The sequence below is a fragment of the Armigeres subalbatus genome, unplaced genomic scaffold (assembly GCF_024139115.2).
Source record: "Armigeres subalbatus isolate Guangzhou_Male unplaced genomic scaffold, GZ_Asu_2 Contig1716, whole genome shotgun sequence".
In the NCBI taxonomy this organism is placed as follows: domain Eukaryota; kingdom Metazoa; phylum Arthropoda; class Insecta; order Diptera; family Culicidae; genus Armigeres; species Armigeres subalbatus.
The window spans coordinates 1-58,185 of record NW_026942524.1 but is presented as its reverse complement, the minus strand read 5'-3'; the positions used below and the strand labels follow the sequence as shown (position 1 = coordinate 58,185).

Below are 58,185 nucleotides of genomic sequence, written 5' to 3'. Positions count from 1 at the left end.
AGTCAGTCAGAAAGAGATAAAGCAGTCCCTATTCGATCATGGACCGTACATGGACCGGGGAGTTGAGAATCACGTGCAGGAGTGAGCTGGTTGTGCTTCAGTCAGCCAACAGGGACCGCCAGAGCCAATGATTCGTAAGGAAATGCCTGATCGAGCGTGGCAAGATTTAGCTTTGTATTTTTTCTCGGCAAGGGAATGTGTGACGTTTTTGGTCGTGGTTGATTATTACAGACGATTTTTGACTGTCATTGAGATGACAACCACTAATGCATCCAAAACTATTCAGGCCTTAGAACGTATCTTCAGAGAGCACACCTACCCTGAATCAGTTCGAACTGAGAATGGACCTCCTTTGCGAGTGAAGAGTTCACGAACTACTGTATCAGGAAGAATATCCGACTCGTGCGTGCTATACCTTATTGGCCCCAGATGAATGGGCTAGTTGAAAGACAGAACCAGGGGACCATTCGAGCACTACGAATTGCCAGATCGTTTAAAGAAGACTGGAGGAAAGCGGTTGATGAATATGTATATTCTTTACAATACATCTCCGCATTCTTTCACCGGAAAGTCCCCAATGGAACTTCTCACTGGAAGGCCTTAGAAACACCTACTATCTTCGCTAAGAACCGAGCCGTATTGGAATCGGGATGAAGAAACGCGTGATAAGGACACAATAAAGAAAATGCAGGGAAAATTGTATGCGGACAAACGATGTCATGCCAAAGAATCAGCAATATCCGTTGATGATACTGCCATGATTAAAAACTAAGATATGGGAAAACTGGAACCTAGATTTCGATTGGAGAAGTATTCTGTGATCCAGAAAACGGAAGTGACGCGATTGTCTTGAGTGCCGACAGGACTAAATAAGACGCCCAGTAGCTCTTTTGAAAAAGTGGCCAAATTTCCATGGCCAAGATGGTTAGTATGACCGTGTCAATCGTATCACATCAGAATTATATATTTATACGAAAACCCTATTAAAATCCGCTACATGTCTTTAACAGATAGGCCACAGTTACCGGCTACACCGATTTCAGATGATCAGGACGATTCTCCGAAAGAACCGGGCATCGGAAATTCTGATTTACGTACGACGCTAGCGGACAGGACGACTCGAAACAAAGAGTTGCAGGAACCTCCACCCACTAAACGGCCGAAGAGATCCATTAAGATGCCAGCACGATTTGAATTATGATTATATGCAATGTAATTTTCTGTATTTTTTAAACCTTTGGTCGTTGTTATTAGAACTTAATCCGGAGACCAGAAGAAGGATGTAGAGTACATAATTACCACCCTAAAGCCCCCCGTAAGAGTAGAGTTAGAAGAGAGCAACATACAAAGTGAAAGGGTTAGCTAGAGCAGCAGTGTGGTTCAGAAGACGGGCTTGATCTAGGCTAGATGAGCTGAGTGGTATAGCCAGATTGGAGATCGGAAGAATAAATCGATCGCAGTTAAGCATTGAGTCAAACGTTTTAATTTGCTAGTGATCCGAAACAGTATTCAAACTTGGGTGAACTCTACAGATCAGAGCTTTAAGATGAAGCTGTACAGAATTTAAATCATTTTCACCTTGCATTTTCAGAGGCCCCAATCTCAACAAAAAGCAACGAATAACTGCACAGCAAAAAAAATATTAATATGCTGCGACGCAATTTTGGTCAATGTACTCAAAAACTCTATGTAATAATCAATTTGAGGTATTATTAAGCCATTTTGATATTTTATTACATAACTCAATGTAAAGTGTGACAGGCAAAATATTTTTTCATGTTACGCTTAAAGTACACAAAATTACCTGCATAAGTTTGTAATTTATTACATATAAAATGATGCACATCATGCCGGTTGAACAAGTTGCACAATCTTACATATTCAGATATATTATTATGTTAAATCAATGTAAAATTGCATAAATATGCTGCGATCGCGCCCAAACTAACCCCAAAACGAACTGTCAAACAGATGAAATTTTCGGGTGCTGATTGATCGCCGAAAATGTTATTGTGCGGGATAAAACTTTTTTATAGTTAAAATTTAAGTGCGTTTCCGGAAAACCAGTGGTCCGCTGATCGCCCACATTCGGAGGAAAGGTTTTTGTGTTTGGCAAAGGAAAATCCGGCATCGCGATTCTCTGATTGGGAAGTTCAATAATTGAATCAAGAAGGTAAGTTTCTGATCAGCGTGAACTTCATTTCATTTGGAATTGTACCTAATACAATATACTCTTTTTGTTGCAGTCATCGTCGAATTTGGCGAGTTATTTTCCACGAACAATTTTTTGGTAGATTTCTGGACGTTAGTAGGAAACCATTCCGCAAGGTAGGTACCCAATCGTTAACAATGCTTCAGAAGTTTATTTGTTTGTTTTTCGTCAGGCAGCAAACGACGGAGAAACGGTGCTACCCTGGATGACACAGAACGATTACTCGAAGCAAGTGGGCATTATTCTGATCAGCTGAAGTAAACTTGATTCTTTCAAGTGATGCAGGAATATAGGTATATTTGAATGCGCGCATGTATTTCCAAATAGTACGATGTTAAGAAATGATTCAAGGAAAAATTCATTCCTGAAAGTTCAATTACTGATGTTGATTCTGCAGTGAAGTGATTAAACCAAACAAATGCAGATTAAAAACTATATACGGAGCTATTTGGCCACCACGATTAAATTATGCAACACAGGGCTGTTAAATATTCAAATTTGCGATATGTATTTTTAAATTTAAAACATTAAAAAAAATCAAAATCTTAAAATTTCATAATTATATAATTTGCAAATGTTAAAATATCAATTTTGGTCATTGTATCAAATTTTGCAAAATTCAGGATTTAGAAATATAAAAATTAAAATGTTTAAGAATCTATAAATTTAAAAAGTAAACATTTAAAAAAATCTTAATCTAAACATTGAAGGTTTACAAATTAATAATTTCTGAAATTTCAAAATTTGGACATGAAAAATTTTTGAGCTTCAGAAAATAGCATTTAGCAATTTATAAAGCTTAAAAACTCAAAAATATATTAATTTTTAAATTTGAAACTTTTACGTGATGAACTTATAATCATGCAATGAAAAATTACAAAAATTAAAATATATAAACAGAATAAAAAATTTGAAAGTTTATATATTTAAAAATTTCAAAAAAAAAAAATTATAAAAACTATGAATTATAAAATTTAAAAATTCAAAAATCTAACAATTAAAAAATTCAAACTTTGAAAAATTAAAATTTAAGAAATTTAAAAATTTAAAAATTTGAAAAATTAAAAAAATTGAAAAGATTCAAAAATTCAAAAATTTAAAAATTTAAAAATTAAAAGATTTAAAAATTTAAAAATATGAAAATGCTAAAGTTTAAAAATTTAAAAATTAAAAAATTTAAAAATTTAAAAATTTAAAAATTTAGAATTTAAAACAATTTGAAATTTAAAAACTTAAAATTTTTTAAAATTTAAAATTAAAAATTGAAAAAATTAGAATTAGGAAATCTAAAAATTTTAAATACAAAAATTTAAATATTTCAAAACTTAAAAATTTAAAAATTTTGAAATTTTAAAATTAAAAGATAAAAAATTCAAAAATTTTAAAAATTAAAAATTAAGAAATCTAAAATTTTAAACATAAAATTGAAAAATTTAAATATTTAAAAATTTAAATATTAAAAATATTCAAAATTTCAAGATTTCAAAATTTCAAAATTTTTAAATTAAAAATTAAAAAAAAATTAAATTTAAAAATTATAAAATTTGAAAAATTAAAACTTGAAAAATAAAAATTTGAAAAAATAAAGACTTAATAAATTAAAATTTAAATACTTGAAAATTTGAAAATTTTAGGAATTTAAAAATATGAATTTCTATACTTTCTAGCTGAGCTAAGCTGATTTCCAGAAAAAAAATCGTGGATGATAATTTGGGGGATGTACAAGGATTTTTTTTTGATAATTTGAGGGAAGTACTAGGAGAACTTCTGGAGGAATTTCCGGAGGAACTTCCGGAGGAATTTCTGTAGGAACTTCCGGAGGAATCCCTGGATGAACCTCCGCAGGAAATGCTGAAGGAACTTCCGGAGGAATTCCTGGAGAAACTTCCGGAGCAATTACTGGAAAAACTTCTAGAGCAATTCCTGGAATAACTTTAGCAGGAATTCTTGGAGCAACTTTCGCAGGAATTTCTGGAGGAACTGCTGCAGGACAGGAAATTTCTGGAGAAAACTTCCGCATTCATTTCTGAAAGAACTTCCGCACAAATCTCTGGAGGACTTCCGGAGGTATTCTTGGAGGAACTTCTGAAGCAAATCCCAGAGGAACTTCTACAAGAATACCTGTATGATCTTCCGCTGGAACTCCTGGACGATCTTCCGAAGGAACTCCTGGAGGAACTTCTAAAGGAATTCCTAAAGGAACTTCCTGAAAAGTTCCTGAGCGATCTTCCAGAGTAATTCCTGGAAGAACTTCAGCAGGAATTCCTGGAGGAACTTCCGCAAAAATTTTTGGAGGAACTTTCTGACGAATTCTTTAAGGGTCTACTGGAGAAATTCCTGAAAGTTCTCCCACTAGAACTCCTGGAGGATGTTCCACTAGAGGAGCTTCCTGGAAAATTCCTTAGCGAGCTTCCGGAGAAATTGCTGGAAGAACTTCGAGAGGAGATCTTGGAGAAATTTCGAGAACAATTCCTGGAGAATCTTCCGTAGGAATTCTTGGAGTAACTTCCGCATGTACTCCTGGAGGAATTCCTGGAGGAACTTCCGGAAAAATTCCTGAAGGAACTTCCGCAGAAATTCCTTGAGGAACTTCTGGAGGAATTCCTGGAGGAACTTCCGGGGGAATTCCTGGAGGAACTTCCGGAGGAATTCCTGGAGGAACTTCTGGAGGAATTCCTGGAGGAACTTCCGGAGGAATTCCTGGAGGAACTTCCGGAGGAATTCCTGGAGGAACTTCCGGAGGAATTCCTGGAGGAACTTCCGGAGGAATTCCTGGAGGAACTTCCGGAGGAATTCCTGGAGGAACTTCCGGAGGAATTCCTGGAGGAACTTCCGGAGGAATTCCTGGAGGAACTTCCGGAGGAACTTCCGGAGGAATTCCTGGAGGAACTTCCGGAGGAATTCCTGGAGGAACTTCCAGAGGAATTCCTGGAGGAACTTCCGGAGGAATTCCTGGAGAAACTTCCGGAGGAATTCCTGAGGAACTTCCGGAGGAATTCCTGAGGGACTTCCGGAGGAATTCCTGGAGGAACTGCCGGAGGAATTTCCGAAAGAATTTTCGGAGGAACGTCCGGATGACTTCCTGAAGGAACCTTCGGAGGAATTTCCGGAAGGATACTTGAAAAAATTTCCGGAGGAATTCCTGGAGGAACTACCGGAGGAACTTCAGGAAGAATTCTTGGAGGAACGTCCGGATGACTTCCTGAAGGAACCTTCGGAGGAATTCCTTGAGTAACTTTCGGAGGAATTCCAGGAGGAACTGCCGGAGGAACTTCCTGGAGGAACTTCCGGAAGAATTCTTGGAGGAACTTCCGGAGGAATTCCTGAAAGATTTTCCGAAGAATTCCTGGAGGAACTTCCTGAGAATTTCCTGGTTGAACTTTCAGAGGAATTCCTGGAGTAACTTCCGGAATAACTTTTGGAGGAACTTCCTGAGGAATTCCTGGAGGAACTTCCGGAAAAATTCCTGAAGGAACTTCCGGAGGAATTCCTGGAGGATCTTCTGGAGGACTTCCTGGAAAATCTTCTGGAGGAAATCCTGGAGGAACTTCTGGACGAATTACTGGAGGAACTTTCGGAGAAATTCCTGGAGAAGCTTTCGGAGGAATTTCTGGAGCAACTTCCGGAGGAATTCCTGGAGAAACTTCCGAAATAATTCCTGGAGGAGCTTCCGGAGGAATTCCTGAAGAAACTTCCAGAGAGATTCTTTGAGGAACTTCCAGAGGAATTTTTTGAGTAACATACGGAGGAATTTCTTGAGGAACTTCCGGAGAAATTCCTGAAGGTAAAGGTGAAGGTTTAAAGATATTCTTGGAGGAGCTCCGAGGGAATTCTTGAAGGAAATTGTGAAGGAATTGATATTGTGAAGGATGACACTTCGGAAGAATTGATGGAAGAATTTCCAGAGTAATTCTGTGGGGAATTTCCAATTGAATCCGTGCGAGTAATTTCAAAGGAATGTCTGAAGGAATTTCCAGACAAATTTCTTGAGGTGCGACTGGAGGATCTTTAGAGGAAATTCTTCCTAAAAAAACTTCACAACAAATTCTCCCGCCTCTATTGCCGATAATCAACAGAACAGACATGGAGGCTCGAACAAAATTTCTTGCAAAACATGTGTAAACAAACACACTGAACCTCAACGCCATCGACGTCGACATTGCAACTCACAATCTCATTTTGACAACACGATGGCGCTGGTATGCTCTTCATGCATAACGACACTAGCGCCAAGTGGCATTTTTTATGACGCTAACGTTGATTATGCACGGGATACCGGCGACATTCCAAAGCAATTTCAAAATGAACAGTCAACTGTTCTCTGTGCTGTCACGTCACCGCCGATAAAATATATTATATGTATTTAAATATATTAAATATAAAAATTAACAATTAAAAGTTAAAAATTAAAAACTAAAAACTGAAAATAAAAAATGAAAAAATTAAAAAATGAAAAAATGAAAATTAAAAATTGAAAACAATTAACAATTAAAAGTTAAAAATTAAAAATTAAAAATTAAAAAACTAATAAATTAAAAAATTTAAAATTATAAAATTAAAACGTGAAAGTTGAAAATTGAATATTGAAAATTCAAAATTTAAAATAAAGGAAAAAGTAAGCGAAAGTAAAAAAAAAATAAAAAACGAAAGAAATGAAGTAATAGATGATTATAGGTTTTGTTCTATTATTGGCAGGGGGGTTTTTTATGACTGATTATGCTCAAATTTGGCCTAAACATTCTTTGCATATCAAAGAATATTGTGGCCAAATTTCATAAAATTCGGTCGACAAAAACCCCCCTGCCAATAATAGAACAAAACCTGCCAAAGCCGTCTGTTCCCCTATTTAGTATTTGTGGATACGATGAAAAGCGTTTTGAATAAATAAAATTTGAAATTGTTGTATCTGAAAATGTATTTTTGTACATGAAAGAAAAAAATCCGAATACCCCTAACCCTGCTCCCGAAAGCGGGATTCATCCTGACCTGTTTTTACGTCATTATATCAGTTACATCGAAAATATTACGTGGAAAATTAATTACACTGCATTCATTTGAAAACGAAATATCGAGTACGTCAACTTTTTGTTACGTCAATCAAATGTAATAAAACATAATATTTACGACGGCGATGATGTGCATCGAATCTGATGTGATATTACTTTTTATTTTTTACTGTGTACAGCGAGCAAAACACACGCTCTTGCTACATGGTGGTGTGAATGAATTGCTTAAATTATCACTCTCCGTTATGTTTCAGACCACCGTACCGCGCTTAAAGCAAGGTGTTCACGAGCAAATTGTGCCTTCTTGTGCTACCACCTGACCTAGTTTCTGCCATTGTTCGTGACCCATTGGTTTCCTTCGAAATACATTTTATTTTCATCGTATGGATATTTTCCCTAACTACTGACCCTTTGACTCACTTCTGTCGTATACACCCATGCCGAATAGAGACACGCGTCAGATAGTGAGTAACGAAAATGACCTTGCTCACGAACTTGACTTACCTCCTGGAGCAAAATTTTTCAGCATCTCAAACACTCCCGGACCGGGAATTTTGCTGTAGGGCAGGGCACTGTCCCATTCCTGGTCCCTGGCATCGTCCGCAGCACTATCAATTGTTGCAGCCTGGGCCTGAGTACTACGGAACCGAACCGAACTGACCACCAAAGAGTTGTTCACTTTCACCGCTTGGCGCAGCATGTTTGCGTTCAACTTGCGAAACCTTCTTCAACCGGACTGACTTGGAGTGAGGAACGTTTGCAAATGAAATTATCCGGCGACTGGTCGTTTAATATCTCACCGTGCCAAGTGGAAGAATAAACCCCCTTTGATTAGGTGCGATTTGGGTTATCAGCTACCTCGGTCAAACTGATATGGATCCAGTGGTATCGATTACAGCAAGATATCGGCCTGACAGCAGCGGGAGCAGTACTGCGAACTAGTGCGAACCACAACAACGACAACGCGATGCGGAGATCGCGAATCGGAACACCAGTCATCATAGTCATTATCTTCATTACCCTTGCCCGGATGGATGACATTGAACTTTTTTTTCGGTGGTCGCAGTTTCTGTTTTGTGGACGCGTGATCGCTTGGCTCCTAGTATTTGTGCGCTACGCATCTCGAGTCCACCAGCAGAGTCTGGCATCAACACAGCTGTCGCCGTGGAATATGGTGTGGTGTATTGACGATTTGAAGTGTTTTCAGCGCAGGTTGCTTTTGATATCCACGACGCAAAAGCTGACTTCTAGCGGTGGTGTGGGTTTATTCACGTGTTTGTTTGGTTTGATATCTTCATTGCCTGATCGTTGGTGGTTTGTTTATATGTAGCCTATGAGCTGTAAAACAAGCAGTTATTGATAAAAAAAAACACCGGCTATATTTTATTTTTTAAAAAGGCGGAATTTTGCCAATAAGTCGTATGTACGATTCCCCATAGAACCTCAAGAATGTTGAGTCCATTATGAGATACTGCAGAGAACCTTACTGTAGAGGTAGAAATACGTATATGTAAGTAAGTAGCCTCATTGAATAATTTTGTATTAAAGGGCCGTACATTAATTACGTAAGCATTTTTTCGGGGTTTTCCAACACCCCCTTCCCCATGTTAAATTTTTCCCTTACAAATATTTTTTTATTTATATGAAGCGTAAGAAAATGGCAGACCCCCCCCCCCCCATAAGTGCTTACGTAATTATTGTACGACCCCTAAAGAAAACAGACACCGAGTCAGATCAGAGTAAGCTCTAACTGGAAGAGGAAGGAACCTCCTTTAAACTCGATTGAAAACCGCAACGCGACAGTTCAGAAGTCAGTTGGAAGGAAAATCAAAATTTTTCGAAAGGCGAATGGATCCTGAGTGCGATACTGTAAAAGTTTTGACGAAAGCACTGCACAGACAAAAATAATGATGGGAGCAAGCTTCCTACTCAGTATCCTCATGAATTTCAAGACTGGAAAAAGCTGTATATAAGCATGAATTCTGAAGACCTGACCTGACAAAATTTCCAAGCTGTCCTTTCCGAATGTACGAGATCTTGGCAGCTTAAGATGAATATCTCAAATCTGAACAGGGACTACGGGCGACTACCTATATGGTTTGATATGGAAAAGGTGTTGCTTGTAGCATACATTACTACATATTTGGTGATTTCGTTCCTTGTCTCATTCGTAATATAGTAAACGTACTTAAGAATATATAAGAACATACTGATCGTTAAATGAACCATGCGTTATTCCCTACATATATTTGCTTTCTATTCAATTCGTTCTCTGGCAACAATGGAGAACATAGCGCGAGAGATCAATAATGATGTACTCATGCTGTAACGTTGCTATGCAATGTATTTTTAACAATTTTCTGCTCCGGGGATTCAAAACATTGTTGATTACATCATTCAATAATCTATGAGATCTTCTTAAAACGGATTAACTCAATAAAAAGTTGTTCGTTTGTTAACTATGGACCCAACATATTTTTTTAAAATCTATTGTCCGTTTGACAAATACAAGTTAATACTTCAATCAATCCACCCCAATCCAAAGCAGAAAAATTTCATTTAATAGTCTCTAAACTTGAGGAGTTATTTTAAATAATTCTGTAAACATCGCTGTACAATTAAACACACAAAAATCATTTATGCTTTTGATTGTTATCCTTGATATCATTCCTCAGATACACGCCGGTGTATTAGCTGTGCGCGCGCCCGCGTGGCTCCGGCGTGTATTATATGGAACAAACAACCTAATCCCTACATGCAGTCGATGTGGTAGTATGGCTATAGTGACCGCATCCTATCGCCATTTTTGTTGATGTTCTAGGTTCGAATCCTGTTGCGGACATAAAATTTTGTAATTGATCACCGAAAATTTTCGAAAAATGAGTGAGGCGTAAAAGTGATAAAACGAAAACAGAAATTTATCAAGTAGGCATGATTTTCGCTTATCTTCTAGGTTCGCTCTTCAGAAAAAAGGGTGGGAGAAAGATATTTTTCACTACAAACTTCGAAAAAGATTCTCTTTCCGACCTGAAAAACGCTTGATTTCGGCTCATTGAAACGAAAAGTACGAACCCTGGTTATTGATATTAGAGCGGGACCATTTGGGCAGCACCACCCATTCCGTCCGCAACGTTAATAACTCGACCGCGTTCCAACCAAATGGTTTGATTGTTTGTACATCACTAGATATCGACAGAAACTAACCATGTACTAAAAAACAAGTGATTCAGATGAAATGCGCTCGAGTAATGTACGTTGCTGATGAGAATAGGGTGCTGCCCAAATGGTTATCTACCCTATGTGTAATCTAATTTGATAAGTCCCTTATAAAATATATCACGGTGTGCCTGCGACCATTATTAACGATAAAAAAAGTCCATCCATTCTGAACTCGCCTTTCGAAAGATATAATATCCAGGCGTCTGCTATGAAAATTTCAAAATATTTTATCTAGGGAATCGAAAGTTATAGCAGTTACAGATTTAATGATTTTTGCGTTCGATATTTCACTAATATGCAAACCATATATACCGTCCTCCTAATTACATCTAAATAAATTATCATCAAATATGCTATTTGCAACCTCAATCAACTATAACCTAAAACCTATTCTTTGAATAATAGAAAAATAACAAAGGATGTTAGAGATAATATTGTTCTAATATCAATGACAAAATAGACAATACAACCACAATACAGTATTCAAATTACAGAATTATTGCACTTCAATCTCCTAATGAGCTTGAGCTTGAGCTTGATTGACTGCTCGTAGTTGCTACTCCATTATGACCAGATCAACTATTCTTGCACAGGGAACCAACAGATGTTTGCTTGGGACTAGCACACATCTTCAATGTACAAGTACTGGTGATCTCATTTGTTAGGTCATACTGGGCGCCTGCCACGTCAGAATGCAAGTCAATGTAGGGAAGAGCGAGGAAATGATGATGCAATCACTCGCCCACTGCAAGCCGAATATACCTCTGCACTTGCCACGAGTTCATGCGGAATTTGTTGGAATTTCTGGGATAGGTTGGAGAGGCAGAGGTCCGTCTTGGTTAACGAGCTGCCAATGTGATAGATAGGAGAAGGTAACTGATGGAATTTTCTAATTGGATGTAGGAAACGAGCTCTATACTATAAGTTCATTTCCAATTCTAGCAGATTACTGTTAGAATACTCAAGTTGAAGGTATAGGAATAGTAATGGAAACGGTATGGAAGTTCATTTCCAGTTCTAGCGATTGCTAGAACATGAGAAATAAAGAGAAAGATACAAAGTAGGAGAATGGAACGGACCTGGGATTGAACCCACGACCTCCTGCGTATGAGGCAGAAGCAGTAGCCATATGACTACCAAGCCCGCATTTATTGCACTTCAATCTCCTAATCATACCAAAGTGTGAATATTGTCTATGACAGACAAGTAACTACACTCTGTATTATGATTCTGCTTTTATTAAATATGATAATAGTTGGTAACATAGAATACCGCGCTGAAACAATTTTGTCTTTCATGGGTACTGGGTAGTTAGTAAGACTAGTAACCAACATTTTAACAACAATGTGCATCATCTGTTGTCAGTTATACAACCACCATCCAGTTCGATTCAAGCAGTGGTACGAAAACGAGTTCCATTTGGAAAAAAATGGGAAAGGCTAGATCACACGAGGGAACCGCCTTTTCCGAGAACGGTAGACGAAAAAGCAAATATGCACCACTTCGGAACGTCTCAACAATTTAACTGACTTGTTGAACTACGATGTATTTACTTCAATAATTAACTGACACAGGGAATACTAGTATCCGACTAAGAACTAGAAGAGGGATACCATCGCATTTCCATAAAGCCAGGTAAGAAAATGAGAGATTTTAAAATACTGAAACTATTTAAGAAATAGTTCACTGCCATGAGACGAGTTCACTACAATTCCATTTAATTCCACCAAATCGTATTACTTTTACATATACGTATTTCAACCTCAACTGTAATGTCGTCTTCAGTGTCATATACTTGACTCGACTCAAGTCTGCTGACTTGTAAAGTCGTCTTCAGTGTCTCGACTTGAGTCAGGTCAAGTACGAGACATTTTTTTCGTTAATAATGGTCACAGGCACACCGTGATATTGTTATCTTATGTCATATAATCGTCATCTGACTAACGAAAATAGCTGAGTAATGATGACTTTGGCAAATTGTTCGTTTATTGGAAAGCAAATTTTATATGATTTCAAATTTATTTGGAAAATTCTTCTGCATATTAAATCGCCTTATGTATAAATTTTACATATTTTTACAAATAAAAACTCTTTTCAAATAAAAAGTTTTGCCAATAATATAAACAAAATATGAAAAAGTTGAAGTTTTCCTTCAAAAACGGATTTCGAAAACTCTTAACAATAACAATAACATTAACAAAAATAATACAGCTCGTAACGTTTAAATAAGAAAGAACGTTAACGTTACCGTTGATTAACGTTTTATGAAAATTAACGGAAAATCGTTAATCATTTTCAACTAACAAAGCGGCATTAACCTTCTGTCTGTGCTCAAAAACCTTACGTTGTTCTGTGCTCTGGGGTCAAATTGACCCCAAATTGAAATTGCTATAACTTTTTATTGTTTGGCCAATTTTGGATTTTAGGGCGGTTTCGAAAGATAATTAAATCATCTTTAAAGTCGTAAAACAACTATGTCTAAAAGTGGACGGCTACAACGCGGTGAGCGGATTTCGAAGAGAAAGGTACAAAACGAGTGATTTTTCATGCTTATTTTACTTATATCTGAAAATCCTAAACATTTTGAACTGCACCTTTTCAACCATCACCATCCTTAATGCCGCCTACAAAGTGATATCCCAGATCATCTTGCGTCGTCCGTCACTACTAGTGAATGAGTTCGTGGGAAGTTATCAAGCCAGCTTCGTTGACGGCCGCTCGACAAGGAACCAGATCTTTAATGTACGGCAAATCATTCAAAAATGCCGTGAATACCAGGTCCCAACGCACCATCTGTTCGTTGATTTCAAGGCGGCATACGACAGTATAGACCGCGTAGAGCTATGAAAAATTATGGACGAGAACAGCTTCCCTGGGAAGCTTACCAGACTGATCAAAGCAACGGTGGATGGTGTGCAAAACTGTGTGAAGATTTCGGGCGAACACTCCAGTTCGTTTGAATCGCGCCGGGGACTAAGACAAGGTGATGGACTTTCGTGCCTGTTGTTCAACATTGCGCTAGAAAGTGTCATGCAGAGAGCCGGGTGTAACAGCCGGGGTACGATTTTCAACAGATCCAGTCAATTTATTTGTTTCGCGAATGACATGGGCATTGTCGGCCGAACATTTGCAAAGGTGGCAGAACTGTACACCCGCCTGAAACGTGAAGCAACAAAAGTTTGACTGGTGGTGAATGCGTCAAAGACAAAGTACTTGCTGGTGGGCGGAACCGAGCGTGACAAGGCCCGCCTGGGAAGCAGTGCTACGATAGACGGGGATACCCTCGAGGTGGTCGAGGAATTCGTCTACCTCGGATCCTTGCTAACGGCTGATAACAATGTTAGTCGTGAAATACGAAGGCGCATCATCTGTGGAAGTCGGGCCTACTACGGGCTCCAGAATAAACTGCGGTCAAAAAGATTCACCACCGCACCAAATGTGTCATGTACAAAACGCTTATAAGACAGGTAGTCCTCTACGGACATGAAATTGAGCAGATATATTTCCTCATCTAAATTCCTTCCAAATACTGAAAACAATATTTTTTTCACTTTTGAAATCGAAAGAATTGTAAATAACATGATTGCGTCAACGTATCTTTAGTTTTCCTATTAACGACGAAGGATTATTTTCATACTAAAAATGCTCCTGGCCTTTGGCAGCACAGTGCGGCTAGAAGTTCTTGAGCCGAGGTGATTTTTGTTCGGTTTAGGATACATTTTTAAATGTATTTTAATATATTCATATAAGTTCTAGTGATACTAACAATCAGGTAAGATTGAATTGCGTGAGTTTAGCATTATGGTGTGATGATTAACAGCTTCAGGCAATGATTGTATCGAGCACTGTGACGATTTTCAAGTAGGTCATCAGATGATGATACCGTTTTGTAAAAGTGGAAAGAATCACTTGCTCAGTGGTGTTGCAACGAAGAGCAAAAGTTTGAAATCTACATTTTTTTATCTTCTATAATTGGATCAAACCCTAAGGGGCCCTCCTTAGCGGTGCAGTAAGACGCGCGGCTACTAAGCAAGACCATGCTGAGGGTGGCTCGGTTCGATTCCCGGTGCCGGTCTAGGCAACTTTCGGATTTGAAATTGTCTCGACTTCCCTGGGCATAAAAGTATCATCGTGCTAGCCTCATGATATACGAAAGTACAAATGGTGACCTGGCTTAGAAACCTCACAGTAAATAACTGTGGAAGTGCTTAATGAACACTAAGCTGCGAGGCGGCTCTGTCCCAGTGTTGGGATGTAATGCCAATAAAAAGAAGGAGAAAAAGAATTGGACCAAACAGGGGTAAAATAAATGGTTAAAAAATATTAAATATTGTGCGAGATAAACGGGTAACTTTTTCAAAATTACACGGGTAAAAATCCGTTCCCGGAAATGAGAAAATAATTCATGATTTCATGAATCCAACACCTTTGCATTTTATGAAAATACACCATGAATATAAATCATGATTTCATGATTTATTCTCGCGTAACGCAACCAATGCGTTACGATTTGGTTGTTGAGATCGAAAAATAAAAAAAAAGCAGGGGTTTTGAACTCGAGTACACTGAATGAGAATCCGGCGTGCTACCTTTCAGCCGTTCTCACTTCTTGGGAAGGGAGTGTTCGAAGTATAACCGGTTATGCATTTTGTCGACTGTTGAAGATTGCGTAGTACCATGAATAATGTTCCTGAAATCATGAATTATAATCATGATTTCATGAACTGGCATGATTTATGATTTCATGATTTTATATTCATGATTGTGGGTATGCATGTGTTTCCGTGTATCAATCATAAACCTACGGCTTCCTAACAGTATAAATCATTAGTTTTCTGTGCAGTGAGCGGGGGATCGAGTCCATAGGCCCAAGTAGTATTTTACCCTATTTTGAGTCAAGTTTAGAAAATATTTAGCTAAATATTTCGATTATAAGATTTCAAATTTTGACACCTGTACTGCTTAGTAAATAAGCATAATGACAATATGCATTTGATTTAGTGTGGATATTGATGAGAAATTTGAAGAAACTACTTTTAAAATTATGTTGTGCAAACACCTCAAAACCATGTGAAGCAAAGAATCCTTAAACATGACACATATCATAAAATCTGCAAAACTCGACACTAGAAGAAAGTAAACAAAAAATAAGCAATACGTTACCAAAAACTTGTAAAAAATTATAAAAGGACGAAATATTTTAAGACCAAATGTGCTTATAGTTTATGGAACAGTCTATATAAGCGTTTGAAATCTCGCCTAACTTCGTGACGATCTTGAATTTGAAATTTTTTGTTCTACACTCTGTTCACACGATTATGCAATATGGATAACTTGATCTTCGGAGAGTTAATACAAATAAAACACGTATAAAATTAGAACTTTTATTTAAAAAATAAAGAAATTACCTTTTAAAAATGAGTCATCCCAAACATGTTATTTAGGTTAAATAAAACCAAGACATCATTTCATTTGTGTATGAGATCTTATTTTTAAACCCAGCCTAGTTTTAAATAAACTATTAATTAATAATTACAAAACATGAAATCTGGACAATTTCTAATCTTCCAGCTCGGTCATCTGGAATCGAAGCTCGTTGACGGGTACACTAACCAGCGTAGAAGTTATCCTCAGTTCACCGTAGTTCCACCTGTACTCAAACAGACGGGTGATTCGCGAAATTATCATCTCCATCTCCAGCATGGCCAAGCGCCGACCAATGCATGTCCGTGCTCCAAACCCAAACGGCAAATTCAAGAACGGATGAGCATCCTTACCATTAGGATAGCGCTCCTCCTGGAGCCAACGTTCTGGTAGGAACTCCTTGGCTCTCTCGACGAATCTCTCCTCATGATTCAGGATCATAGATGCCATGACAACATCAGTCTATGGCGAAAGAATGAACAGATTAATTGCCTACCTACAATCACTCAATCATCTGGTCGTACCCCCTTCGGAATTTGATAGCCTTGTAGAACGAGATCCTTTCCAGCGGCACGCAAGTTTCCTGCGACTGGTGGACACAGACGTAGACCTTCCTTAATGCAAGCACGCAGATATGGAAGATTGCGCATGTTTTCAGGCGTCAACGGTGAATCTTTTTTGGGTAGAACTTTTCGAATTTCTTCCCGAAGTTTGGCTTGTTTATCCGGATTATTGGCCAAAAGATATAGGATTCCTGTAGCGCCCGAAGAGGTCTGTAATCAAATACCAATCATTAGGTGGAGCTTTAATTATTGACAGTCTGTATTTGCGCACCGTATCCACACCAGCCATCAACATATCGAATGCCATGACAATTGCGACGTGTCGGTCTACCTTTAGCAGCTTTTCCAACACACTCTGGGTATCGTTGGGAGCTGAGGGATTCTTTTCCAATCTAATAACAGCGTCATCGACTTTGGCCATTACCAGACTATAAACAGATTTCAATTGTAAGTACAAAAGCACGTCAATGAGTTCGATGGATACCTACTCAGTTAGATTGTCCAGCGTGATCATCAGTTTTTTGAATGTCGGTGTCTTATAATATTTCCACACGGACGGCAGCACATCCAGCTGGTACGTTAGTTCGAAGAATTGACGAATATTGCTGACAATTAGATGAGCTTCTTCAGACTGCGAATCCTCCAAAACACCCAATCTGGTGTCCAAAGCCAGTACTCCCATCGTTTCCAATGCCCAGCGGTTCAACCACTGATTAAAATTTCCTGGCAGCTCATTCTTATCATCGCGAATTTTCAACATGCTGAATTGTTGGGGGAATGCATCCTAAGTAAATTCAAAATTATTGTATAGCTTCTACTCACATTTTCATGAACTCTTGTGTAACATCATCCAATTTGTCAACATACAGCTTGATCGTCTTTGGTTGAAGCATAACAGGATTGACCGCCGTACGGAAGTTCTGCCAATTTTCTCCATGCCTATAAAAAGAATACCGATCAACCTGACCAAACGTTGCGGCATATCATTTGCATTCTTCTACTCACTCGGTCACCAGTCCACCATGACCCTTAAACACATCCGGTCTGACTTTCTGTCGATAGTGAACAAACGTATCGAAGAAACCTCGTCGTATGGGCCATTGACCTTCACTGCGAAAGAGGGTTTCGTAATCGTCCGGTCGGAAGCTCATCAGAACATCATTGCGTCCGAGAATGCCCGGCATCTTAACCAGATCACCATAATCCTCACGGAAGAGACGATGCATTTGAGGAAAGTTGGCATTATGGTAGCGGCCTTGAAAAGCAAATAATTGAGAAATGATTTAAATCTTGCTTTACTATCCGTAGTTGCTACTCCTACAATACCAGATCAGTCGCTCTTACACAGAGAAGCGACAGAAGCTTGCTTGAGACCGACATTCGGCTCCAATGTTCGTAGCACCAGAATATGAATTAATTTATGGAAAGTGAGAAGATAACGATGATGCAGTCACTAGGTCACCCAGATAATTCCAAACTATCGAGCGATGTGAGCCACAAAAACAATACTATCGTACTTGTGAGTTCTGAGCTCTAGGACAATTTTGATGATAAAAATGTGAGCCAACCTTCCGAAAATTGGCCCAGTCGACCATTGCCTTCCGGAGTTATTAAAAAGTGGAAAAAACAAAACCGAAAGAAAATGTTTTGGTGCATTCTCATGCACGCAAATAAATATGAATTGATGGAAATAACTAAATATATCTTCCTAAAATGCAATTTCGAACTCTCTTAGGTGCTTTTCTTGTCACATTTTATAATACACTTGTCGACTCGGCAGACGTTGTCCTGCATAGTATGCGAAAATGTGCGTCGTGAACTGCCTATGCAAAATTCCCTTACGAATCCTTATTTTACCCTTATCGTGATTTTTGCATAAGGAAATATCATATAAACCTGTCGGAAACTATAACAAAGGAACTGATGGAATGAATAAAATCCTTACATCCGTTTTCGAGTTATGCAAATACGAACACAGACCATTCCATTTTTATTTTATCGAGAAGAAGAAGAAGAAAAAGAAAAAAATATACGAGAAAGGTATTTCACTGCTAAGTAGGTTTGTGATAGTTGTGAATCTGATTATGGAACTTCTTATCATTTTATATGTAGCTGCCCAGTCTATGCACAATTGCGCTTCCAAATATTTGGTAAACACTTACAGGGGTTAGACAAAAAGGTTGTATAGGTAAAAATAAGTCGAAATTCAAATCCGCATAACTTTGCGTATAATAATCCGATTTTGATTAAACCAGGACCATCAGAAGCGGACACTCATCTAGTATACTGTCCTTCTGCAAAACCTGAGATTGGTCCTTGGCCACCGGAAATGTTCCGAGTTTTCCAAGGTTATGTTCAAGATGCATTTTTTTCACTGCTTGTAATTTTATTTGACGTTATCTTTCATCATGTTTTATACTTTCTCCGAAAACTAGAACTAATATGCCGGCCAATGGTGGCTGTAGATCGAGAATCCATCTAAACTACACAGAGATACGGCCATTTCCGTAAAAACGGTACCGGGAACATGATTAAATAATAACGGATCGGAATAATACAAATATGAGTATCTGACTTCATGGCTTTGCGAGACGATGATTACAGAAACATTTTCAGAATGATAGTGTTCACTGCCACCCTTATAGCAGGTTCCATGGGCCTTCCAGGAGGGGCCGGTTTTGGCACCATCTGGAATCATGCATTATATGGGTTTCAAAATTCATGTTTTCCCAAGACGATGAATATAGGATCTTTATTAAAGATACATTTTGAGGGCTGTAAGATTCTCTGGCCAATTTGTAACAGGTTCCGGTGTTATTCGAAAGTGACATTTGTTCAGGGGGTATGGCCAATCCCGTACCGTTTTCACGAAAATAGCCATATCTTTGCGTATATCTATCGGATTTTCGATCTGCAGCCAGCATTGTGCAGAATATTAGTTCTAGTTTCTGGGGAAAGCATAAAACGTGACGGCAGTAAACGTCATATAAAATGACAAGCAGAAAAAAATACATTTTTAACATACCCTCGGAATACCCGGAACATCTGCGGTGGCCAAGCGCCGATCAGAGGTTTTGCATGGGGACAGTATACTAAAAGAGTTTCCTCGTCCGATGGTCCCAGTTTCATCAAAATCGGATCATTCTACGCAAAGTTATGATGATTTGAACATCGTCAAATTTTTGCCTATCTCAACCTTTTTGTCTAACCCCTGTATATTTGGGTTTAAGACCCCAAGTTTTACCAAAGGTTCGTCGGCATTGGCCGAAAGCCATTCACGCCTTTTTGATTCTGAACTCAATGTTAGAAGTCCAGGAAAGCTTTGAATCCAAAATTAAACCAACATACTATACTTGATCAGTTACATTGATTTCAAAACCAAAAAAATGTAATAGACGAATATCATTACGGTTACGTTTTTCCGTTAAAGAACAATAGATGTTTTATTCGGAATGACCGAAAGGCCATATTAGCGACACCGACTTTCATGTACCTGAAGAGCATTTTACATCAGGTCGAATAGGGTAGTAATGCACAAACCCACTATGTTAGATAGTCGTCGGCAAATCCATAGGTAGGAAAACCGCCATTATTGAGTAACCTCAATAGCGTATCTGCAACGAGATTCCACAAAAGTGGAGATAATACTCCCCCTTGAGGTCATCCGCAGACACTTAATTTCCTAATTGCTGTTTGACGTAATGTCGAGTAGAGATGTCGATTTTAAGCATCTGGTGAATCCATTTGGTTATTATATAAGGGAGCCCATGACAGCGTGCGGCTTCCAATATTGCATCGAAAGACACGTTGTCGAAAGCACCTTCAATATCTAAGAAAGCACCCAAGCACGATTGCTTCTGAGCGAATGCTTTCTCGATATCGTACACAACCTTGTGTAGAAGAGTCACGGTGGACTTTCCAGAATGGTAAGCATGTTGATTAACATGAAGAGGCATGTTTGCCAAACAGTTATCACGAATGTGATGATCGATAATACGTTCTAAGCATTTCAGAAGAAATGAGGTCAGACTGATGGGTCTAAAACTCTTTGCTTCTTCATATGAAGCACGTCCTCCTTTTGGGATAAACTTTACAGTGAAATCCCGCCAGGATATGGAATATACCCAGCAGCAAAACTGCATACTGAAAGTTTTATCAAAACATGTTTGATATGCTCAAAACCTCTCTGAAGTAGAAGGGATAAATCCCATCCTCCCCTGGAGATTTGTAGGGAGCAAAACTGTTAAGTGCCCACTGCCCATTGAATCGATTCAGTAGTTATAATTCTATATGCTTGAGCCCAAGCCCCCTAGCTACATGAAAAGACATCAGGATCATCCGAAGAGGTTATATCGACACATCCAGGGAAGTGCGTAACAAATAAGTCCATTTGGCTTGCGAATTTCGCCAACTTGGAAATCCTTGGATCTTGCAAGAATTGTATTCAATCAACTAGCATCACTCAAACATTTACACAAAGGTTTTTCCAGCCGGATCGTTCAGCAGATCGTAGAGCCTACTTTCAAGCTTTGCGAGCCAACTTGAAAGAATCCGTCCCTGCTGAATGGCATCTGTTCCAACTGCTTCTACTCTGCTTCCTTAGCTTAGCCAAATCGGAATTCCACCAAGGGGTTCCTCTTGAGGTTTTTACAGAACGCAAAGGGCAAGCTTCTTCGAAAGCTTCCACGATGTGCAACGTTGTAGTATCAACTGCATCATCCAAGTCGGTAGGAGTTTCTATAGAAGATAGATATCCATGAAATTTGGTAGAGAGCAACTCTGTGTAAAGATAAACTGGGATCTAAAACGCAAGGACTGCGAAGTAACATTCAAATGATCAAAGTAGTTGCAGCGATGGTCAGATATCGATTCCTCATCTGACAACTCGTCAACTCGTAACTGATTCTATTGGAGCACAGGGTTATGTCTAACACCTCTGCTCTATTAGATACCATAAAGGTTGGGCGATTGCCTATGTTAAGTAAACTAAGTTCGGTACTACTTAAGTATTCCATCAAGCTGGAGCCTCTCAGATTGATATCCGAGCTACCCCAGCATCACTGCCGACAATTAGCGGAAGGCCTTTTGTAGTGCAATATATGACAACTCGTTTGAAAGCATCCGTAGGGGATGGTTCGTCATGTGGTAAATAAACCGTACAATAGACGTATTTCCTGACTGGTTCCGCCAGTTGCATCAATTGTTACGACACATACATCTCTGGTTGTTAGTTCAGAGATAAGTGTAGCAACGATAGCGTTGTTAACGGCATTGATCGAAAGATTGCTATTTCTTTACTGAAAGCAGCAAAAACCGGGTTCACTAGGTTACCTAGGTAGAAGCTACCCTTGCGATAATAGAATTCCTGACCAAAGCCACTCGGGATTTGCCATTTTGCATAAGTCAACGAAGATTAATCGTTGCTGTTCTTTTATGCTGTAGATTGATTTGAGCTATATTAACTGAAGCCATTGGTTAATTAAGAGAATGCCTCCACAACTTCAGCATTAATATGAACAGCAACGATGAAACCAAATTGATATCTTATCAAGAGAGTGAAAGACGAACCACAGAGTACAATATGTATAACGCATGAAGCGAATCCATAGAGGTGACAGTTTGTTGAAAACTAAATAAAAACATGCTCATAATCCCACCCTTATGTTCTGTTCGGGGAGAGAAGTTGACATTGACTTTACGTCAACTCTCAATGTGGCCGAACAGCCGGGCTCCTTCGACTGGGAATTCTGTCCCATTGTTTGCTACTGAAAATTGGCTGGATTTGACTATGGGATCAGAAGCTAAGGCTAAAATATTATTTGTTGTACCCAAAACACGCTAAAATACTCATTTTTATTTTTTGAATTTTGAAAAGTCGGAATTACATAGTTCTGGAACTTCTTCAAAATTCGATTACTATCTGAAATCCTGATCCCAATATAGAACAGTAGGATACAACACGCACAAATCTATTTCTCTTTCGTTCTTAATGCAAGTTAAAAAAAACAACACGGCCATTAAATGTCAGTCTTGGCATTTAGTGGCCTTGTTGTTTTCTAATTTCTTTGTCAGTCAGTCAGAAAGAGATAAAGCAGTCCCTATTCGATCATGGACCGTACATGGACCGGGGAGTTGAGAATCACGTGCAGGAGTGAGCTGGTTGTGCTTCAGTCAGCCAACAGGGACCGCCAGAGCCAATGATTCGTAAGGAAATGCCTGATCGAGCGTGGCAAGATTTAGCTTTGTATTTTTTCTCGGCAAGGGAATGTGTGACGTTTTTGGTCGTGGTTGATTATTACAGACGATTTTTGACTGTCATTGAGATGACAACCACTAATGCATCCAAAACTATTCAGGCCTTAGAACGTATCTTCAGAGAGCACACCTACCCTGAATCAGTTCGAACTGATAATGGACCTCCTTTTGCGAGTGAAGAGTTCACGAACTACTGTATCAGGAAGAATATCCGACTCGTGCGTGCCATACCTTATTGGCCCCAGATGAATGGGCTAGTTGAAAGACAGAACCAGGGGACCATTCGAGCACTACGAATTGCCAGATCGTTTAAAGAAGACTGGAGGAAAGCGGTTGATGAATATGTATATTCTTTACAATACATCTCCGCATTCTTTCACCGGAAAGTCCCCAATGGAACTTCTCACTGGAAGGCCTTAGAAACACCTACTATCTTCGCTAAGAACCGAGCCGTATTGGAATCGGGATGAAGAAACGCGTGATAAGGACACAATAAAGAAAATGCAGGGAAAATTGTATGCGGACAAACGATGTCATGCCAAAGAATCAGCAATATCCGTTGATGATACTGCCATGATTAAAAACTAAGATATGGGAAAACTGGAACCTAGATTTCGATTGGAGAAGTATTCTGTGATCCAGAAAACGGAAGTGACGCGATTGTCTTGAGTGCCGACAGGACTAAATAAGACGCCCAGTAGCTCTTTTGAAAAAGTGGCCAAATTTCCATGGCCAAGATGGTTAGTATGACCGTGTCAATCGTATCACATCAGAATTATATATTTATACGAAAACCCTATTAAAATCCGCTACATGTCTTTAACAGATAGGCCACAGTTACCGGCTACACCGATTTCAGATGATCAGGACGATTCTCCGAAAGAACCGGGCATCGGAAATTCTGATTTACGTACGACGCTAGCGGACAGGACGACTCGAAACAAAGAGTTGCAGGAACCTCCACCCACTAAACGGCCGAAGAGATCCATTAAGATGCCAGCACGATTTGAATTATGATTATATGCAATGTAATTTTCTGTATTTTTTAAACCTTTGGTCGTTGTTATTAGAACTTAATCCGGAGACCAGAAGAAGGATGTAGAGTACATAATTACCACCCTAAAGCCCCCCGTAAGAGTAGAGTTAGAAGAGAGCAACATACAAAGTGAAAGGGTTAGCTAGAGCAGCAGTGTGGTTCAGAAGACGGGCTTGATCTAGGCTAGATGAGCTGAGTGGTATAGCCAGATTGGAGATCGGAAGAATAAATCGATCGCAGTTAAGCATTGAGTCAAACGTTTTAATTTGCTAGTGATCCGAAACAGTATTCAAACTTGGGTGAACTCTACAGATCAGAGCTTTAAGATGAAGCTGTACAGAATTTAAATCATTTTCACCTTGCATTTTCAGAGGCCCCAATCTCAACAAAAAGCAACGAATAACTGCACAGCAAAAAAAATATTAATATGCTGCGACGCAATTTTGGTCAATGTACTCAAAAACTCTATGTAATAATCAATTTGAGGTATTATTAAGCCATTTTGATATTTTATTACATAACTCAATGTAAAGTGTGACAGGCAAAATATTTTTTCATGTTACGCTTAAAGTACACAAAATTACCTGCATAAGTTTGTAATTTATTACATATAAAATGATGCACATCATGCCGGTTGAACAAGTTGCACAATCTTACATATTCAGATATATTATTATGTTAAATCAATGTAAAATTGCATAAATATGCTGCGATCGCGCCCAAACTAACCCCAAAACGAACTGTCAAACAGATGAAATTTTCGGGTGCTGATTGATCGCCGAAAATGTTATTGTGCGGGATAAAACTTTTTTATAGTTAAAATTTAAGTGCGTTTCCGGAAAACCAGTGGTCCGCTGATCGCCCACATTCGGAGGAAAGGTTTTTGTGTTTGGCAAAGGAAAATCCGGCATCGCGATTCTCTGATTGGGAAGTTCAATAATTGAATCAAGAAGGTAAGTTTCTGATCAGCGTGAACTTCATTTCATTTGGAATTGTACCTAATACAATATACTCTTTTTGTTGCAGTCATCGTCGAATTTGGCGAGTTATTTTCCACGAACAATTTTTTGGTAGATTTCTGGACGTTAGTAGGAAACCATTCCGCAAGGTAGGTACCCAATCGTTAACAATGCTTCAGAAGTTTATTTGTTTGTTTTTCGTCAGGCAGCAAACGACGGAGAAACGGTGCTACCCTGGATGACACAGAACGATTACTCGAAGCAAGTGGGCATTATTCTGATCAGCTGAAGTAAACTTGATTCTTTCAAGTGATGCAGGAATATAGGTATATTTGAATGCGCGCATGTATTTCCAAATAGTACGATGTTAAGAAATGATTCAAGGAAAAATTCATTCCCTGAAAGTTCAATTACTGATGTTGATTCTGCAGTGAAGTGATTAAACCAAACAAATGCAGATTAAAAACTATATACGGAGCTATTTGGCCACCACGATTAAATTATGCAACACAGGGCTGTTAAATATTCAAATTTGCGATATGTATTTTTAAATTTAAAACATTAAAAAAAATCAAAATCTTAAAATTTCATAATTATATAATTTGCAAATGTTAAAATATCAATTTTGGTCATTGTATCAAATTTTGCAAAATTCAGGATTTAGAAATATAAAATTAAAATGTTTAAGAATCTATAAATTTAAAAAAGTAAACATTTAAAAAAATCTTAATCTAAACATTGGAAGGTTTACAAATTAATAATTTCTGAAATTTCAAAATTTGGACATGAAAAATTTTGAGCTTCAGAAAATAGCATTTAGCAATTTATAAAGCTTAAAAACTCAAAAATATATTAATTTTCAAATTTGAAACTTTACGTGATGAACTTATAATCATACAATAAAAAATTACAAAAATAAAATATATAAACAGAATAAAAAATTTAAAAGTTAATAAATTTAAAACTAAAAAATAAATTTATAAAAATTACGAATTATAAAATTTTAAAATTCAAAATCTAAAAATTAACAAATTAAAAATTTAAACTTTAAAAATTAAAAATTTAAAAATTTAAAATTTAAAAATTTGAAAATTTAAAAATTGAAAATATTTAAAATTTAAAAATTCAAAAATTGAAAAGATTTAAAACTCAAAAATTCAAAAATTTAAAAATTTGAAAATTTAAAAATTTAAAAATATAGAATTTAAAAATTTAGGACTTTAAAAGTTTAAAATTTAAAAACTTAAAATTTTAAAATTTTAAAATTAAAAATTGAAAAAAATTAGAATTAGGAAATCTAAAAATTTTAAATACAAAATTTAAATATTTCAAAACTTAAAAATTTAAAAATTTTGAAATTTTAAAATTAAAAGATAAAAAAATTCAAAAATTTTAAAAAATTAAAAATTAAGAAATCTAAAAATTTTAAACATAAAAATTGAAAAATTTAAATATTTAAAAATTTAAAGATTTAAAAATTTCAAAATTTCAAGATTTCAAAATTTCAAAATTTTAAAATTTAAAATTGTAAAAAATAAAATTTAAAAATTATAAAATTTGAAAAATTAAAAACTTAAAAAGTAAAAATTTTAAAAATTAAAGACTTAATAAATTAAAAATTTAAATACTTGAAAATTTGAAAATTTTAGGAATTTAAAAATATGAATTTCTCTATACTTTCTAGCTGAGCTAAGCTGATTTCCAGAAAAAAAATCGTGGATGATAATTTGGGGGATGTACAAGGATTTTTTTTTGATAATTTGAGGGAAGTACTAGGAGAACTTCTGGAGGAATTTCCGGAGGAACTTCCGGAGGAATTTCTGTAGGAACTTCCGGAGGAATCCCTGGATGAACCTCCGCAGGAAATGCTGAAGGAACTTCCGGAGGAATTCCTGGAGAAACTTCCGGAGCAATTACTGGAAAAACTTCTAGAGCAATTCCTGGAATAACTTTAGCAGGAATTCTTGGAGCAACTTTCGCAGGAATTTCTGGAGGAACTGCTGCAGGACAGGAAATTTCTGGAGAAAACTTCCGCATTCATTTCTGAAAGAACTTCCGCACAAATCTCTGGAGGACTTCCGGAGGTATTCTTGGAGGAACTTCTGAAGCAAATCCCAGAGAAACTTCTACAAGAATACCTGTATGCTCTTCCGCTGGAACTCCTGGAGGATCTTCCGAAGGAACTCCTGGAGAAAATTCTGGAGGAATTCCTAGAGGAACTTCCTGAAAAGTTCTTGAGCGATCTTGCAAGCAATCCCTGGAAGAACTTCAGCAGGAATTCCTGGAGGAACTTCCGCAGAAATTTTTGGAGGAACTTTCTGACGAATTCTTTAAGGGTCTACCGGAGAAATTCCTGAAAGTTCTCCCACTAGAACTCCTGGAGGATGTTCCACTAGAGGAGCTTCCTGGAAAATTCCTTAGCGAGCTTCCGGAGAAATTGCTGGAAGAACTTCGAGAGGAGATCTTGGAGAAATTTCGAGAACAATTCCTGGAGAATCTTCCGTAGGAATTCTTGGAGTAACTTCCGCATGTACTCCTGGAGGAATTCCTGGAGGAACTTCCGGAAAAATTCCTGAAGGAACTTCCGCAGAAATTCCTTGAGGAACTTCTGGAGGAATTCCTGGAGGAACTTCCGGGGGAATTCCTGGAGGAACTTCCGGAGGAATTCCTGGAGGAACTTCTGGAGGAATTCCTGGAGGAACTTCCGGAGGAATTCCTGGAGGAACTTCCGGAGGAATTCCTGGAGGAACTTCCGGAGGAATTCCTGGAGGAACTTCCGGAGGAATTCCTGGAGGAACTTCCGGAGGAATTCCTGGAGGAACTTCCGGAGGAATTCCTGGAGGAACTTCCGGAGGAATTCCTGGAGGAACTTCCGGAGGAACTTCCGGAGGAATTCCTGGAGGAACTTCCGGAGGAATTCCTGGAGGAACTTCCAGAGGAATTCCTGGAGGAACTTCCGGAGGAATTCCTGGAGAAACTTCCGGAGGAATTCCTGAGGAACTTCCGGAGGAATTCCTGAGGGACTTCCGGAGGAATTCCTGGAGGAACTGCCGGAGGAATTTCCGAAAGAATTTTCGGAGGAACGTCCGGATGACTTCCTGAAGGAACCTTCGGAGGAATTTCCGGAAGGATACTTGAAAAAATTTCCGGAGGAATTCCTGGAGGAACTACCGGAGGAACTTCAGGAAGAATTCTTGGAGGAACGTCCGGATGACTTCCTGAAGGAACCTTCGGAGGAATTCCTTGAGTAACTTTCGGAGGAATTCCAGGAGGAACTGCCGGAGGAACTTCCTGGAGGAACTTCCGGAAGAATTCTTGGAGGAACTTCCGGAGGAATTCCTGAAAGATTTTCCGGAAGAATTCCTGGAGGAACTTCCTGAGAATTTCCTGGTTGAACTTTCAGAGGAATTCCTGGAGGAACTGCCGGAGGAACTTTTTGGAGGAACTTCCTGAGGAATTCCTGGAGGAACTTCCGGAAAAATTCCTGAAGGAACTTCCGGAGGAATTCCTGGAGGATCTTCTGGAGGACTTCCTGGAAAATCTTCTGGAGGAAATCCTGGAGGAACTTCTGGACGAATTACTGGAGGAACTTTCGGAGAAATTCCTGGAGAAGCTTTCGGAGGAATTTCTGGAGCAACTTCCGGAGGAATTCCTGGAGAAACTTCCGAAATAATTCCTGGAGGAGCTTCCGGAGGAATTCCTGAAGAAACTTCCAGAGAGATTCTTTGAGGAACTTCCAGAGGAATTTTTTGAGTAACATACGGAGGAATTTCTTGAGGAACTTCCGGAGAAATTCCTGAAGGTAAAGGTGAAGGTTTAAAGATATTCTTGGAGGAGCTCCGAGGAATTCTTGAAGGAAATTGTGAAGGAATTGATATTGTGAAGGATGACACTTCGGAAGAATTGATGGAAGAATTTCCAGAGTAATTCTGTGGGGAATTTCCAATTGAATCCGTGCGAGTAATTTCAAAGGAATGTCTGAAGGAATTTCCAGACAAATTTCTTGAGGTGCGACTGGAGGATCTTTAGAGGAAATTCTTCCTAAAAAAACTTCACAACAAATTCTCCCGCCTCTATTGCCGATAATCAACAGAACAGACATGGAGGCTCGAACAAAATTTCTTGCAAAACATGTGTAAACAAACACACCGAACCTCAACGCCATCGACGTCGACATTGCAACTCACAATCTCATTTTGACAACACGATGGCGCTGGTATGCTCTTCATGCATAACGACACTAGCGCCAAGTGGCATTTTTTATGACGCTAACGTTGATTATGCACGGGATACCGGCGACATTCCAAAGCAATTTCAAAATGAACAGTCAACTGTTCTCTGTGCTGTCACGTCACCGCCGATAAAATATATTATATGTATTTAAATATATTAAATATAAAAATTAACAATTAAAAGTTAAAAATTAAAAATTAAAAATAAAAAACTAAAAATAAAAAATGAAAAAATGAAAATTAAAAACTAAAAATTAACAATTAAAAGTTCAAAATTAAAAATTAAAAATTAAAAATTAAAAAACTAATAAATTAAAAAATTTAAAATTAGAAAATTAAAACGTGAAAGTTGAAAATTGAATATTGAAAATTCAAAATTTAAAATAAAGGAAAAATTAAGCGAAAGTAAAAAATAAATAAAAAACGAAAGAAATGATGTAATAGGGGTAATGACGGCTTTGGCAGGTTTTGTTCTATTATTGGCAGGGGGGTTTTTTATGACTGATTATGCTCAAATTTGGCCTAAACATTCTTTGCATATCAAAGAATATTGTGGCCAAATTTCATAAAATTCGGTCGACAAAAACCCCCCTGCCAATAATAGAACAAAACCTGCCAAAGCCGTCTGTTCCCCTATTTAGTATTTGTGGATACGATGAAAAGCGTTTTGAATAAATAAAATTTGAAATTGTTGTATCTGAAAATGTATTTTTGTACATGAAAGAAAAAAATCCGAATACCCTAACCCTGCTCCCGAAAGCGGGATTCATCCTGACCTGTTTTACGTCATTATATCATTTCCATCGAAAATTTTACGTGGAAAATTAATTACTCTGCATTCATTTGAAAACGAAATATCGAGTACGTCAACTTTTGTTACGTCAATCAAATGTAATAAAACATAATATTTACGACGGCGATGATGTGCATCGAATCTGATGTGATATTACTTTTTATTTTTTACTGTGTACAGCGAGCAAAACACACGCTCTTGCTACATGGTGGTGTGAATGAATTGCTTAAATTATCACTCTCCGTTATGTTTCAGACCACCGTACCGCGCTTAAAGCAAGGTGTTCACGAGCAAATTGTGCCTTCTTGTGCTACCACCTGACCTAGTTTCTGCCATTGTTCGTGACCCATTGGTTTCCTTCGAAATACATTTTATTTTCATCGTATGGATATTTTCCCTAACTACTCGACCCTTTGACTCACTTCTGTCGTATACACCCATGCCGAATAGAGACACGCGTCAGATAGTGAGTAACGAAAATGACCTTGCTCACGAACTTGACTTACCTCCTGGAGCAAAATTTTCAGCATCTCAAACACTCCCGGACCGGGAATTTTGCTGTAGGGCAGGGCACTGTCCCATTCCTGGTCCCTGGCATCGTCCGCAGCACTATCAATTGTTGCAGCCTGGGCCTGAGTACTACGGAACCGAACCGAACTGACCACCAAAGAGTTGTTCACTTTCACCGCTTGGCGCAGCATGTTTGCGTTCAACTTGCGAAACCTTCTTCAACCGGACTGACTTGGAGTGAGGAACGTTTGCAAATGAAATTATCCGGCGACTGGTCGTTTAATATCTCACCGTGCCAAGTGGAAGAATAAACCCCCTTTGATTAGGTGCGATTTGGGTTATCAGCTACCTCGGTCAAACTGATATGGATCCAGTGGTATCGATTACAGCAAGATATCGGCCTGACAGCAGCGGGAGCAGTACTGCGAACTAGTGCGAACCACAACAACGACAACGCGATGCGGAGATCGCGAATCGGAACACCAGTCATCATAGTCATTATCTTCATTACCCTTGCCCGGATGGATGACATTGAACTTTTTTTTCGGTGGTCGCAGTTTCTGTTTTGTGGACGCGTGATCGCTTGGCTCCTAGTATTTGTGCGCTACGCATCTCGAGTCCACCAGCAGAGTCCGGCATCAACACAGCTGTCGCCGTGGAATATGGTGTGGTGTATTGACGATTTGAAGTGTTTTCAGCGCAGGTTGCTTTTGATATCCACGACGCAAAAGCTGACTTCTAGCGGTGGTGTGGGTTTATTCACGTGTTTGTTTGGTTTGATATCTTCATTGCCTGATCGTTGGTGGTTTGTTTATATGTAGCCTATGAGCTGTAAAACAAGCAGTTATTGATAAAAAAAAACACCGGCTATATTTTATTTTTTAAAAAGGCGGAATTTTGCCAATAAGTCGTATGTACGATTCCCCATAGAACCTCAAGAATGTTGAGTCCATTATGAGATACTGCAGAGAACCTTACTGTAGAGGTAGAAATACGTATATGTAAGTAAGTAGCCTCATTGAATAATTTTGTATTAAAGGGCCGTACATTAATTACGTAAGCATTTTTCAGGGTTTTCCAACACCTTCCCCATGTTAAATTTTTCCCTTACAAATATTTTTTTATTTATATGAAGCGTAAGAAAATGGCAGACCCCCCCCCCCCCATAAGTGCTTACGTAATTATTGTACGACCCCTAAAGAAAACAGACACCGAGTCAGATCAGAGTAAGCTCTAACTGGAAGAGGAAGGAACCTCCTTTAAACTCGATTGAAAACCGCAACGCGACAGTTCAGAAGTCAGTTGGAAGGAAAATCAAAATTTTTCGAAAGGCGAATGGATCCCGAGTGCGATACTGTAAAAGTTTTGACGAAAGCACTGCACAGACAAAAATAATGATGGGAGCAAGCTTCCTACTCAGTATCCTCATGAATTTCAAGACTGGAAAAAGCTGTATATAAGCATGAATTCTGAAGACCTGACCTGACAAAATTTCCAAGCTGTCCTTTCCGAATGTACGAGATCTTGGCAGCTTAAGATGAATATCTCAAATCTGAACAGGGACTACGGGCGACTACCTATATGGTTTGATATGGAAAAGGTGTTGCTTGTAGCATACATTACTACATATTTGGTGATTTCGTTCCTTGTCTCATTCGTAATATAGTAAACGTACTTAAGAATATATAAGAACATACTGATCGTTAAATGAACCATGCGTTATTCCCTACATATATTTGCTTTCTATTCAATTCGTTCTCTGGCAACAATGGAGAACATAGCGCGAGAGATCAATAATGATGTACTCATGCTGTAACGTTGCTATGCAATGTATTTTTAACAATTTTCTGCTCCGGGATTCAAAACATTGTTGATTACATCATCCAATAGTCTCCGACATCTTCTTAAACCGGATTAACTCCATAAACAGTTGTTCGTTTGTTAACTATGGACCCAACATATTTTTAAAATCTATTGTCCGTTTGACAAATACAAGTTAATACTTCAATCAATCCACCCCAATCCAAAGCAGAAAAATTTCATTTAATAGTCTCTAAACTTGAGGAGTTATTTTAAATAATTCTGTAAACATCGCTGTACAATTAAACACACAAAAATCATTTATGCTTTTGATTGTTATCCTTGATATCATTCCTCAGATACACGCCGGTGTATTAGCTGTGCGCGCCCGCGTGGCTCCGGCGTGTATTATATGGAACAAACAACCTAATCCCTACATGCAGTCGATGTGGTAGTATGGCTATAGTGACCGCATCCTATCGCCATTTTTGTTGATGTTCTAGGTGCGAATCCCGTTGCGGACATAAAAGTTTTGTAATTGATCACCGAAAATTTTCGAAAAATGAGTGAGGCGTAAAAAGTGATAAAACGAAAACAGAAATTTATCAAGTAGGCATGATTTTCGCTTATCTTCTAGGTTCGCTCTTCAGAAAAAAGGGGTGGGAGAAAGATGTTTTACTACAAACTCCGAAAAAAGATTCTCCTCCGACCCGAAAAACGCTTGATTTCGACTCATCGAAACGAAAAGTACGAACCCTGGTTATTGATATTAGGGAGCGGGACCATTTGGGCAGCACCACCCATTCCGTCCGCAACGTTAATAACTCGACCGCGTTCCAACCAAATGGTTTGATTGTTTGTACATCACTAGATATCGACAGAAACTAACCATGTACTAAAAAACAAGTGATTCAGATGAAATGCGCTCGAGTAATGTACGTTGCTGATGAGAATAGGGGGTGCTGCCCAAATGGTTATCTACCCTATGTGTAATCTAATTTGATAAGTCCCTTATAAAATATATCACGGTGTGCCTGCGACCATTATTAACGATAAAAAAAGTCCATCCATTCTGAACTCGCCTTTCGAAAGATATAATTTCAGGCGTCTGCCATGAAAATTTCAAAATATTTCATCTAGGGAATCGAAAGTTATAGCAGTTACAAATTTAATGATTTTTGCGTTCGATATTTCACTAATATGCAACCATATATACCGTCCTCCTAATTACATCTAAATAAATTATCATCAAATATGCTATTTGCAACCTCAATCAACTATAACCTAAAACCTATTCTTTGAATAATAGAAACAAACAAAGGATGTTAGAGATAATATTGTTCTAATATCAATGACAAAATAGACAATACAACCACAATACAGTATTCAAATTACAGAATTATTGCACTTCAATCTCCTAATGAGCTTGAGCTTGAGCTTGATTGACTGCTCGTAGTTGCTACTCCATTATGACCAGATCAACTATTCTTGCACAGGGAACCAACAGATGTTTGCTTGGGACTAGCACACATCTTCAATGTACAAGTACTGGTGATCTCATTTGTTAGGTCATACTGGGCGCCTGCCACGTCAGAATGCAAGTCAATGTAGGGAAGAGCGAGGAAATGATGATGCAATCACTCGCCCACTGCAAGCCGAATATACCTCTGCACTTGCCACGAGTTCATGCGGAATTTGTTGGAATTTCTGGGATAGGTTGGAGAGGCAGAGGTCCGTCTTGGTTAACGAGCTGCCAATGTGATAGATAGGAGAAGGTAACTGATGGAATTTTCTAATTGGATGTAGGAAACGAGCTCTATACTATAAGTTCATTTCCAATTCTAGCAGATTACTGTTAGAATACTCAAGTTGAAGGTATAGGAATAGTAATGGAAACGGTATGGAAGTCCATTTCCAGTTCTAGCGATTGCTAGAACATGAGAAATAAAGAGAAAGATACAAAGTAGGAGAATGGAACGGACCTGGGATTGAACCCACGACCTCCTGCGTATGAGGCAGAAGCAGTAGCCATATGACTACCAAGCCCGCATTTATTGCACTTCAATCTCCTAATCATACCAAAGTGTGAATATTGTCTATGACAGACAAGTAACTACACTCTGTATTATGATTCTGCTTTTATTAAATATGATAATAGTTGGTAACATAGAATACCGCGCTGAAACAATTTTGTCTTTCATGGGTACTGGGTAGTTAGTAAGACTAGTAACCAACATTTTAACAACAATGTGCATCATCTGTTGTCAGTTATACAACCACCATCCAGTTCGATTCAAGCAGTGGTACGAAAACGAGTTCCATTTGGAAAAAAAATGGGAAAGGCTAGATCGGAAAAAGCAAATATGCACCACTTCGGAACGTCTCAACAATTTAACTGACTTGTTGAACTACGATGTATTTACTTCAATAATTAACTGACACAGGGAATACTAGTATCCGACTAAGAACTAGAAGAGGGATACCATCGCATTTCCATAAAGCCAGGTAAGAAAATGAGAGATTTTAAAATACTGAAACTATTTAAGAAATAGTTCACTGCCATGAGACGAGTTCACTACAATTCCATTTAATTCCACCAAATCGTATTACTTTTACATATACGTATTTCAACCTCAACTGTAATGTCGTCTTCAGTGTCATATACTTGACTCGACTCAAGTCTGCTGACTTGTAAAGTCGTCTTCAGTGTCTCGACTTGAGTCAGGTCAAGTACGAGACATTTTTCGTTAATAATGGTCACAGGCACACCGTGATATTGTTATCTTATGTCATATAATCGTCATCTGACTAACGAAAATAGCTGAGTAATGATGACTTTGGCAAATTGTTCGTTTATTGGAAAGCAAATTTTATATGATTTCAAATTTATTTGGAAAATTCTTCTGCATATTAAATCGCCTTATGTATAAATTTTACATATTTTTACAAATAAAACTCTTTTCAAATAAAAGTTTTGCCAATAATATAAACAAAATATGAAAAAGTTGAAGTTTTCCTTCAAAAACGGATTTCGAAAACTCTTAACAATAACAATAACATTAACAAAAATAATACAGCTCGTAACGTTTAAATAAGAAAGAACGTTAACGTTACCGTTGATTAACGTTTTATGAAAATTAACGGAAAATCGTTAATCATTTTCAACTAACAAAGCGGCATTAACCTTCTGTCTGTGCTCAAAAAACCTTACGTTGTCTGTGCTCTGGGGTCAAATTGACCCCAAATTGAAATGCTATAACTTTTTATTGTTTGGCCAATTTTGGATTTTAGGGCTTTTTCGAAAGATAATTTAATCATCTTTCAGGTCGTAACCAAATTTTGTCTATAAGTGGGCGGGTACAACGCGGTGAGGGGTTTTCGTGAAAAGGGTACAAAACGAGTGATTTTCATGCTTATTTTACTTATATCTGAAAATCCTAAACATTTTGAACTGCACCTTTTCAACCATCACCATCCTTAATGCCGCCTACAAAGTGATATCCCAGATCATCTTGCGTCGTCCGTCACTACTAGTGAATGAGTTCGTGGGAAGTTATCAAGCCAGCTTCGTTGACGGCCGCTCGACAAGGAACCAGATCTTTAATGTACGGCAAATCATTCAAAAATGCCGTGAATACCAGGTCCCAACGCACCATCTGTTCGTTGATTTCAAGGCGGCATACGACAGTATAGACCGCGTAGAGCTATGAAAAATTATGGACGAGAACAGCTTCCCTGGGAAGCTTACCAGACTGATCAAAGCAACGGTGGATGGTGTGCAAAACTGTGTGAAGATTTCGGGCGAACACTCCAGTTCGTTTGAATCGCGCCGGGGACTAAGACAAGGTGATGGACTTTCGTGCCTGTTGTTCAACATTGCGCTAGAAAGTGTCATGCAGAGAGCCGGGTGTAACAGCCGGGGTACGATTTTCAACAGATCCAGTCAATTTATTTGTTTCGCGAATGACATGGGCATTGTCGGCCGAACATTTGCAAAGGTGGCAGAACTGTACACCCGCCTGAAACGTGAAGCAACAAAAGTTTGACTGGTGGTGAATGCGTCAAAGACAAAGTACTTGCTGGTGGGCGGAACCGAGCGTGACAAGGCCCGCCTGGGAAGCAGTGCTACGATAGACGGGGATACCCTCGAGGTGGTCGAGGAATTCGTCTACCTCGGATCCTTGCTAACGGCTGATAACAATGTTAGTCGTGAAATACGAAGGCGCATCATCTGTGGAAGTCGGGCCTACTACGGGCTCCAGAATAAACTGCGGTCAAAAAGATTCGCCACCGCACCAAATGTGTCATGTACAAAACGCTTATAAGACAGGTAGTCCTCTATGAACATGAAATTGAGCAGATATATTTCCTCATCTAAATTCCTTCCAAATACTGAAAAACAATATTTTTCACTTTTGAAATCAGAAAGAATTGTAAATAACATGATTGCGTCAACGTATCTTTAGTTTTCCTATTAACGACGAAGGATTATTTTCATACTAAAAATGCTCCTGGCCTTTTGGCAGCACAGTGCGGCTAGAAGTTCTTGAGCCGAGGTGATTTTTTGTTCGGTTTAGGATACATTTTTAAATGTATTTTAATATATTCATATAAGTTCTAGTGATACTAACAATCAGGTAAGATTGAATTGCGTGAGTTTAGCATTATGGTGTGATGATTAACAGCTTCAGGCAATGATTGTATCGAGCACTGTGACGATTTTCAAGTAGGTCATCAGATGATGATACCGTTTTGTAAAAGTGGAAAGAATCACTTGCTCAGTGGTGTTGCAACGAAGAGCAAAAGTTTGAAATCTACATTTTTTTATCTTCTATAATTGGATCAAACCCTAAGGGGCCCTCCTTAGCGGTGCAGTAAGACCTTGCGGCTACTAAGCAAGACCATGCTGAGGGTGGCTCGGTTCGATTCCCGGTGCCGGTCTAGGCAACTTTCGGATTTGAAATTGTCTCGACTTCCCTGGGCATAAAAGTATCATCGTGCTAGCCTCATGATATACGAAAGTACAAATGGTGACCTGGCTTAGAAACCTCACAGTAAATAACTGTGGAAGTGCTTAATGAACACTAAGCTGCGAGGCGGCTCTGTCCCAGTGTTGGGATGTAATGCCAATAAAAAGAAGGAGAAAAAGAATTGGACCAAACAGGGGTAAAATAAATGGTTAAAAAATATTAAATATTGTGCGAGATAAACGGGTAACTTTTCAAAATTACACGGGTAAAAATCCGTTCGGAAATGAGAAAATAATTCATGATTTCATGAATCCAACACCTTGCATTTTATGAAAATACACCATGAATATAAATCATGATTTCATGATTTATTCTCGCGTAACGCAACCAATGCGTTACGATTTGGTTATTGAGATCGAAAAATAAAAAAAGCAGGGGGTTTTGAACTCGAGTACACTGAGTGAGAATCCGGCGTGCTACCTTTCAGCCGTTCTCACTTCTTGGGAAGGGAGTGTTCGAAGTATGACCACTTATGCATTTTGTCGACTGTTGAAGATTGCGCAGTACCATGAATAATGTTCCTGAAATCATGAATTTGTGATCATGATTTCATGAACTGGCATGATTCATGATTTCATGACTTTTTATTCATGATTGTGGGTATGCATTTGTTTCCGTGTATCAATCATAAACCTACGGCTTCCTAACAGTATAAATCATTAGTTTTCTGTGCAGTGAGCCGGGAATCGAGTCCATAGGCCCAAGTAGTATTTTACCTATTTTGAGTCAAGTTTAGAAAATATTTAGCTAAATATTTCGATTATAAGATTTCAAATTTTGACACCTGTACTGCTTAGTAAATAAGCATAATGACAATATGCATTTGATTTAGTGTGGATATTGATGAGAAATTTGAAGAAACTACTTTTAAAATTATGTTGTGCAAACACCTCAAAACCATGTGAAGCAAAGAATCCTTAAACATGACACATATCATAAAATCTGCAAAACTCGACACTAGAAGAAAGTAAACAAAAAATAAGCAATACGTTACCAAAAACTTGTAAAAAATTATAAAAGGACGAAATATTTTAAGACCAAATGTGCTTATAGTTTATGGAACAGTCTATATAAGCGTTTGAAATCTCGCCTAACTTCGTGACGATCTTGAATTTGAAATTTTTTGTTCTACACTCTGTTCACACGATTATGCAATATGGATAACTTGATCTTCGGAGAGTTAATACAAATAAAACACGTATAAAATTAGAACTTTTATTTAAAAAAAATAAAGAAATTACCTTTTAAAAATGAGTCATCCCAAACATGTTATTTAGGTTAAATAAAAACCAAGACATCATTTCATTTGTGTATGAGATCTTATTTTTAAACCCAGCCTAGTTTTAAATAAACTATTAATTAATAATTACAAAACATGAAATCTGGACAATTTCTAATCTTCCAGCTCTGTCATCTTGAATCGAAGCTCGTTGACGTGTACACTAACCAGCGTAGAAGTTATCCTCAGTTCACCGTAGTTCCACCTGTACTCAAACAGACGGGTGATTCATGAAATTATCATCTCCATCTCCAGCATGGCCAAGCGCCGACCAATGCATGTGCGGGCTCCAAACCCAAACCGCAAATTCAAGAACGGATGAGCATCCTTACCATTAGGATAGCCCTCCTCCTGGAGCCAACGTTCTGGTAGGAACTCCTTGGCTCTCTCGACGAATCTCTCCTCATGATTCAGGATCATAGATGCCATGACAACATCAGTCTATGGCGAAAGAATGAACAGATTAATTGCCTACCTACAATCACTCAATCATCTGGTCGTACCCCCTTCGGAATTTGATAGCCTTGTAGAACGAGATCCTTTCCAGCGGCACGCAAGTTTCCTGCGACTGGTGGACACAGACGTAGACCTTCCTTAATGCAAGCACGCAGATATGGAAGATTGCGCATGTTTTCAGGCGTCAACGGTGAATCTTTTTTGGGTAGAACTTTTCGAATTTCTTCCCGAAGTTTGGCTTGTTTATCCGGATTATTGGCCAAAGATATAGGATTCCTGTAGCGCCCGAAGAGGTCTGTAATCAAATACCAATCATTAGGTGGAGCTTTAATTATTGACAGTCTGTATTTGCGCACCGTATCCACACCAGCCATCAACATATCGAATGCCATGACAATTGCGACGTGTCGGTCTACCTTTAGCAGCTTTTCCAACACACTCTGGGTATCGTTGGGAGCTGAGGATTCTTTTCAATCTAATAACAGCGTCATCGACTTTGGCCATTACCAGACTATAAACAGATTTCAATTGTAAGTACAAAAGCACGTCAATGAGTTCGATGGATACCTACTCAGTTAGATTGTCCAGCGTGATCATCAGTTTTTTGAATGTCGGTGTCTTATAATATTTCCACACGGACGGCAGCACATCCAGCTGGTACGTTAGTTCGAAGAATTGACGAATATTGCTGACAATTAGATGAGCTTCTTCAGACTGCGAATCCTCAAAACACCCAATCTGGTGTCCAAAGCCAGTACTCCATCGTTTCCAATGCCCAGCGGTTCAACCACTGATTAAAATTTCCTGGCAGCTCATTCTTATCATCGCGAATTTTCAACATGCTGAATTGTTGGGGGAATGCATCCTAAGTAAATTCAAAATTATTGTATAGCTTCTACTCACATTTTCATGAACTCTTGTGTAACATCATCCAATTTGTCAACATACAGCTTGATCGTCTTTGGTTGAAGCATAACAGGATTGACCGCCGTACGGAAGTTCTGCCAATTTTCTCCATGCCTATAAAAAGAATACCGATCAACCTGACCAAACGTTGCGGCATATCATTTGCATTCTTCTACTCACTCGGTCACCAGTCCACCATGACCCTTAAACACATCCGGTCTGACTTTCTGTCGATAGTGAACAAACGTATCGAAGAAACCTCGTCGTATGGGCCATTGACCTTCACTGCGAAAGAGGGTTTCGTAATCGTCCGGTCGGAGCTCATCAGAACATCATTGCGTCCGAGAATGCCCGGCATCTTAACCAGATCACCATAATCCTCACGGAAGAGACGATGCATTTGAGGAAAGTTGGCATTATGGTAGCGGCCTTGAAAAAGCAAATAATTGAGAAATGATTTAAATCTTGCTTTACTATCCGTAGTTGCTACTCCTACAATACCAGATCAGTCGCTCTTACACAGAGAAGCGACAGAAGCTTGCTTGAGACCGACATTCGGCTCCAATGTTCGTAGCACCAGAATATGAATTAATTTATGGAAAGTGAGAAGATAACGATGATGCAGTCACTAGGTCACCCAGATAATTCCAAACTATCGAGCGATGTGAGCCACAAAAACAATACTATCGTACTTGTGAGTTCTGAGCTCTAGGACAATTTTGATGATAAAAAAATGTGAGCCAACCTTCCGAAAATTGGCCCAGTCGACCATTGCCTTCCGGAGTTATTAAAAAAGTGGAAAAAAACAAAACCGAAAGAAAAATGTTTTGGTGCATTCTCATGCACGCAAATAAATATGAATTGATGGAAATAACTAAATATATCTTCCTAAAATGCAATTTCGAACTCTCTTAGGTGCTTTTCTTGTCACATTTTATAATACACTTGTCGACTCGGCAGACGTTGTCCTGCATAGTATGCGAAAATGTGCGTCGTGAACTGCCTATGCAAAATTCCCTTACGAATCCTTATTTTACCCTTATCGTGATTTTTGCATAAGGAAATATCATATAAACCTGTCGGAAACTATAACAAAGGAACTGATGGAATGAATAAAATCCTTACATCCGTTTTCGAGTTATGCAAATACGAACACAGACCATTCCATTTTTATTTTATCGAGAAGAAGAAGAAGAAAAAGAAAAAAATATACGAGAAAGGTATTTCACTGCTAAGTAGGTTTGTGATAGTTGTGAATCTGATTATGGAACTTCTTATCATTTTATATGTAGCTGCCCAGTCTATGCACAATTGCGCTTCAAATATTTGGTAAACACTTACAGGGGTTAGACAAAAGGTTGTATAGGTAAAAATAAGTCGAAATTCAAATCCGCATAACTTTGCGTATAATAATCCGATTTTGATTAAACCAGGACCATCAGAAGCCGACACTCATCTAGTATACTGTCCTTCTGCAAAACCTGAGATTGGTCCTTGTACCGGAAATGTTCGAGTTTTCCAAGGTTATGTTCAAGATGCATTTTTTTCACTGCTTGTAATTTTATTTGACGTTATCTTTCATCATGTTTTATACTTTCTCCGACAACTAGAACTAATATGCCGGCCAATGGTGGCTGTAGATCGAGAATCCATCTAAACTACACAGAGATACGGCCATTTCCGTAAAAAGGTTCCGGGAACATGATTAAATAATAACAGATCGGAATAATACAAATATGAGTATCTGACTTCATGGCTTTGCGAGACGATGATTACAGAAACATTTTCAGAATGATAGTGTCCACTGCCACCCTTATAGGAAGTTCCATGGGCCTTCCAGGAGGGGCCGGTTTGGCACCATCTGGAATCATGCATTATATGGGTTTCAAAATTCATGTTTTCCCAAGACGATGAATATAGGATCTTTATTAAAGATACATTTTGAGGGCTGTAAGATTCTCTGGCCAATTTGTAACAGGTTCCGGGTGTTATTCGAAAGTGACATTTGTTCAGGGGGTATGGCCAATCCCGTACCGTTTTCACGAAAATAGCCATATCTTTGCGTATATCTATCGGATTTTCGATCTGCAGCCAGCATTGTGCAGAATATTAGTTCTAGTTTCTGGGGAAAGCATAAAACGTGACGGCAGTAAACGTCATATAAAATGACAAGCAGAAAAAAATACATTTTAACATACCCTCGGAATACCGGAACATCTGCGGTGGCCAAGCGCCGATCAGAGGTTTTGCATGGGGACAGTATACTAGAAGAGTTTCCGCGTCCGATGGTCCCAGTTTCATCAAAATCGGATCATTCTACGCAAAGTTATGATGATTTGAACATCGTCAAATTTTGCCTATCTCAACCTTTTGTCTAACCCCTGTATATTTGGGTTTAAGACCCCAAGTTTTACCAAAGGTTCGTCGGCATTGGCCGAAAGCCATTCACGCCTTTTTGATTCTGAACTCAATGTTAGAAGTCCAGGAAAGCTTTGAATCCAAAATTAAACCAACATACTATACTTGATCAGTTACATTGATTTCAAAACCAAAAAAATGTAATAGACGAATATCATTACGGTTACGTTTTTCCGTTAAAGAACAATAGATGTTTTATTCGGAATGACCGAAAGGCCATATTAGCGACACCGACTTTCATGTACCTGAAGAGCATTTTACATCAGGTCGAATAGGGTAGTAATGCACAAACCCACTATGTTAGATAGTCGTCAGCAAATCCATAGGTAGGAAAACCGCCATTATTGAGTAACCTCAATAGCGTATCTGCAACGAGATTCCACAAAAGTGGAGATAATACTCCCCTTGAGGTCATCCGCAGACACTTAATTTCCTAATTGCTGTTTGACGTAATGTCGAGTAGAGATGTCGATTTTAAGCATCTGGTGAATCCATTTGGTTATTATATAAGGGAGCCCATGACAGCGTGCGGCTTCAATATTGCATCGAAAGACACGTTGTCGAAAGCACCTTCAATATCTAAGAAAGCACCCAAGCACGATTGCTTCTGAGCGAATGCTTTCTCGATATCGTACACAACCTTGTGTAGAAGAGTCACAGTGGACTTTCCAGAATGGTAAGCATGTTGATTAACATGAAGAGGCATGTTTGCCAAACAGTTATCACGAATGTGATGATCGATAATACGTTCTAAGCATTTCAGAAGAAATGAGGTCAGACTGATGGGTCTAAAACTCTTTGCTTCTTCATATGAAGCACGTCCTCCTTTTGGGATAAACTTTACAGTGAAATCCCGCCAGGATATGGGAATATACCCAGCAGCAAAACTGCATACTAAAAGTTTTTCAAAACATGTTTGATATGCTCAAAACCTCTCTGAAGTAGAACAGGATAAATCCCATCCTCCCTGGAGATTTGTAGGAACAAAACTGTTAAGTGCCCACTGCCCATTGAATCGATTCAGTAGTTATAATTCTATATGCTTGAGCCCAAGCCCCCTAGCTACATGAAAAGACATCAGGATCATCCGAAGAGGTTATATCGACACATCCAGGGAAGTGCGTAACAAATAAGTCCATTTGGCTTGCGAATTTCGCCAACTTGGAAATCCTTGGATCTTGCAAGAATTGTATTCAATCAACTAGCATCACTCAAACATTTACACAAAGGTTTTTCCAGCCGGATCGTTCAGCAGATCGTAGAGCCTACTTTCAAGCTTTGCGAGCCAACTTGAAAGAATCCGTCCCTGCTGAATGGCATCTGTTCCAACTGCTTCTACTCTGCTTCCTTAGCTTAGCCAAATCGGAATTCCACCAAGGGGTTCCTCTTGAGGTTTTAGCAGAACGCAAAGGGCAAGCTTCTTCGAAAGCTTCCGCGATGTGCAACGTTGTTGTATCAACTGCGTCATCCAAGTCGGTAGGAGTTTCTATAGAAGGTAGATATCCATGAAATTTGGTAGAGAGCAACTCTGTGTAAAGATAAACTGGGATCTAAAACGCAAGGACTGCGAAGTAACATTCAAATGATCAAAGTAGTTGCAGCGATGGTCAGATATCGATTCCTCATCTGACAACTCGTCAACTCGTAACTGATTCTATTGGAGCACAGGGTTATGTCTAACACCTCTGCTCTATTAGATACCATAAAGGTTGGGCGATTGCCTATGTTAAGTAAACTAAGTTCGGTACTACTTAAGTATTCCATCAAGCTGGAGCCTCTCAGATTGATATCCGAGCTACCCCAGCATCACTGCCGACAATTAGCGGAAGGCCTTTTGTAGTGCAATATATGACAACTCGTTTGAAAGCATCCGTAGGGGATGGTTCGTCATGTAGTAAATAAACCGTACAATAGACGTATTTCCTGACTGGTTCCGCCAGTTGCATCAATTGTTACGACACATACATCTCTGGTTGTTAGTTCAGAGATAAGTGTAGCAACGATAGCGTTATTAACGGCATTGATCGAAGATTGCTATTTCTTTACTGAAAGCAGCAAAAACCGGGTTCACTAGGTTACCTAGGTAGAAGCTACCCTTGCGATAATAGAATTCCTGACCAAAGCCACTCGGGATTTGCCATTTTGCATAAGTCAACGAAGATTAATCGTTGCTGTTCTTTTATGCTGTAGATTGATTTGAGCTATATTAACTGAAGCCATTGGTTAATTAAGAGAATGCCCTCCACAACTTCAGCATTAATATGAACAGCAACGATGAAACCAAATTGATATCTTATCAAGAAAGTCAAAGACGAACCACAGAGTACAATATGTATAACGCATGAAGCGAATCCATAGAGGTGACAGTTTGTTGAAAAACTAAATAAAAACATGCTCATAATCCCACCCTTATGTTCTGTTCGGGAGAGAAGTTGACATTGACTTTACGTCAACTCTCAATGTGGCCGAACAGCCGGGCTCCTTCGACTGGAATTCTGTCCCATTGTTTGCTACTGAAAATTGGCTGGATTTGACTATGGGATCAGAAGCTAAGGCTAAAATATTATTTGTTGTACCCAAAACACGCTAAAATACTCATTTTTATTTTTTGAATTTTGAAAAGTCGGAATTACATAGTTCTGGAACTTCTTCAAAATTCGATTACTATCTGAAATCCTGATCCCAATATAGAACAGTAGGATACAACACGCACAAATCTATTTCTCTTTCGTTCTTAATGCAAGTTAAAAAAAACAACACGGCCATTAAATGTCAGTCTTGGCATTTAGTGGCCTTGTTGTTCTAATTCTTGTCAGTCAGTCAGAAAGAGATAAAGCAGTCCCTATTCGATCATGGACCGTACATGGACCGGGGAGTTGAGAATCACGTGCAGGAGTGAGCTGGTTGTGCTTCAGTCAGCCAACAGGGACCGCCAGAGCCAATGATTCGTAAGGAAATGCCTGATCGAGCGTGGCAAGATTTAGCTTTGTATTTTTCTCGGCAAGAGAATGTGTGACGTTTTTGATAGTAGTTGATTATTACTGACGATTTTTAACTGTCATAGAGATGACAACCACTAATGCATCCAAAACTAGTCAGGCCTTAGAACGTATCTTCAGAGCACACCTACCTGAATCAGTTCGAACTGATAATGGACCTCCTTTTGCAGTGAAGAGTTCACGAACTACTGTATCAGGAAGAATATCCGACTCGTGCGTGCCATACCTTATTGGCCCCAGATGAATGGGCTAGTTGAAAGACAGAACCAGGGGACCATTCGAGCACTACAATTGCCAGATCGTTTAAAGAAGACTGGAGGAAAGCGGTTGATGAATATGTATATTCTTTACAATACATCTCCGCATTCTTTCACCGGAAAGTCCCCAATGGAACTTCTCACTGGAAGGCCTTAGAAACACCTACTATCTTCGCTAAGAACCGAGCCGTATTGGAATCAGGATGAAGAAACGCGTGATAAGGACACAATAAAAGAAAATGCAGGGAAAATTGTATGCGGACAAACGATGTCATGCCAAAGAATCAGCAATATCCGTTGATGATACTGCCATGATTAAAAACTAAGATATGGGAAAACTGGAACCTAGATTTCGATTGGAGAAGTATTCTGTGATCCAGAAAACGGAAGTGACGCGATTGTCTTGAGTGCCGACAGGACTAAATAAGACGCCCAGTAGCTCTTTTGAAAAAGTGGCCAAATTTCCATGGCCAAGATGGTTAGTATGACCGTGTCAATCGTATCACATCAGAATTATATATTTATACGAAAACCCTATTAAAATCCGCTACATGTCTTTAACAGATAGGCCACAGTTACCGGCTACACCGATTTCAGATGATCAGGACGATTCTCCGAAAGAACCGGGCATCGGAAATTCTGATTTACGTACGACGCTAGCGGACAGGACGACTCGAAACAAAGAGTTGCAGGAACCTCCACCCACTAAACGGCCGAAGAGATCCATTAAGATGCCAGCACGATTTGAATTATGATTATATGCAATGTAATTTTCTGTATTTTTTTTAAACCTTTGGTCGTTGTTATTAGAACTTAATCCGGAGACCAGAAGAAGGATGTAGAGTACATAATTACCACCCTAAAGCCCCCCGTAAGAGTAGAGTTAGAAGAGAGCAACATACAAAGTGAAAGGGTTAGCTAGAGCAGCAGTGTGGTTCAGAAGACGGGCTTGATCTAGGCTAGATGAGCTGAGTGGTATAGCCAGATTGGAGATCGGAAGAATAAATCGATCGCAGTTAAGCATTGAGTCAAACGTTTTAATTTGCTAGTGATCCGAAACAGTATTCAAACTTGGGTGAACTCTACAGATCAGAGCTTTAAGATGAAGCTGTACAGAATTTAAATCATTTGCACCTTGCATTTTCAGAGGCCCCAATCTCAACAAAAAAGCAACGAATAACTGCACAGCAAAAAAAATATTAATATGCTGCGACGCAATTTTGGTCAATGTACTCAAAAACTCTATGTAATAATCAATTTGAGGTATTATTAAGCCATTTTGATATTTTATTACATAACTCAATGTAAAGTGTGACAGGCAAAATATTTTTCATGTTACGCTTAAAGTACCTAAAATTACCTGCATAAGTTTGTAATTTATTACATATAAAATGATGCACATCATGCCGGTTGAACAAGTTGCACAATCTTACATATTCAGATATATTATTATGTTAAATCAATGTAAAATTGCATAAATATGCTGCGATCGCGCCCAAACTAACCCCAAAACGAACTGTCAAACAGATGAAATTTTCGGGTGCTGATTGATCGCCGAAAATGTTATTGTGCGGGATAAAACTTTTTTATAGTTAAAATTTAAGTGCGTTTCCGGAAAACCAGTGGTCCGCTGATCGCCCACATTCGGAGGAAAGGTTTTTGTGTTTGGCAAAGGAAAATCCGGCATCGCGATTCTCTGATTGGGAAGTTCAATAATTGAATCAAGAAGGTAAGTTTCTGATCAGCGTGAACTTCATTTCATTTGGAATTGTACCTAATACAATATACTCTTTTGTTGCAGTCATCGTCGAATTTGGCGAGTTATTTTCCACGAACAATTTTTGGTAGATTTCTGGACGTTAGTGAAACCATTCCGCAAGGTAGGTACCCAATCGTTAACAATGCTTCAGAAGTTTATTTGTTTGTTTTTCGTCAGGCAGCAAACGACGGAGAAACGGTGCTACCCTGGATGACACAGAACGATTACTCGAAGCAAGTGGGCATTATTCTGATCAGCTGAAGTAAACTTGATTCTTTCAAGTGATGCAGGAATATAGGTATATTTGAATGCGCGCATGTATTTCCAAATAGTACGATGTTAAGAAATGATTCAAGGAAAAATTCATTCCCTGAAAGTTCAATTACTGATGTTGATTCTGCAGTGAAGTGATTAAACCAAACAAATGCAGATTAAAAACTATATACCGAGCTATTTGGCCACCACGATTAAATTATGCAACACAGGGCTGTTAAATATTCAAATTTGCGATATGTATTTTTAAATTTAAAACATTAAAAAAAATCAAAATCTTAAAATTTCATAATTATATAATTTGCAAATGTTAAAATATCAATTTTGGTCATTGTATCAAATTTTGCAAAATTCAGGATTTAGAAATATAAAAATTAAAATGTTTAAGAATCTATAAATTTAAAAAAGTAAACATTTAAAAAAAATCTTAATCTAAACATTGGAAGGTTTACAAATTAATAATTTCTGAAATTTCAAAATTTGGACATGAAAAATTTTTGAGCTTCAGAAAATAGCATTTAGCAATTTATAAAGCTTAAAAACTCAAAAATATATTAATTTTCAAATTTGAAACTTTTACGTGATGAACTTATAATCATGCAATAAAAATTACAAAAATAAAATATATAAACAGAATAAAAATTTAAAAGTTAATAAATTTAAAAACTAAAAAAAATAAATTTATAAAAATTACGAATTATAAAATTTTAAAATTCAAAAATCTAAAAATTAACAAATTAAAAAATTTAAACTTTAAAAAATTAAAAATTTAAAAAATTTAAAAATTTAAAAATTTGAAAAATTTAAAAATTGAAAATATTTAAAAATTTAAAAATTCAAAAATTGAAAAGATTTAAAAACTCAAAAATTCAAAAATTTAAAAATTTAAAAATTTAAAAATTTAAAAATATAAAAATTTAAAAATTTAGGACTTTAAAAGTTTAAAAATTTAAAAACTTAAAATTTTAAAAATTTTAAAATTAAAAAATTGAAAAAAAATTAGAATTAGGAAATCTAAAAATTTTAAATACAAAAATTTAAATATTTCAAAACTTAAAAATTTAAAAATTTTGAAATTTTAAAATTAAAAGATAAAAAAATTCAAAAATTTTAAAAAATTAAAAATTAAGAAATCTAAAAATTTTAAACATAAAAATTGAAAAATTTAAATATTTAAAAATTTAAAGATTTAAAAATTTCAAAATTTCAAGATTTCAAAATTTCAAAATTTTAAAATTTAAAATTGTAAAAAATAAAATTTAAAAATTATAAAATTTGAAAAATTAAAAACTTAAAAAGTAAAAATTTTAAAAATTAAAGACTTAATAAATTAAAAATTTAAATACTTGAAAATTTGAAAATTTTAGGAATTTAAAAATATGAATTTCTCTATACTTTCTAGCTGAGCTAAGCTGATTTCCAGAAAAAAAATCGTGGATGATAATTTGGGGGATGTACAAGGATTTTTTTTTGATAATTTGAGGGAAGTACTAGGAGAACTTCTGGAGGAATTTCCGGAGGAACTTCGGAGGAATTTCTGTAGGAACTTCGGAGGAATCCCTGGATGAACCTCCGCAGGAAATGCTGAAGGAACTTCGGAGGAATTCCTGGAGAAACTTCCGGAGCAATTACTGGAAAAACTTCTAGAGCAATTCCTGGAATAACTTTGCAGGAATTCTTGGAGCAACTTTCGCAGGAATTTCTGGAGGAACTGCTGCAGGACAGGAAATTTCTGGAGAAAACTTCCGCATTCATTTCTGAAAGAACTTCCGCACAAATCTCTGGAGGACTTCCGGAGGTATTCTTGGAGGAACTTCTGAAGCAAATCCCAGAGAAACTTCTACAAGAATACCTGTATGCTCTTCCGCTGGAACTCCTGGAGGATCTTTGAAGGAACTCCTGGAGAAAATTCTGGAGGAATTCCTAGAGGAACTTCCTGAAAAGTTCTTGAGCGATCTTGCAAGCAATCCCTGGAAGAACTTCAGCAGGAATTCCTGGAGGAACTTCCGCAGAAATTTTGGAGGAACTTTCTGACGAATTCTTTAAGGGTCTACCGGAGAAATTCCTGAAAGTTCTCCCACTAGAACTCCTGGAGGATGTTCCACTAGAGGAGCTTCCTGGAAAATTCCTTAGCGAGCTTCCGGAGAAATTGCTGGAAGAACTTCGAGAGGAGATCTTGGAGAAATTTCGAGAACAATTCCTGGAGAATCTTCCGTAGGAATTCTTGGAGTAACTTCCGCATGTACTCCTGGAGGAATTCCTGGAGGAACTTCGGAAAAATTCCTGAAGGAACTTCCGCAGAAATTCCTTGAGGAACTTCTGGAGGAATTCCTGGAGGAACTTCAGGGAATTCCTGGAGGAACTTCCGGAGGAATTCCTGGAGGAACTTCTGGAGGAATTCCTGGAGGAACTTCCGGAGGAATTCCTGGAGGAACTTCGGAGGAATTCCTGGAGGAACTTCCGGAGGAATTCCTGGAGGAACTTCGGAGGAATTCCTGGAGGAACTTCGGAGGAATTCCTGGAGGAACTTCCGGAGGAATTCCTGGAGGAACTTCGGAGGAATTCCTGGAGGAACTTCGGAGGAACTTCCGGAGGAATTCCTGGAGGAACTTCGGAGGAATTCCTGGAGGAACTTCAGAGGAATTCCTGGAGGAACTTCCGGAGGAATTCCTGGAGAAACTTCGGAGGAATTCCTGAGGAACTTCCGGAGGAATTCCTGAGGACTTCGGAGGAATTCCTGGAGGAACTGCCGGAGGAATTTCGAAAGAATTTTCGGAGGAACGTCCGGATGACTTCCTGAAGGACCCTTCGGAGGAATTTCCGGAAGGATACTTGAAAAATTTCCGGAGGAATTCCTGGAGGAACTACCGGAGGAACTTCAGGAAGAATTCTTGGAGGAACGTCGGATGACTTCCTGAAGGAACCTTCGGAGGAATTCCTTGAGTAACTTTCGGAGGAATTCCAGGAGGAACTGCCGGAGGAACTTCCTGGAGGAACTTCCGGAAGAATTCTTGGAGGAACTTCGGAGGAATTCCTGAAAGATTTTCGGAAGAATTCCTGGAGGAACTTCCTGAGAATTTCCTGGTTGAACTTTCAGAGGAATTCCTGGAGTAACTTCCGGAATAACTTTTGGAGGAACTTCCTGAGGAATTCCTGGAGGAACTTCGGAAAAATTCCTGAAGGAACTTCCGGAGGAATTCCTGGAGGATCTTCTGGAGGACTTCCTGGAAAATCTTCTGGAGGAAATCCTGGAGGAACTTCTGGACGAATTACTGGAGGAACTTTCGGAGAAATTCCTGGAGAAGCTTTCGGAGGAATTTCTGGAGCAACTTCCGGAGGAATTCCTGGAGAAACTTCCGAAATAATTCCTGGAGGAGCTTCGGAGGAATTCCTGAAGAAACTTCAGAGAGATTCTTTGAGGAACTTCCAGAGGAATTTTTGAGTAACATACGGAGGAATTTCTTGAGGAACTTCGGAGAAATTCCTGAAAGAGTAAAGGTGAAGGTTTAAAGATATTCTTGGAGGAGCTCCGAGGGAATTCTTGAAGGAAATTGTGAAGGAATTGATATTGTGAAGGATGACACTTCGGAAGAATTGATGGAAGAATTTCCAGAGTAATTCTGTGGGAATTTCCAATTGAATCCGTGCGAGTAATTTCAAAGGAATGTCTGAAGGAATTTCCAGACAAATTTCTTGAGGTGCGACTGGAGGATCTTTAGAGGAAATTCTTCCTAAAAAAACTTCACAACAAATTCTCCCGCCTCTATTGCCGATAATCAACAGAACAGACATGGAGGCTCGAACAAAATTTCTTGCAAAACATGTGTAAACAAACACACCGAACCTCAACGCCATCGACGTCGACATTGCAACTCACAATCTCATTTTGACAACACGATGGCGCTGGTATGCTCTTCATGCATAACGACACTAGCGCCAAGTGGCATTTTTTATGACGCTAACGTTGATTATGCACGGGATACCGGCGACATTCCAAAGCAATTTCAAAATGAACAGTCAACTGTTCTCTGTGCTGTCACGTCACCGCCGATAAAATATATTATATGTATTTAAATATATTAAATATAAAAATTAACAATTAAAAGTTAAAAATTAAAAATTAAAAATAAAAAACTAAAAATAAAAAATGAAAAAATGAAAATTAAAAACTAAAAATTAACAATTAAAAGTTCAAAATTAAAAATTAAAAATTAAAAATTAAAAAACTAATAAATTAAAAAATTTAAAATTAGAAAATTAAAACGTGAAAGTTGAAAATTGAATATTGAAAATTCAAAATTTAAAATAAAGGAAAAATTAAGCGAAAGTAAAAAATAAATAAAAAACGAAAGAAATGATGTAATAGGGGTAATGACGGCTTTGGCAGGTTTTGTTCTATTATTGGTAGGGGGGGTTTTTATGACTGATTATACTCAAATTGCATATCAAAGAATATTGTGGCCAATTTTCATAAAATTCGGTCGACAAAAACCCCCTGCCAATAATAGAACAAAACCTCTCTATTCTATTTAGTATTTAATGGATACGATGAAAAGCGTTTTGAATAAATAAAATTTGAAATTGTTGTATCTGAAAATGTATTTTTGTACATGAAAGAAAAAATCCGAATACCCTAACCCTGCTCCCGAAAGCGGGATTCATCCTGACCTGTTTTACGTCATTATATCAGTTACATCGAAAATATTACGTGGAAAATTAATTACACTGCATTCATTTGAAAACGAAATATCGAGTACGTCAACTTTTGTTACGTCAATCAAATGTAATAAAACATAATATTTACGACGGCGATGATGTGCATCGAATCTGATGTGATATTACTTTTTATTTTTACTGTGTACAGCGAGCAAAACACACGCTCTTGCTACATGGTGGTGTGAATGAATTGCTTAAATTATCACTCTCCGTTATGTTTCAGACCACCGTACCGCGCTTAAAGCAAAGGTGTTCACGAGCAAATTGTGCCTTCTTGTGCTACCACCTGACCTAGTTTCTGCCATTGTTCGTGACCCATTGGTTTCCTTCGAAATACATTTTATTTTCATCGTATGGATATTTTCCCTAACTACTCGACCCTTTGACTCACTTCTGTCGTATACACCCATGCCGAATAGAGACACGCGTCAGATAGTGAGTAACGAAAATGACCTTGCTCACGAACTTGACTTACCTCCTGGAGCAAAATTTTTCAGCATCTCAAACACTCCCGGACCGGGAATTTTGCTGTAGGGCAGGGCACTGTCCCATTCCTGGTCCCTGGCATCGTCCGCAGCACTATCAATTGTTGCAGCCTGGGCCTGAGTACTACGGAACCGAACCGAACTGACCACCAAAGAGTTGTTCACTTTCACCGCTTGGCGCAGCATGTTTGCGTTCAACTTGCGAAACCTTCTTCAACCGGACTGACTTGGAGTGAGGAACGTTTGCAAATGAAATTATCCGGCGACTGGTCGTTTAATATCTCACCGTGCCAAGTGGAAGAATAAACCCCCTTTGATTAGGTGCGATTTGGGTTATCAGCTACCTCGGTCAAACTGATATGGATCCAGTGGTATCGATTACAGCAAGATATCGGCCTGACAGCAGCGGGAGCAGTACTGCGAACTAGTGCGAACCACAACAACGACAACGCGATGCGGAGATCGCGAATCGGAACACCAGTCATCATAGTCATTATCTTCATTACCCTTGCCCGGATGGATGACATTGAACTTTTTTTTCGGTGGTCGCAGTTTCTGTTTTGTGGACGCGTGATCGCTTGGCTCCTAGTATTTGTGCGCTACGCATCTCAGGTCCACCAGCAGAGTCCTGCATCAACTCAGCTGTCGCCGTGGAATATGGTGTGGTGTATTGACGATTTGAAGTGTTTTCAGCGCAGGTTGCTTTTGATATCCACGACGCAAAAGCTGACTTCTAGCGGTGGTGTGGGTTTATTCACGTGTTTGTTTGGTTTGATATCTTCATTGCCTGATCGTTGGTGGTTTGTTTATATGTAGCCTATGAGCTGTAAAACAAGCAGTTATTGATAAAAAAACACCGGCTATATTTTATTTTTTAAAAAGGCGGAATTTTGCCAATAAGTCGTATGTACGATTCCCCATAGAACCTCAAGAATGTTGAGTCCATTATGAGATACTGCAGAGAACCTTACTGTAGAGGTAGAAATACGTATATGTAAGTAAGTAGCCTCATTGAATAATTTTGTATTAAAGGGCCGTACATTAATTACGTAAGCATTTTCGGGGTTTTCCAACACCCCTTCCCCATATTAAATTTTTCCCTTACAAATATTTTTTATTTATATGAAGCGTAAGAAAATGGCAGACCCCATAAGTGCTTACGTAATTCTTTTCCGACCCCTAAAGAAAACAGACACCGAGTCAGATCAGAGTAAGCTCTAACTGGAAGAGGAAGGAACCTCCTTTAAACTCGATTGAAAACCGCAACGCGACAGTTCAGAAGTCAGTTGGAAGGAAAATCAAAATTTTTCGAAAGGCGAATGGATCCCGAGTGCGATACTGTAAAAGTTTTGACGAAAGCACTGCACAGACAAAAATAATGATGGGAGCAAGCTTCCTACTCAGTATCCTCATGAATTTCAAGACTGGAAAAAGCTGTATATAAGCATGAATTCTGAAGACCTGACCTGACAAAATTTCCAAGCTGTCCTTTCCGAATGTACGAGATCTTGGCAGCTTAAGATGAATATCTCAAATCTGAACAGGGACTACGGGCGACTACCTATATGGTTTGATATGGAAAAGGTGTTGCTTGTAGCATACATTACTACATATTTGGTGATTTCGTTTCCTTGTCTCATTCGTAATATAGTAAACGTACTTAAGAATATATAAGAACATACTGATCGTTAAATGAACCATGCGTTATTCCCTACATATATTTGCTTTCTATTCAATTCGTTCTCTGGCAACAATGGAGAACATAGCGCGAGAGATCAATAATGATGTACTCATGCTGTAACGTTGCTATGCAATGTATTTTTTAACAATTTTCTGCTCCGGGGATTCAAAACATTGTTGATTACATCATTCAATAATCTATGAGATCTTCTTAAAACGGATTAACTCAATAAAAAGTTGTTCGTTTGTTAACTATGGACCCAACATATTTTTAAAATCTATTGTCCGTTTGACAAATACAAGTTAATACTTCAATCAATCCACCCCAATCCAAAGCAGAAAAATTTCATTTAATAGTCTCTAAACTTGAGGAGTTATTTTAAATAATTCTGTAAACATCGCTGTACAATTAAACACACAAAAATCATTTATGCTTTTGATTGTTATCCTTGATATCATTCCTCAGATACACGCCGGTGTATTAGCTGTGCGCGCGCCCGCGTGGCTCCGGCGTGTATTATATGGAACAAACAACCTAATCCCTACATGCAGTCGATGTGGTAGTATGGCTATAGTGACCGCATCCTATCGCCATTTTTGTTGATGTTCTAGGTTCGAATCCCGTTGCGGACATAAAATTTTTGTAATTGATCACCGAAAATTTTCGAAAAATGAGTGAGGCGTAAAGTGATAAAACGAAAAACAGAAATTTATCAAGTAGGCATGATTTTCGCTTATCTTCTAGGTTCGCTCTTCAGAAAAAAGGGTGGGAGAAAAGATGTTTTACTACAAACTCCGAAAAAGATTCTCCTCCGACCCGAAAAACGCTTGATTTCGACTCATCGAAACGAAAAGTACGAACCCTGGTTATTGATATTAGGGAGCAGGACCATTTGGGCAGCACCACCCATTCCGTCCGCAACGTTAATAACTCGACCGCGTCCCAACCAAATGCTTTGCTTGTTTATACATCACTAGATATCGACAGAAACTAACCATGTACTAAAAACAAGTGATTCAGATGAAATGCGCTCGAGTAATGTACGTTGCTGATGAGAATAGGGGGTGCTGCCCAAATGGTTATCTACCCTATGTGTAATCTAATTTGATAAGTCCCTTATAAAATATATCACGGTGTGCCTGCGACCATTATTAACGATAAAAAAAGTCCATCCATTCTGAACTCGCCTTTCGAAAGATATAATTTCAGGCGTCTGCCATGAAAATTTCAAAATATTTCATCTAGGGAATCGAAAGTTATAGCAGTTACAAATTTAATGATTTTTGCGTTCGATATTTCACTAATATGCAACCATATATACCGTCCTCCTAATTACATCTAAATAAATTATCATCAAATATGCTATTTGCAACCTCAATCAACTATAACCTAAAACCTATTCTTTGAATAATAGAAAAATAACAAAAGGATGTTAGAGATAATATTGTTCTAATATCAATGACAAAATAGACAATACAACCACAATACAGTATTCAAATTACAGAATTATTGCACTTCAATCTCCTAATGAGCTTGAGCTTGAGCTTGATTGACTGCTCGTAGTTGCTACTCCATTATGACCAGATCAACTATTCTTGCACAGGGAACCAACAGATGTTTGCTTGGGACTAGCACACATCTTCAATGTACAAGTACTGGTGATCTCATTTGTTAGAGTCATACTGGGCGCCTGCCACGTCAGAATGCAAGTCAATGTAGGGAAGAGCGAGGAAATGATGATGCAATCACTCGCCCACTGCAAGCCGAATATACCTCTGCACTTGCCACGAGTTCATGCGGAATTTGTTGGAATTTCTGGGATAGGTTGGAGAGGCAGAGGTCCGTCTTGGTTAACGAGCTGCCAATGTGATAGATAGGAGAAGGTAACTGATGGAATTTTCTAATTGGATGTAGGAAACGAGCTCTATACTATAAGTTCATTTCCAATTCTAGCAGATTACTGTTAGAATACTCAAGTTGAAAGAGTATAGGAATAGTAATGGAAACGGTATGGAAGTCCATTTCCAGTTCTAGCGATTGCTAGAACATGAGAAATAAAGAGAAAGATACAAAGTTGGAGAATGGAACGGACCTGGGATTGAACCCACGACCTCCTGCGTATGAGGCAGAAGCAGTAGCCATATGACTACCAAGCCCGCATTTATTGCACTTCAATCTCCTAATCATACCAAAGTGTGAATATTGTCTATGACAGACAAGTAACTACACTCTGTATTATGATTCTGCTTTTATTAAATATGATAATAGTTGGTAACATAGAATACCGCGCTGAAACAATTTTGTCTTTCATGGGTACTGGGTAGTTAGTAAGACTAGTAACCAACATTTTAACAACAATGTGCATCATCTGTTGTCAGTTATACAACCACCATCCAGTTCGATTCAAGCAGTGGTACGAAAACGAGTTCCATTTGGAAAAAAATGGGAAAGGCTAGATCACACGAGGGAACCGCCTTTTCCGAGAACAGTGAACGAAAAAGCAAATATGCACCACTTCGGAACGTCTCAACAATTTAACTGACTTGTTGAACTACGATGTATTTACTTCAATAATTAACTGACACAGGGAATACTAGTATCCGACTAAGAACTAGAAGAGGGATACCATCGCATTTCCATAAAGCCAGGTAAGAAAATGAGAGATTTTAAAATACTGAAACTATTTAAGAAATAGTTCACTGCCATGAGACGAGTTCACTACAATTCCATTTAATTCCACCAAATCGTATTACTTTTACATATACGTATTTCAACCTCAACTGTAATGTCGTCTTCAGTGTCATATACTTGACTCGACTCAAGTCTGCTGACTTGTAAAGTCGTCTTCAGTGTCTCTACTTGAGTCAGGTCAAGTACGAGACATTTTTTTCGTTAATAATGGTCACAGGCACACCGTGATATTGTTATCTTATGTCATATAATCGTCATCTGACTAACGAAAATAGCTGAGTAATGATGACTTTGGCAAATTGTTCGTTTATTGGAAAGCAAATTTTATATGATTTCAAATTTATTTGGAAAATTCTTCTGCATATTAAATCGCCTTATGTATAAATTTTACATATTTTACAAATAAAACTCTTTTCAAATAAAAGTTTTGCCAATAATATAAACAAAATATGAAAAGTTGAAGTTTTCCTTCAAAAACGGATTTCGAAAACTCTTAACAATAACAATAACATTAACAAAATAATACAGCTCGTAACGTTTAAATAAGAAAGAACGTTAACGTTACCGTTGATTAACGTTTTATGAAAATTAACGGAAAATCGTTAATCATTTTCAACTAACAAAGCGGCATTAACCTTCTGTCTGTGCTCAAAAACCTTACGTTGTCTGTGCTCTGGGGTCAAATTGACCCCTAAATTGAAATTGCTATAACTTTTTATTGTTTGGCCAATTTTGGATTTTTAGGGCTGTTTCGAAAGATAATTTAATCATCTTTTCAGGTCGTAACCAAATTTTTGTCTATAAGTGGGCGGGTACAACGCGGTGAGGGGTTTTCGTGAAAAAGAATTACAAAACGAGTGATTTTTCATGCTTATTTTACTTATATCTGAAAATCCTAAACATTTTGAACTGCACCTTTTCAACCATCACCATCCTTAATGCCGCCTACAAAGTGATATCCCAGATCATCTTGCGTCGTCCGTCACTACTAGTGAATGAGTTCGTGGGAAGTTATCAGAAGCCAGCTTCGTTGACGGCCGCTCGACAAGGAACCAGATCTTTAATGTACGGCAAATCATTCAAAATGCCGTGAATACCAGGTCCCAACGCACCATCTGTTCGTTGATTTCAAGGCGGCATACGACAGTATAGACCGCGTAGAGCTATGAAAAAATTATGGACGAGAACAGCTTCCCTGGGAAGCTTACCAGACTGGATCAAAGCAA

The 58,185-nt window shown here is 38.2% G+C and overlaps 2 pseudogenes; both read right to left on the bottom strand.

Moving 5' to 3' along the window:
• Positions 1-15,898: 15,898 nt before the first annotated feature.
• On the bottom strand, positions 15,899-30,993 carry LOC134203247 (cytochrome P450 CYP12A2-like; annotated as a pseudogene).
• Positions 30,994-38,238: 7,245 nt separating this feature from the next.
• LOC134203248 (cytochrome P450 12b1, mitochondrial-like) lies at positions 38,239-53,161 on the bottom strand (annotated as a pseudogene).
• Between the last annotated feature and the right edge of the window lie 5,024 nt (positions 53,162-58,185).